This window comes from Panulirus ornatus, chromosome 56 (genome assembly GCF_036320965.1).
Source record: "Panulirus ornatus isolate Po-2019 chromosome 56, ASM3632096v1, whole genome shotgun sequence".
Taxonomy (NCBI): domain Eukaryota; kingdom Metazoa; phylum Arthropoda; class Malacostraca; order Decapoda; family Palinuridae; genus Panulirus; species Panulirus ornatus.
The window spans coordinates 20,032,416-20,104,504 of NC_092279.1; the positions used below are offsets into that span (position 1 = coordinate 20,032,416).

At 38.4% G+C, this 72,089-nt stretch overlaps 1 protein-coding gene and 1 long non-coding RNA gene across 4 annotated transcripts in view; one reads left to right on the plus strand and one right to left on the minus strand.

Moving 5' to 3' along the window:
* The first annotated feature begins 12,544 nt into the window (after positions 1–12,544).
* LOC139765989 (uncharacterized) lies at positions 12,545–32,237 on the plus strand. Its single transcript, XR_011716767.1, has 4 exons — positions 12,545–12,604; positions 29,118–29,219; positions 29,354–29,466; positions 29,692–32,237. It is a non-coding gene; the product is annotated as an uncharacterized lncRNA (long non-coding RNA).
* Positions 32,238–52,521: 20,284 nt separating this feature from the next.
* Positions 52,522–72,089, minus strand: part of LOC139765990 (uncharacterized) — a 332,498-nt gene continuing 312,930 nt past the window's right edge. For 2 of the 3 annotated variants that reach the window (XM_071694025.1, XM_071694026.1), the window contains exon 5: positions 52,522–65,716. In XM_071694025.1, the coding sequence (XP_071550126.1) occupies positions 65,249–65,716 (468 nt within the window). In that variant the 3' untranslated portion in view covers positions 52,522–65,248. The remainder of the gene's footprint in view (positions 65,717–72,089) is intronic. The other variant, XR_011716768.1, reaches the window with a different exon arrangement.

A 72,089-nucleotide genomic window follows, 5' to 3' on the forward strand; every position in this document is an offset into this window, starting at 1 on the left:
GACGAAAAACAAAAAGGAAAATGGAACGAATAAAACTAGAGGAAAATGGAAGATCTTATTAAAAACACGGGAGAAAATGGAACGAAAAATAAAGCTGAAGGAAAATGGAGTATCAGATTGAGAAAAAAAAGTGAAGAAAATGGAGGGAAAGAATAAACTGATGGAGGAAAATGGACTATTACATTTGAAAAAATGAGGTGAAGAAAATGGAACGAAAAAATAAAACTAGAGGAAAATGGAGTATCATACTGAACAAAAAGTGAAGAAAATGGAACGAAATAATAAGACTAGAGGAAAATGGAGTATCATACTGAACAAAAAGTGAAGAAAATGGAACGAAATAATAAGACTAGAGGAAAATGGAGTATCATACTGAACAAAAAGTGAAGAAAATGGAACGAAATAATAAGACTAGAGGAAAATGGAGTATCATACTGAAAAAAGTGAAGAAAATGGAGGGAGAGAATAAAACTGATCGAGGCAAATGGAGTATTAGATTAAAAAGGTGGTGTTCGTTAGCGTGCGTGAGGAGAGGAGCTGCCGCGAGCCAGGCACACACACGCCGGCGATTCATCAACTGTGTAATTGGATTAAGCAAGGGACGTCCAGCAGGGGTGTGGGGGCTGATAGACTGGGGGAGGGTCTGTGTGTGTGTGTGTGTGTGTGTGTTCAGGGAAATGATAGACTGTGTGTGTGTGTGTGTGTGTTCGGGGAATTGATAGACTGTGTGTGTGTGTGTGTGTGTTCAGGGAAATGATAGACTGTGTGTGTGTGTGTTCAGGGAAATGATAAACTGTGTGTATGTGCGCGCGCGCAGGGAAATGATAGACTGTGTGTGTGTGTGTGTGTGTGTGTGTGTGTGCAGGGAAATGATAGACTAGGGAGTGTGCGTGTGTAGGGAAATGATAAACTGTGTGTGTGTGGGTGTGGGTGTGTGATGCAGGGAACTCATAGACTGGGGGGAGTGTGTTTGTGATGCATGGGGGGGGGGGATGAGAGACGAGGGGAATGTTTGTGTGATGCAGGGGGCTGATAGACTAGGGGGAGTATGTTTGGAACAGGGGGTGGATAGACTTAGGGGAGGGGGGTACTCGTGTGTGGTGCAGGGACCTATAGACCAGGGGAGTGTGTATGTGTGTGGCAGGGGGCTGACAGACAGGGGAGTGTGTAGATTGTAAGGGGTTTACGTATTGGGGGAATGTGCGCGACGCACATACGGCGATAGACTTGGGGAGTGTGTGGAAGTCAGGGGGGCTTGTGTGAGGTACAGAGAGAATGCACTGAGGATATAAAGTAAGGAGAGCATGCAGTGAGTACTGGATGAAAGGTAGGGAGAGAATGCGATGATATGGGAGGTGGGGAGAGAATGCAGTGATATGTGAGGTGGATGGGGAGAGAATGCAGTGATATGTAAGCAGAGGAGAATGCAGTGATTTGTGAGGTGGATGGGGAGAGAATGCAGTGATATGTAAGCAGAGGAGAATGCAGTGATATGTGAGGTGGATGGGGAGAGAATGCAGTGATATGTAAGCAGAGGAGAATGCAGTGATATGTGAGGTGGATGGGGAGAGAATGCAGTGATATGTAAGCAGAGGAGAATGCAGTGATATGTGAGGTGGGTGGTGAGAGAATGCAGTGATATGTGAGGTGGGTGGTGAGAGAATGCAGTGATATGTGAGGTGGGGAGAGAACGCGTTGAAGGTATCGGGTGGGTATGGGGAGAACAGCAAGGGATAGATGAGATTGTTGAGGGATCAGGGGAGTGGGGAGCTGCGTGGAGAGAAGAGGATGAGGATGAGTAATGTAAGGTAGGGGAAGAGGAGGAGGAGGTGGGGAGGAATGGAGGAGGATTAGCTCTGCTTGAGTGAGTGGGGGGGGGGGCGGGAGACAAACATAGCGTGTTGGTTTGGGAGGGAAGATGAGGGGGAGTATGTGGAAGGGGAGGAGGGAGGTGAAGGGGAGGATAAACAGCCTGATAAAGACGCGAGTGAAGAGCGTGGCGAATAGACTGGTGAGAAGACTGGACAACCAGTCAGCGGCGGAGGCTGCAGAACGGGTGGGGGGACGAGACAGTCAGGGAGACCGGGGTCTGGGAGGGGAACGTGATATAAGAGACTGAGGTGAGGAGGGGATGGTGAACTGACGTGACGGGAAATAAAACCCCGTGGTGAAGCGGCGATGGTGATGATGATGAGGGATAGGACAAGAGGCGAGAACAGAGAGAGAGAGAGAGAGAGAGAGAGAGAGAGAGAGAGAGAGAGAGAGAGAGAGAGCAAGCATGGACTAACTGCGGTGCCCTTGACGTGGTGAGGTAGTTCCCAGGCGAAGCGAGGGTACGGGGAAGTGCCTCCGGGAGGAGCTGCAGTTAAGGAGAGCGTCGGGCGTTGGCGTTGCCGCAGTACAAGTATGTGCAGTGGAGACGATGCAGTAGGCATAGTATGAGATGCACCGTTATTGTAGAGGAGCACGTGGAGGAGGTTATGTGGGAAGGCAAGTGTCTTGAGGACACGCAGCAGTAAGGTAAGTGTCCTAGGGACACATAGCTGTAGGGTAAGTGTCCTAGGGACACGCAGAAGTAAGGTAAGTGTACTAGGGACACATAGCAGTAAGTGTCATAGGGACACATAGCAGTAAGGTAAGTGTCCTGGGGACACGCAGTAGTAAGGTAAGTGTCCTGGGGACACGCAGCAGTAAGGTAAGTGTCCTGGGGACACGCAGCAGTAAGGCAAGTGTCCTGGGGACACGCAATAGAAAGGCAAGTACCTTCAGGACACGTAGCAGTTGGGCGTAGGCATGTTGGAGAGACCCTCAGCACTTGAGGAGGGTGGGAGTCGTAGAGGGGCGCTGCTGTAGAGGAAGTTACCTTTTAGGGGTACTACTTGAAGGTATTGCCTCTAAATTGGCGCCCTTAGGAGAGACGCCAATTTAGAGAAAACGTCTGAGGGAGGCGCTGCAGCAGGAGTGGCGAAGCGCGACATAAGATGGAGCGCCTTGGGTGAGTGCTAAGCAATCAGGGTAATGTCCGGAGGAACTACATCAACAGGGTTCGGCGTCTAGGGGGAGGCGCTGCATGAGGGGAATGCCCGACGGGAATAGTAGACGGAGGGGAGGTAGACAGAAGCAAGAGGTGTTCCATGACAGTAGACAGATACTACAATACCGTTGAGAGAGGACTTCTCTGTGACTCGGCTTAGATCGTGATGGCTGTAGTGTGAGAGGAAAAGTGAGGGAAGGAGGGAAAATGTGGGAGGGGGAGAAGAATGAGGAGGAGGAGGATTGCGACTAAGAGAACAATAAGATATGAGGGAGGAGGTGCAACGGATAGCGGGGATGGAGGGAGGGGTTTAACAAGGCGGAAAGAGGGAGGGTGGTGATGTGAAAGAGGGGTTTTTGGGAGGGTTGGGTGTGCGGTAACAAGGAGAAAGAGAGGGAGGAGGGTGTGGGACTCCGCCATCATGGTGGTAGAGAGGGAGGAGGAAAGTCTACAAAGCTGGAAAGGCGTCTCTATAGCCATGACCAAAGAATGATTCCACGAGGGAAAATATAGTATTTCAAAATACGAGAATGCTATCAAAAATTATATGTCTTGTCTGCATTCCCCTCTTATGATATCCACTTTTCGAAATCAAAAGATAGTGAATCTTTCCTCAAGTTTTGTAGTCTGTGTAGAACATTTGCCACAAGAGATCATTTCGCTGTGCATCATAATTTTCAGAGGCTTAGATACGCCATGGCTCATCATATGATAGTTGATTTAGAATTTTTTTTTGTAACCTTCTTGGTCAAAATTCCCTCTTATTATTTTGGCCGTTCGCTGCCGCGTGCTGAGAGATTATTCACCGATACGTATCATTTTTTTTCACTGACTTGACGCCTCGCGAATAAAGACTGGTTGGTTGATTGGGGGGGATTAGCGACGGAGCCAGTTTTTATCCTCCAGGCTAAGGAGGAAAAGAGGAGAGAGAGCCTGGGACGCGCAGTGTATCCTCACCTCAGCTCTGTGCTGCCCATAACAGAAACATAATAGACAGCACAAAAAAAGATATATGAAACCTGATGTAACAACTACAACTACCCCTACGACCATGACAGTCATCACATTACAGTTTACTTATGTGGATGTGTTCTACAACATCAACATGTAGACTTTGGAAGACACGTATTGTATGATACAGCTGTGTTCATGCATACGTATCTTCTTGGATTTAATGGTTTAACAGCTTCTGTGTAGTCATAAAGATAGGATCTGAACAGCTTTCATTTCCCCCGCCTCCAACGACCTAATCAAGGCTATCTAGTGAACGCTATATATATATATATATATATATATATATATATATATATATATATATATATATATATAGATAGATAGATAGATAGATAGATAGATAACCTAGCTCAAGGCAGGTACCCAGTTCATTGACCAACCCCTGAGTGAGGATGAACAGCTGGGTTGACTGTGGGCCTACTGCCCTAAACGGGATCCGAACCTTGGCACTCGACCCAGGGAGTAGATCCGTAAATACATCACGGTAACGCTGGGGCTGGAGTTAAGGAATTTGGACAAAGGAAATGGTGACAAGGATGGGAACTATGAACCAGAGGAGAAGACCAGAAGTTGTCCGGGTGGCTGTTTGTGGAGTATATGGCTCACTTGGAGGGGGAGTGTATGCCTTTAAAAGACTCACCGGCCAAGCTCTGCCTGTCGGGTTTGTGTCCTCGGGGTGCCACAACTGGCACAGACCGGGTGTGTTTTGTCGGATGTACCAATATTGGCACAGGTGCGGCCCGTTAATGACTGTGACTAATGAGTTCAGTGGGTTCCTTGTAAGTGGTTGTATGTATAAAACTGTGAAATCATAAATGGAACTATGTTATACTTAGTAACGTGTAAGTTTCATTCATACTTCATTACATTACTGAAGCAGAGTAATGCGGATTGGATTGAAAATAATATATTTCATTTCTTTTAGGACACCTCATTTCCGGAACCATTCTCTTAAAAACATCGTCTGTCCAGACAAGCGGGGTCATATTATTACAGCCAGTAGAGACTTTGTGGCAAAGGACATTGATAACGAATATTAATAACCTTTACTTACTGGTATAAGGTAACATGTATTACATACGGATTACATTTATGAAATAATTACAACTTTCTTGAAAAAAAGAAAACAAAGTATATACTCCCATGAGTACGGGGAGTCTTGAGGTACTTTGTTGAATGGAGTTTTTAAAGAAAACGGAGAATATGAGATGGGGACCTTCCGTAGCTGGAACAGTTAACCCCCCACCACCTCGGCGGAGTTCCCCCGGATGGCTATCATCTCCAAATTTAGTCAGAAAATGCGGAGAATTAAGAGTATTTTCCACTCGGGCTTTGGGGAATTTCATCAGAAGACTTCGAGATTTAATTTCGTTTTCCTTCCCCCCAAACCATTTTTCCCCCTAAAAGAAAAGCGTGAGATTTAAATTCTTAGGAAGTGGTTCTGTGTTCAGTCTTTTTTTTTTTTTTTTCGTCTTTGCATTGTCTCGCTTTTTTCTAATTCGGTCAATCTTTCTTTCCTGCTTTGCTGCAGACTTTGTTGTCAGCGTGATAACCAATAAGAAGATATTGGATGATAACCAATGAGAAGATATTGGATTTATTCTGTTTATCGATGTTTTATTCTATTCTATTCTTTTTTTTTTGGCATAAACTTTTAAGAACTTAAGGGAGAACTTAACCAAGCAGTTCGGGAATGCCTGGTAATTTCCCCCCCGTCTCTTTAATTAAATCTATTACCGCCTCGGCTATTTAACCCTCTTCTCGATTCCAGCCATTTTCCCCCCCACCCACACCCCACCTCCAGACTCTAAATCTTTTTTCCCCCGCGTCCCACATACCAAAGACGGACAAAGCCTCGGACGTCACTCAAAATGACAGACCAATTGCCTTTGAGGTTGGGACGTAAGGAGGGAAGGGAAATGACTTCGCGATGATTCTGATGGTATTTATGTGTTTTCTCAGGTTGGTTGGCCTCTCCGCCCACAATTGTGTGGCCCCGGGAGGTATTGAGTATAAACGTGATATTTGTGCTCTGGAATTTAAGATAAGTGGCTACTTATTTCTCACGTTTTGAGTTGAGGGAATTTCGGGGAATTTTTGAGGTACGTTGCTTGGAATGGTTGTGAGCCACCCATGGTGTATATGTATATGTGTATTCTGCAGCATTCTATAGTGTGTATGTATCCTAGAATATTGTGTCTTGTGTATCCTGGAGCATTTCGTTATATAAACGTCCCAGAGCGTTTCCCAGTGTACATACCGAACGATCGCATTTACTTTTAGAGGAATCTGTCGGTGTCTCAGATGACGATGCTCGAACATTTATATTTACGTACAGACACATGCTGTATACGCATACATATCTTTATTTCTTCGTAGAGTTACATATTTCAGAAACAAATCGTTTCGAGAATATATGACGAAGGGAAGTAAACAGTTAGTGTTCACTGCTATTAATGGCATCCCCGTTTTCTATATCTGGCAAGATGTTCCGACATTAATCTTTGTGTCACTGTCATTGCGATTAATGTGATTAGATTTGTTAGGTATTTTAGAGGAATATGAAACAATCGCTATCCGTTGTGATTACATACATATCCTGCGCATTACGTGATTTTCAATCGATAACCGTTGAAATTGCACACATATCCTGCGCATTTACTGAAAGAGAACGTATTTGTCGGGTCCCTGGCCCGTTCTTCCCTTGGCCCGAATGCCGGTACAGTGCGACAAGACGATGTAGAAGCGAGGAACAATTTTTTGGTGGGTGTTCCAAGAATGAATCTAATTCCCATCGGGAGGGGGGTGGGTTATACCCCTCCTGCCTCTGATGACGTTAGAGGCAATAGATTCTCTCGTTGTTTACTCGCGGAACAAAGGAAGATTTCTGGGAAATAAGCGAGCAATTAATTTTCCCGGAAAATTATGCGCCAGTATCCTTATGCAACTCGCTTTCAGGGGAGGTGGTCCCCCCCCCCCCCTCTCTCTCTCTCTCTCTCTCTCTCTCTCTCTCTCTCTCTCTCTCTCTCCGTCAAGCATATGTGGTGGCGGTGGTGGGGCCCGCCTCCTGACGCTGCCACTAATGTCTGGGTCTCCTCCCTACATTAACAAATCGGATTATACTAATTGTTGGGTTGAGCCGCCGCCAGGGGGGCCCGGCTCCCCCCCGCCTCCTTAATTCAGATCGCTGGGAGAAGGGGGAAGATCAAGGGAAGGGGGTGAGGTTGTAGATGACAGGAAAGGGGGAAGTTAGAGATGTAGGGAAGGGGGAAGGTTAGAGATGAGGGGAAAGAGGGAAGTGCAATATGATGGAATGGGAGGAAAATGGGTAGAAGATGGGAAATGGGAATAAACAGGAAAAGAAAGAGAAGAGATAAGAAAACGGAGGAAGGTGAGAGATGAGGGGATGGGAAGAAGAGAGCGATGGGGAAGGAAGGAGATGAGAAATGAGGAAAGGAAGAGGTGGGGAATGAACTGAGGTGATGCGGACCTCAAGAGAAGAAGAGGAAACGGACATGGGGTAAAGGGTGACCATGTTTTATTGTCAGCAGTGATGGTATGTATCACTGCCAGCAGTGATGCTGTGTATGACTGTCAGCAGTGATGCTGTGTATGATTGTCAGCAGTAATGGTATGTACCACTGCCAACAGTGATGCTGTGTATGACTGTCAGCAGTGATGCTGTGTATGATTGTCAGCAGTAATGGTATGTACCACTGCCAACAGTGATGCTGTGTATGACGGTCAGCAGTGATGCTGTGTATGATTGTCAGCAGTAATGGTATGTACCACTGCCAACAGTGATGCTGTGCATGACTGTCAGCAGTGATGCTGTGTATGATTGTCAGCAGTAATGGTATGTACCACTGCCAACAGTGATGCTGTGTATGACTGTCAGCAGTGATGGTAATACATATCTGTCAGCAGAGACAGTATGCATCAGTACCAAGAATGGTATGTATCAGTGGTGGCAGTGATGATATGAATCAGTGCCAGGACTTGTGTGTATCACTGCCATTTTTGTCATACAGCGAAACGATTCCAGTTGCGAAAAATCTTAACAGTGTATTAGTGTCAGATGTGATGACGTGTGTCACTGTCATCTGTTGATAGTACATATTACTTCCAGATATACAGCATTCCGCATCACCGCCTTAAGTATTATGGCTGTATGTGGCAATCTGTATCAGTGTCAGGGGTCTGATGGGATAGCCTGTGGGCATTTATGTTTTCATATAGATCCCCAACACAATCTCATGCGATTTATTGGAGTTAATGTCCGTCGGTTTGGAGGAGGCGGAGGAGGAAGGGAATATGGACGGAATCTGGGAAGCGGGGTATTGGCTGTGTTTCCAGTGGAAAGTTTCCCCGTTCCATCATGCAAGAATATCCTTTTCCTTCGACTGGAACTCTGCCCTTTTCCACCTCCCAGTATGTTTACAAGTTCTCCAGGATGTGGGTCGTCTATTGGGGTTTCCGTCAGGAGGGAGTGGTACAAGGAGCAGTTAGCAAGCAGGTAGGAAAGGAGCGTGGGTAATTCAGGAGTGGAAGGGGACCGAGTGAAGCTGAGATGAGGAGAGAGAGAGAGAGAGAGAGAGGGAGGATATATGGGAGGAGAGAGAGAGAGAGAGAGAGAGAGAGAGGATATTATGGGGAGGAGAGGGGATGCTTCGGTGTGAGAGAGAGAGAGAGAGAGAGAGAGAGAGAGAGAGAGAGAGAGAGAGAGAACTAAGAGAGAATGGGATCTAAGCCTCTCGCGTCATTACGCATTATTCGCTTAGCGGAGATTACCTCTGTTGCCGACGTGATCTTATTGTAGCGTCCACCACTGTCGCATCCTCTTCCTGATGGCGATCATGTCGGCCTCAGAGGGGGAAGGGGGGTTTACGTCGGTTTAAATACCGCGGATGTTCTACCAACCATCTCCGTCGTCAGCTGGTCGGGTCTTAGTGCGAGACGAGCTCCACGTCCACTAAATCTGTATCAGTCCTTGCTAGTGGCAGCAGTGTTATTTACTTTATAGATTAGAATGATGGAGGTAAAGGCGATTACGTTGCCGATTTGTGGAGACACACGGGACTGACTACACGACTCCGCCACGGGAGTTGAAATTACCATTTATAAAGACTAGACGGTCTCTTGTTAAATTGAAAATTATTACACACAGACGAGGTTCAGCGTTTCTGACCATGAGTCAGTATGGGCTAGCCCGAGGTCGGATCCTCATGGATTCGAACCCAGGGCATGGCAGTCGACCTACACCCAACCCAGATGTTCATCCTCCCCTCGGGGGCTGGTCGATAAATGGGTACCTGGCTTAGGCTGGTGTGTGTGTGTGTGTGTGTGTGTGTGTGTGTGTGTACATACATAGGAAAGGAGACATGGCACATATATGCAAGGTTAGGAGACGGGGGCAACACGAGCGTAAAACTCTTTCCCCGTAATACTCGGATAGTAATCACACTAAACACTGACGTGAGCTTTTCTGCCTGGTTTCCAAACTCTTCATTTTCTTTGGACAGTTGAGGATTATGCTAAGTTCCTTCTTCCTTCAAACGTAAACATATTTCTCTGGAAATTATGTTGGAGAATTAACTCTCCTTTAACTTGTACATCACTCATGATAATGACTTAAAGGGTAATCATATACTTAAAACTTTTGCAGCTGTTAAGTAAACCTTGATACCTTGCTGCAGATAAACTTATAAACTACGCTCGGGCGAGAGAGAGAGAAAAAAAATGTAAAACCATATTTGCTCGATGTATGGCAGGTCCCTGGATGAATTATTCATACATATTCATATATACATCGGACCAAAATGTCATCCACTTGGGTTCTTGGGAAGAGGATTCCCTACAAACATAACATTTCCTCATGGAAAAGAGAAGAACATATTGGCCATCAAGATATCTCCTACATAAGACGGAAACGAGGCTAGGCTATTGCAGGCTTACAAGAAATCATTAAGGTTTTATGTATATATATATGAATAAATAAATAAATATATATATATATATATGTATATATATATATATATATATATATATATATATATATATATAAGGATAGTTATTTAAAATGTAACCTTATTTATCGAGTAGTGGGGAGCACGGCTGTCCATGTTGGCAGATATTGATAGCACAGAGGAGTGGCCGGGTTGGTATTCAGAACAGCCTCACAAATACCTATGTAATAACGTCCACCTGTCCATTCAGTGAGAAATTGAGTCGTAGATCAAATGTCACGTTCACCGAACGATGCATAATGGAGAATGGTGTTTAATTTTGTCTCTTTCATATTCCATTCGCGTAAAGCCGTTTATCCTTTGAATCTCAGTAAAGAATTAGATGGTTTACATCTCTTTAGGACAAATGTTCAGTTAGAACTGCTGTCTTATTACTCCCTGGATGAAATGGTACTCTGGTGATTGTGTCATTACCTATTTGTACATAGAGCTTTTTAAATTTATGTATGCTCTCTGCATTGACCATGTATTCAGTCATTCGGTTCCATTCATCCACCATTCACATTATAAAGCACTTCTTTTTCATTTTGTTTAAACATGTATCTTGCTCAATTTCATGTTATGTCCTCGTGTTGCTGTATCCTACTACCAACTCTCGCAGAACTTGATCACCGCCCAAGTCATCGATGTTATGCAAATTTGAAGGACGTGCACGTTATATGTTGTACATGACGTATGCACACATCCCTGCACGTGAATGTGTGCGGGCACCAGTTTGTACATCTGGTTGTCAAACCCGTTCTACATATTGTACACGTCAGTCGCCCCTCGACCAACATGGCAAACCTGATGACTCTATGTAATGTACTGCGTTTCCACTCATGCCAATTTACCATTTTTTTTTAGCAACCGGTCGAATTTTTATTGGAAATAATTTGAAAGGGTAATCACACCTCAATTTTCAGATGAATGAAATCGGGATTGCGCTGGAATAGGGTCACTGAAGCTGATGTAATTTGGGACCCTGTTAATACGGGTAATGTATTCTACTACACGTGTAGGGTCCCAGTCTCGTAATCTTTCTGTAACGCACAGTTTCATGGATTGTTGAATGTTTTCCACATCCATGGCTACTTTACTCAGAGAGTTACATTCGTCTCTTACTCTGCTACATCTTTTATTTATTTTCTCATTTTTTCTACTGTGCCAGTGATCGGTTTCTCAGGCTCATTACAAACTGTTATACGTTGACGTCGCAAGATCCAGCTACTGTCTTCAAAGCTAAGATTAAGTCCTCTAATGTCCTTATTTCCTTCAGTACTTACATCCCCTGCAGCCTAGCCCCGTAGGACTGATATTTGAAGTAGTTTTACTGTTTCTTACTTTGGATCTGGACACTGTCTGTCCAGGAAATCTCTATACGTTCCCTTAAGTAGGGTAACCTAAATGGTGCTTGTATGCTGCTGCAATCTCTTTGTCCTTGTACTAGAATGCAGTATCTTAACATGTATGTAGTTTTCTTCTTTGATATTTCTTCTGATATAGTTTTCTGGGATAGCTTGGGTAGACTTGTCAGCGCCCAAGTCCCTCCCACTGGAAAACAATGCTATGCTCAGTAGCTAACCTCAATGTATTCATAACTAGGCATCCTTTTCTCTCTGCATATGTATCGAGAACTCGTTGCCGTTCCATGTTAGGCACGACCTTTCCAGAAATGTGATGCAACAATCATAGAATAAAATTGGATCTCAGGCTTCTTAACCTGTCACAGGTCGAAACTATAACTACATCGAGAGAGAAAAAAAATCAGGGCAGTTTCCATGCCTTTTTGCATCCTCATTAGAGCGTCCAACACAATGAAATTACGTGACAAAAACAAAGTACAGGAGGAACAGGACCAGGAGATAGAATACAGAGGCTCTAGGTTGACCAGGTTCACCTTTTTTTTTCATTCCGAAACTTTATAGATCCAAAGAATCATTATTCTGTGAAAGCTGCATTGTGATATAGGCTCTTTAGTTATCTGAACTTGTATTGTGTTGTTTGACTGAAAGAATAGCATATCACAAGACTGTAAAAATGACTTACATGGACCCTGATAAAGTAATAACACTGAAAAAAAGCATAAGAAAGTCTGTTGATTGTATTTCAACCTTTCACCAGCAGTAGGTGTAATGCTCAATTGCATATGAGTTTGGTATATTTTGACCTAAATACCTAAAATTAAAATAAATCCTAGCAGCTTGGGAGGTTAGGTAGGGCAGGATGTTTATTTTTTACTTTACAATCATTTCACGTATGGTTATGCTAGTTATAACCCCTTATTTTCCCAGGCATCCATAAACATTACCACTATAGTGTTATTAAAGAAAAAAATAGGGGAACTTGGCGTTATCTGGAACATGGGGTTAGCTGAAATATAGCAGTATTCAGAGTACCCAATGATCATGTCTAAATTTTAATGCCATCTGGCGGTTGATAATGGCTCTACCCGTCCACCATATAATGTTCACAAAAAGGAAGAAGTCTTTCAAGTCTGAGTAAGTATTTATCTCCGGTCAAATGTTCCTGGCTGTCTTCTTGCGAAAACGTAAGTGCTTTTGTGTTATATGTATAGTAATAAGGCAAAATAGATTGTGCAATTTTAACACTATTTTGTGTGTTCATTAAGGTTACGTTGTTCATGGTTGTTGAAGCAATAGGGATGAGGTTAGGTGAAACATGTTCTAACAACCCCATCCCCTCCATCTTGCCCGGTATGCTTTATATGACTCATTGTTTTGCCCTTCAAAAGACTTGCCGAAATCATCAATACCCCAACTCAAAAATCTGCAGCGTTTAGTGAACCAGTTGGTAGCACCTCCAGGGAATTCTGTTAACCCCGGAAGTCATACGAACTATTCAAGGAAAAGTGGCAAAGAGCCTGGAGGGACAACAAGTATCCTGACAGACTCATCAAAAAAGATTAAGACCCAAGATGGGGACTGAGAAGATTAAGAACAGGAATATTAGGCAAAAGCCGAAACCAAAGGTTGCAGAACCCTGCGAGATTAACGTCAGGAGGAGGGTTAGGTCTACCAGTGAGGCAGGTTTCGACCTCCACCCATAACTTCTGATGTAGAGCCTTCAGGTATTTAGGATGATTTTGATCAGTTGCTTCCAACAACTAATGTTGCTGAATGAGACTTGTGGTTGTACAATTTACAGGAAAGAAATCAGTGTACTGTTATATAGGTCAGATCCTCAGCTTTACCTGAGAATGGTGAAGTATCATAGTTCCTCAGATGCTCTTCAATTTTTATTTTACTTATGCTTGGTTTCTTTGTTTACTATTTACGTAAATGTCAGTAGGTTTTGTCACAGTGAGAGAGGTGCAGAAACTTTATTTAGGTGTCCATAATTTCTAATGAACATTCAAAAAATACTATCAGCACATGAAATGATTTTCTAAGTGCTCTGCGGTTGAACTAGTTATGAATTTTCTTATTTCATAATAGTCTGAAAGAGCCCTGCCTTTAATGATTTAGTACTGGCCCCATATGTTTACTACGAAAGTGTTAAAAGAGGAAAACACTTTTTTTATGTCCTATCTCCAGTGTAGTATACAACATATGGTTACTTAGGCATACTGAAAAGCTCTGAGGCAAGACTTGGCCTTCCTCTAGCAGTTATACACTGCTGCAAAATACTTGGAAATATCCCTTATTTTGTGGGTAAAGAAGGATCCCGGTAAATCAATTTGGAACATTGTTTCTCTTGATTTTTGAAAATGTGTTGAAAATAGGCATTCTTATAGACTTGGAGAACTGTGATGACAGCAACACTGACATAGAAGCCTCCACCCAAGTGTAGGACATGTATACACTTTCTGTTCCTGTTGTCAGATGATATATGAAGACAGTTACCTGTGTAAGTGTGTGAACTTTGTAGGAAATATAAGAATCAAAATAAATAAAGAAATAGTTTATTTAGGCAATTTAATGCAAGTGAAAGGCAAATTATGTGAGGGAGTATGGTATAATGGTAACTAAGATAAGGCTGTGACTTTCACTGATGCCCTCTGCAGCACCACACATTGAATAGCACTGCATGTAGAGAAATAGTTTTTCATCTTTTAAACTCACATGTTTCTCTTTGTGGATATGGAGAAACAGCTTGATAAAATCATGTAAAGAAATTGGTTAAATAATTGAAAAAATGCAGATAACAGTGGAGGATGTATGTAAAAGATTGCAAAAACTAAACCTGAATTAAAAAGGTGGTGCATATGAATGAAAGAACATCAGATGTGGATCTGTAAAGAATGAATGAAAATGCAGAATGTTTCATCTTTAAATCTCACATGTTCTGTGTGGAAATGGAGGAACAGCATGATCAGAAATAAAGAAATTGGTCAAATTTATGAAGATAAAAGGGGAGCTAAATCATTCAGATAATAGTGGAGGATTTAAGTTAAAAATTAAAGAATATAAGTTTTGGAATTAAAAGATTTGTGCATATAAGTAAAAGGAAATCAGATGAGGATCTGTAAAAAAGACTGAATGAAAACATAAAAGGAAGATTATAGATATTTTAGAAAGAATTAAATAGGTATAGCTTGAGCTGTGTGATGTCAAATTTGGGAGTTTGCATCTGACAGATGAAGTACATTATAGATAGAGAAAATACTCAAAAGAACTCACTGCGGATAAAGATATGAGGGAAGTGGGTGTTGGCACATATAGATCAGAGGTCAAGTGATGCAGAATAGATACTGAAGAGTAAGATATAAGAATGTAGTACATAGGAAGTACAGATAATACAAGGTGGCCTATAAGAGGACTGTCGGCAAGTTTTTACATTGTTGGTAACCGTTTTGAATTGTATTTAAATGAAAATACAAATGAAGGCTTGTATTATGGTTTGACCTTGAGTTCTATTTCCTATCTACCTTTCCTAATTGTAGTGTATGTCTAAAGTAGGCTGTGCTTGTTTTCTTCTTTTAAGTGATTAAAAGACTCCACTTTGGACCCCCAAAAAAGGCTAGTGCCAATACTGTATAGGTGTATGTATAAAAAAGATTTCATACATATTCACCATTTCCCATGCTAGCAAGGTAGCGTTAATAACAGAGGGCCGAGCCTCATAGGAAACATCCCCACCTGGCCCCCTTCTCCATTCCTTCTTTTGGAGAATTAAGAAATGGGAGGGGAGGATTTCCAGCCCCCCCTCCCTGACCTTTTAGTTGCCTTCTATGTCATGCAGGGAATACGTGGGGAGTATTCTTTCTCCCCAATCCCCCGCAATATATATATTCTATCCTTAAAGATTTTTTTTTTTCATTAACATTGTTTATTGTAAGCCTGATCCAATTATTAGCTGTTTGTAGAGAAATTCCTATGTTGCTGTTGCATCTTTTAGCTTTAAGATTCAACTTTAAGATGTGTACATCTTGATATACATCTTCTAATATCTTCAGAGTTGGGAAAACTCATGTCAAGTCACTGCAAAGTATCTAAAGAACAGACATTTCATCATCTAAACCTTTTTTCATACAATAAGTTTCCTTGAGATGGAATTAATTTTGTAGCCCATCTTTGTACTTATTCAAGTTTTACATTATCCTTTGTCTAGTTGAGGGACTGGACTTACTTCTTGCCAAAGGAGTCCGTTGTATATTTTTGATGCTTCTGCAATACTCAGAAAGCTGGCCATGTCTATTGATCAGGACCATGGGTCTTTACATGTTATGATGTGTGTGGCATTTATTTTTAATCTAAAGCAATTTAGTAATAAGTGCTTGGTGTCTTCTATATTGTAGTTGCATTGTGGGCATGAAGTGTCTTGGAATATACTGAGATAGTCTGAAATTTTCTAGTGATGGGTAAAGTTCAGAGCGTAGAGGGATGATTGTGACTTGCGTTTGGCTGGGGAGTGTGATTGTGACAGTATACAAGGTGTAGTCTTGATGAGGCATACTTTAAATCCATTGTTTCATTTACATTGGATAATTAGTTTTCCTGTATTTTTATAGTCATGTTTAATATTCTTATATGTACTGGGGGCTTGTGATATTTCAACTTGCAATGTTTGAAAATTAGCATGATTTATTGACTTACGACAAGTATGCATCTTATTTGAGACAAATTTGAAAACAAGAAAATTTCTCACTTATGATTCTGTTGTATGAAATAGTAATTTCATTAGATAGTGAAATATATCAGGGTATTTATTTTTTTTGTAATTGTCATTCATATTTTAATGAAGTCACAGCATAATGCTGTGATTCGTATCCCACCAGCTGGCAAGTTATGTTCATTACACAACTGCTGGCATTCTGCTTGTTAACAAGAGATTTCCTGATGCAGGTTATGGTTTGTATTTGCTTCTGCACTTGCAACCCCAATATTAATTGCCTGCAAGGAATGTTAGATATACGCAAGTGAAAATAAAGGCACATAGGAGGTTTCATGATAGTGAGAAACTCATGGGTTGAGCCTGCTTATCTATAGAAAATTATCAAAGAAGGAGGTGACATACCTCAACAAGATTTTAATGTGGATGAGATTGGCATATTTTGGATAGGAAACTAACACAGGACACTGATTAGCAAAAGACTAAAGACTGCTTCAGGGATCAAGGAAGCCAGACATTGTTTGATGCTTTTCTTAGGAGGGAATGCATTGGGGGATTTAAAGCTCAAGCTATGTAAAGGTTGAAATCTCTCTCCCTCCCAGTGACTCACTTCACCATCAACAAAAGCTCACATCACCATGTTTTTCATTACATTTCCAGTTTATATCATCTGCATTACGTCTGCTATGGCATCAGTTGATGAATCATTTAATTCAAGGGGTGATGTAAGCAACCTTAGTGCCCCGCCTCCTCCCAGTAACCATCACTCCCCACTCCATTCCACTACCACCTTAAGTCTTCATTGCCAGATTTTTGAGTAAGTTTCCATTAATATCTTTTTCAAGACCTCTGATATGGCATCAGTTGCTGAGTCACATAATCTAGTTCCCCTTCCTCTACCTGCCAGTAACCATCACTGCATTCCATCCCACCCTCAATGTACTCCTTCCCACCCCAGCAGCACTTTTAAATCCATATCACACCTTTCTTGGTAATTTTTTTTCTAAATGTTGTCCAAGTATTTTTATGAGCTTTCACTTATAGTCCATTCGTAGGAGATATATTGGGAAAGGATGATACTTTCAAACATTGGTTAGAATTTTTCAGTGATTCACGTTTCAACTTGAAATTGGTCTTCCAGGAACATAAACCTGTCCCAAGATGGAGTATAGGTGTATTTCCAGATTGTAAATCTTAAATTTCAAAGCCCCCCCCCAAGATCTCATGGAATTATATCAGGTTTGCTCTTTTTGTAGCTTTACCTCCTAGTTTTGTTCCATGTGCAAATTGTAAAAAGAAAAAATGGACGAGTCCTGTACTTTTATTTTTCATTATTTATCATTATTTTTTTTTTTTTTTTTTTACATATTCGCCATTTCATTGCTGGTGTTTTATCAAATACTTTTTGAAAATCTAGGTATAAATCATCTTAAGGTACTCTTTAATCTTAATTGTTTGAAAGAAGAAAAGACTGCTCCAGAGTAAATATGTTAGACAGTATTATTTCTTAAGGAGTTGACAATGATTGTCCATTATTACAGTGTGATCAAGAGATTTTAGTTTTGTCTCATTGTTTCAAGTGTTGTACCTACAATGGACTGGAGTTTAAGTGGGAATGTAATGTAAGGCACAATTAGTATCTCCTTTTTTCGTACATAGGGGTAACTTTCCAGTTTCCAGTCTTTTGATACCTTAGCTTCAATTGGTTTATTTATATTCATTTATTTTGCTTTGTCACTGTCTCCCGCATTAGCGAGGTAGTGCAAGGAAACAGAAGAAAGAATGGCCCAACCCACCCACATACACATATATATACATACACGTCCACACACGCAAATATACATACCTATACATCTCAGTGTATACATATATATATATATATATATATATACCCACACAGACATATACATATATACCCATGTACATAATTCATACTGTCTGCCTTTATTCATTCCCATCGCCACCCCGCCACACATGGAATAACAACACCCTCCCCCCTCGTGTGCGAGGTTGCGCTAGGAAAAGACAACAAAGGCCCCATTTGTTCACACTCAGTCTCTAGCTGTCGTGTAATAATGCACTGAAACCACAACTCCCTTTCCACATCCAGGCCCCACAAAACTTTCCATAGTTTACCCCCAGACACTTCACATGCCCTGGTTCAATCCATTGACAGCATGTCGACCCTGGTATACCACATCGTTCCAATTCACTCTATTCCTTGCACGCCTTTCACCCTCCTGCATGTTCAGGCCCCGATCACTCAAATTCTTTTTCACTCCATCTTTCCACCTCCAATTTGGTCTCCCACTTCTCCTCATTCCCTCCACCTCAGACATATATCCTCTTGGTCAATCTTTCGTCACTCATTCTCTCCATGTGACCAAACCATTTCAAAACACCCTCTTCTGCTCTCTCAACCACACTCTTTTTATTACCACACATCTCTCTTACCCTATTATTACTTACTCGATCAAACCACCTCACACCACATATTATCCTCAAACATCTCATTTCCAGCACATCCACCCTCCTGCGCACAACTCTATCCATAGCCCACGCCTCGCAACCATACAACATTGTTGGAACCACTATTCCTTCAAAAATACCCATTTTTGCTTTCTGAGATAATGTTCTCGACTTCCACACATTCTTCAAAGCTCCCAGAATTTTTGCCCCCTCCCCCACCCTATGATTCACTTCCACTTCCATGGTTCCATCCACTGCCAAATCCACTCCTAGATATCTGAAACACTTCACTTCCTCCAGTTTTTTCTCCATTCAAACTTACCTCCCAATTGACTTGACCCTCAACCCTACTGTACCTAATAACCTTACTCTTATTCACATTTACTCTCAACTTTCTTATTTCACACACTTTACCAAACTCAGTCACCAGCTTCTGCAGTTTCTTGCATGAATCAGCCACCAGCGCTGTATCATCAGCGAACAACAACTGACTCACTTCCCAAGCTCTCTCATCCACAAGTGACTGCATACTTGCCCCTCTTTCCAAAACTCTTGCATTCACCTCCCAAACAACCCCATCCATAAACAAATTAAACAACCATGGAGACATCACACACCCCTGTCGCAAACCTACATTCACTGAGAACCAATCACTTTCCTCTCTTCCTACGCGTACACATGCCTTACACCCTCGATAAAAACTTTTCTCTGCCTCTAACAACTTGCCTCCCACACCATATATCCTTAATACCTTCCACAGAGCATCTCAATCAACTCTATCCTATGCCTTCTCCAGATCCATAAATGCTACATACAAATCCATTTGTTTTTCTAAGTATTTCTCACATACATTCTTCAAAGCAAACACCTGATCCACACATCCTCTACCACTTCTGAAACCACACTGCTCTTCCCCAATCTGATGCTCTGTACATGCCTTCACCCTCTCAATCAATACCCTCCCATATAATTTACCAGGAATACTCAACAAACTTATACCTCTGTAATTTGAGCACTCACTCTTATTCCCTTTGCCTTTGTACAATGGCACCATGCAAGCATTCCGCTAATCCTCAGACACCTCACCATGAATCATACATACATTGAGTAACCTTACCAACCAGTCAACAATACAGTCACCCCCTTTTCTAATAAATTCCACAGAAATACCATCCAAACCTGCTGCCTTGCTGGCTTTCGTCTTCTGCAAAGCTTTTACTACCTCTTCTCTGTTTACCAAATCATTTTCTCTGACCCTCTCACTTTGCACACCATCTCGACCAAAACACCCTATATCTGCCACTCTATCATCAAACACAGTCAACAAACCTTCAAAATACTCACTCCATCTCTTTCTCACATCACCACTACTTGTTATCACCTCCCCATTATTCCCCTTCACTGAAGTTCCCATTTGTTCCCTTGTCTTACGCACTTTATTTACCTCCTTCCAAAACATCTTTTTATTCTCCTTAGAATTTAATGATACTCTCTCACCCCAGCTCTCGTTTGGTAAATTGTAAAATATTGTGGTTACAAGAAATGTCATTGCTGTCTGACCTCAAGACTATTAGGGCGTGATTATCTGGGCCACTTGATTTGTTTGGGTTTAGAGGTAGTGGTAGGATAATTAAAATGGTGATATTTCTGTTGAATGAATTTAGAAAGTGTATCGGAGCATGAGAAAGTAGTCATGTGCCTTGTGATTGGATATGGCAATGATTATTTCAGTGAGTAAGGATGAAATTCATATATATTATTTGTAAGATGATTGTAGAGTACTGCTGAACCTTGATGTGATAGAATGTAAGTTGCTGCAGTTGTAGTTTGGACATTATCTTGATCTGTTAACTGAATCAAAGTTGAAGAGAAAGGTAGGTTGCTTATTTGATGTTTAACTTTCAGGGTAGAGTGGTAGTAAGTCTTTTTCTGGGAGATGGGTATCCGTACCATCTTGTAAGCCTGTAGAGTTGTGGCTGTGTACCCCAGTTTTGTGAATATTCCCCACAAAAGATTCAGATGACCTTGGATGACAGCAGCAAACTTGTGACCACTTTTAACAGGAGAGGCAGGTCTGTATGTGTAAGTGAAATGTGAAAGGAATGAATAATGAGTGCATTTACATATCTGAAGCCTATATGCCTCCTTCACATTCACCATTCCATGCATTTTCCACCATTTCTCTCCCTCCCGTACTCTTCCACTCTATTTCCCCATGCCACAGGTGGTCTTCCTCTCACACCAAATTCCTTTAATTGTACTATCATTCTATTAGATTTGTAGACACTTTAAAAGGAAAAAATTGACATTAGGATTGTACTATCATACAGTTGTAAATTGTAGAGACTTGAAAAGGAAAAATTAGACATATTACATGTTAGAAAAGGCAGAGAAGTCATGGGATCTTTGAGTGGGGTGATGGGTATGAAATAATGCTTACAAGATGGTTGCACAAGAAGTGAGAGATCAGTAATTTGATTAGATGTTTCATGGCAAGTTTGTCATCACAAGATTAGTACAATAATTGCAAAGCTCAAGTGTGAGAGAGGGTAATAATGACTAATGAAGATTAAGGATGCCTTCTAGAGAAAAGTGGAAAGAGCAGTAGGATGATGTAGAGCCACTAAAGAAACTGTTTATGGTTGGTGACTTAACTGGATTTTTAGGCAAGAGAGTGAAAGGGAGAGTGTTAAATGGGTATGGGGTCCTGTGTGTTAATTACAATGGTGAAAGAATAAGTGAAGTATATTTATCAATAGGCATGAGTGTTTCAGATAATGTAGTTTGAATAATTCATGAAGGTGTTCATATGGTGTCTGCAAAAAAGCTCGTCCACTCCCATATATTTTCATTACGGGCACAAGCATATGACATTTTTAGGATGAAATCATCATACATCTAGTTGCTGAGACAAGTTATCTAATAGTGAGGGTACAAGCAACCTGCTTTAATGTGCATCAGGTGGTCTGTATGAAAGGATATTTCTTTACTCATCCTGGTTGCCACTTCATTTTGAGACTTTGCTTCTGGGTGCTATATTTTTTCTATCTCTTTCAAGATGGTTGGCTCTTACTTTTATAAGGAGGAAAAAGCGAGAATTCTTACCTGAAAGCAAGAAGATGTGGACACACATGAGATTTATAGACGCATTAAGTGCTCAGAACGCATGATCAGGCACCTGCTTGCCAGTTCTCATGGCCTCCTTGAGAGCAACATCATATCACTGAAACCGATCTACAGATAACATCCTGAGATGAGAAGTACTAAAGCATCTTTGGGTGTTTTTTGTGGTGGGATGATGATGTCAGGGAGGCCACGAACTTTGAGGTGATGGGGTAGACATGTTTTTTGCAATACATATACATGGCACAAATTAAAGGCAAAATAGAGTAGGCAAGAGTGTGATTAGTTTTCTGGAAGAAAAAAATAATAGGTACTGTTCGTTATGTGTAATCTAGAAGAGGGTGACAGAGGGTTTGTTAGATCGTTAATATGTTGTATGTTGATTAGCCTCTTTCTGAAGATTGTGTAAATGAAAAGTGAAAAGGATAAAAGTAGAAATATTGAGGAATGAAAGTGTGATCATATGGTAATCTGCTGGTTAACCTTCTAATGTAATGGTATGGGATTAATCCTTAGGGTGCAGCTACAAGAAAACTTCGGTACTAATGTATTTCTTAAAGGTAAAAGAACATTAGAAAAAAGTTAACCCTTTTGCTGCATCAAATGGACATATCTGCTAATAAATTTATTCCCATTGATGAAGGCAGTTCGACTTATTCCATGGCTTCAGAAAAACTTGTCCCTCTCCTGCAACAAGGGAAAATTTCCCCTTCATCCCCTTTCCTGTAACAAGGGAAAATACCCCCTGCATCTTTGTAAAGCCTGCCACACTTCCATTGATGCTTCTGTTTGTGAGTAATAAGGCATTTAGTGCCACCTAACTGACTATACAATGAGTTGATCTCTTACATTTTGCATTTTGAGGTTGATTTTATTGATTCAATGTATTTCATATCGTGCAGATATATCCAGCACTAAATTATCTATTTTCAGAACCTTTGCAATAAGCTTCAAGAATGCTTGCATATATTAATGTATACAGTTTTTGCACTCATTATGCATTATTATTGTTTATGATGTATGAACTAGGATTTTTACTTGTTGGCAGGTTACAGAAGTATTATCCTGTGTTATTCATAAGGGTGTTTTGTACTCATGCCAGAAGTTACGGAGAGTGTAATACTTGATAATGGGAAAACAAAATGGAAGTTACCACAAATGATTGATGTGTCATTAGCTAACTTAGAGGAAGAACCAAAAAGAATGTTGGACTGTTTTAAAAATGCATTTTGGAGGATGATGCTGATAATGAATGCAAGTACAAGTAAATTGGAGTTGTGGTTGTGGATGAGTTTAGGTAATTCACTCAATGAAGATGTTTTAGGAGGTAAATGCAGTGAGAAAAATAAAAGAACCAATGTAAACAGATAGTGGTGAGGTGAGGAGTTAGAATTGAGAAATTTTGAAGGATTATTTAATGTGATTGATGATAGGATGTCATATGTTTGTAGTTTGGGTTGGTGAGGTATGTGATGTGAGAGTCATGGAAAGTGATTTGGTGTGGAGAAAAGAGGTGGTGAAAGCCTTGCATAAGATGAAATGTGGTGAGGCAGCTAGAGTGAATGGTATTGCAGGTAAATTTCATATAAGAAAGGGGGGGACTTGTTGATTGGTTAGTTGGGATTTGCACTGTATGTATGGGTCATAGTTAGGTGCCTAAAGATTGGCAATATGCATATATAGCTCCTCTGTATATAGGCATAGGGGGACAAAGAGTAAGTGTAAGAACTACACAGGTATTCATTTGTTGAGTGTACCATGTACGGCGTCAGGGAAAGTGGTGATTGCAAGAGTGAAAGCATGTACACATCATCAGATTAGGGAGGAACATTGTGGTTTTAGGTATGGTAGAGGATATGTGGATCAGGTCTTTGCTTTAGAGAATGTGTGTGGGAAACACTTAGAGAAACAAGGATTTTTATGTGGCAGTTATGGATCTAGAGAAAGCATATGATGAGTTTAGATATGCGTTGTGGAAGGTCTTATGAATGTATGGTGTAGGAGGAAAGCTACTAGGAGCAGTGAGAATTTTCTATCAAGAGTTTTAGGCATTTGTGCATGTCAGTAGAGAGGAGTGTGATTGGCTTCAGGTGAAGGTGTGTATGCATCAGAAGTGTGTGATGTTATCATTGCTATTTAACCTGTTTAGGTATAGGGTGATGAGGGAGATAAATGCAGGGATTTTGGTGGGTATGTAGTCTGTATGGGGTGAGGGGAGGCCTGGGAAGTGACTGCTACTTTTTGTTGATTATACAGCACTGTTGGAAGATTTGATTGAGAAAATGCAGTTGGTGACTGAGTTTGGGAGTGTGTGAAAGGAGGAAATTGAGAGTAAATGTGAAAAAAGTAAGGTTATTAGGTCGAGCAGGGCTGAGGGACAGGTTACTCGGGGATGAGTTTGAATGAAAAAATTTTAGAGGAAATGAAATGTTTCAGATGCCTGGGAGTGAACAAGGAAGCAAGTAAAAGCATGGAAGCTGAAGTGAGTCATAGGGTGGATGAGAGGGTGAAGGTTTGGGAGCATTGAGGAATGTGTAGAAAGAGGTCATCATCTGGGTGGACAAAAATGGGCATGTTTTGAAGGTATAGTAGTCTAAGAGATGTTGTTTGGGTTCAAGGCTTGGGCTAAAGATGAGTGTGTGTAGAGAATGGTGGGTGCAAGTTGGTTTGATCAAGTAGGTTGTAGTAATAAGAAAGGTGTGGTTGAGAGTGCTAATAAAAACTTTTCACTGCTTGTAGTAGCTTCCCTCCCACACCATATATTTAGAAGACCTTCCACATAGTATCTCTTTGAATCCTTTCTCCATGTCCATAAATACCACGTACAAATCATTCTGTTTCTCTGTGTATTCCCCAGTCTATAAAACAAACACCTTATCCATTCTTTACCACTCCTGAAACCATGTTGTTCCTCCCCAGTCTGATGCTCTGTACGTCTTCATCCTCTCAATCACAACTCTCCCACACAGCTTAACATTTACTCTCAACAAACAATCACCTCTTCCCTTTATACAGTGGCACTATATATGCATTCTGCCAATCCTCAGACACCTTACCAGGATCCATGCATATGCACAATGAAAATCCGAACCAACCAATCCACAACATCACCCCATTTCCTAAAAAATGCAACTGCAATACCATCCATCTAGCTGCCTTTCCACTTTTCATCTATTTACCAATCTGAGAATCATGGGAGGTGGACAGATTAGAAAGGGTAGTGAGTGGTGGGAGGATGAAGAAGTAAGATTGTTAGTAAAAGAGAAGAGAGAGGCATTTGGATGATTTTTGCAGGAAAAAATGCAAATGAGTGGGAGATGTATTAAAGAAAGAGGCAGGAGGTCAAGAGAAAGGTGCAAGAGGTGAAAAAGAGGGCAAATGAGAGTTGGGGTGAGAGAGTATCATTAAATTTTAGGGAGAATAAAAAGATGTTGTGGAAGGAGGTAAATAAAGAGCGTAAGACAAGGGAGCAAATGGGAACTTCAGTGAAGGGGACTAATGAGGAGGTGATAACAAGTAGTGGTGATGTGAGAAGATGGAGTGAGTATTTTGAAGGTTTGTTGAATGTGTTTGATGATAGAGTGGCAGATATAGGGTGTTTTGGTCAAGGTGGTGTGCAAAGTGAGAGGGTTAGGGAAAATGATTTGGTAAACAGAGAAGAGGTAGTAAAAGCTTTGCGGAAGATGAAAGCCGGCAAGGCAGCGGGTTTGGATGGTATTGCAGTGGAATTTATTAAAAAAAGGGGGTGACTGTGTTGTTGAGTGGTTGGTAAGGTTATTCAATGTATGTATGATTCATGGTGAGGTGTCTGAGGATTGGCGGAATGCTTGCATAGTGCCATTGTACAAAGGCAAAGGGGATAAGAGTGAGTGCTCAAATTACAGAGGTATAAGTTTGTTGAGTATTTCTGGTAAATTATATGGGAGGGTATTGATTGAGAGGGTGAAGGCATGTACAGAGCATCAGATTGGGGAAGAACAGTGTGGTTTCAGAAGTGGTAGAGGATGTGTGGATCAGGTGTTTGCTTTGAAGAATGTATGTGAGAAATACTTAGAAAAGCAAATGGATTTGTATGTAGCATTTATGGATCTGGAGAAGGCATAGGATAGAGTTGATAGAGATGCTCTGTGGAAGGTATTAAGAATATATAGTGTAGGAGGCAAGTTGTTACAGTAGGGTTGAGGGTCAAGTCAATTGGGAGGTAAGTTTGAATGGAGAAAAACTAGAGGAAGTAAAGTGTTTTAGATATCTAGGAGTGGATCTGGCAGCGGATGGAACCATGGAAGTGGAAGTGAATCATAGGGTGGGGGAGGGGACGAAAATTCTGGGAGCCTTGAAGAATGTTTGGAAGTCAAGAACATTATCTCGGAAAGCAAAAATGGGTATGTTTGAAGGAATAGTGAGTGGTTCCAACAATGTTGTATGGTTGCGAGGCGTGGGCTATGGATAGAGTTGTGCGCAGGAGGGTGGATGTGCTGGAAATGAGATGTTTGAGGACAATATGTGGTGTGAGGTGATTTGATCAAGTAAGTAATGTAAGGGGAAGAGAGATGTGTGGAAATAAAAAGTGTGGTTGAGAAAGCAGAAGAGGGTGTTTTGAAATGGTTTGGTCACATGCAGAGAATGAGTGAGGAGAGATTGACCAAGAGGATATATGTGTCAGAGGTGGAGGGAACGAGGAGAAGTGGGAGACCAAATTGGAGGTGGAAAGATGGAGTGAAAAAGATTTTGAGTGATCAGGGCCTGAACATGCAGGAGGGTGAAAGGCGTGCAAGGAATAGAGTGAATTGGAACAATGTGTTATACCGGGGTCGACTTGCTGTCAATGGATTGAACCAAGGCATGTGAAGCGTCTGGGGTAAACCATGGAAAGTTCTGTGGGGCCTGGGTGTGGAAAGGGAGCTGTGGTTTCGGTGCATTATTACATGACAGCTTGAGACTGAGTGTGAACGAATGGGGCCTTTGTTGTCTTTTCCTAGCGCTACCCCGCACACATGAGGGGGGAGGGGGTTGTTATTACATGTGTGGCAAGGTGGCGATGGGAATAAATAAAGGCAGACAGTATGAATTATGTACATGTGTATATATGTATATGTCTGTGTGTGTATATATATATGTATACACTGAGATGTATAGGTATGTATATTTGCGTATGTGGACGTGTATGTATATACATGTGTATGTGGGTGGGTTGGGCCATTCTTTCGTCTGTTTCCTTGCGCTACCTCACTAATGCGGGAGACAGCGACAAAGCAAAATAATAATAATGTTATAATAATAAACCAATTTTGAATGACCTATGAGTATGGACAGTAAGCCTGTGAGCAGATGTAAACTGCCCAATAAACATATAGCATTCTGTAGGGGTTTTGTGACTTACTCCTTGTTGCACAGTATCATAAGCTGCTTAAGAAATGTGTTGGGGGAGCACCACTGCTCATGTTCATGCAGCTGGGTGGTCATGAGGCACTGAAAGACTTGACTGCTGTTCCTGAATAAGTATGATTGACATGACATTTATGGATATGTTTATAATTAATACACTAAATAATTCCTTCTTATGATATTTTATGAAGCTAGTGTTTTTTGTAATGTATGTAGCAAGGGATGCAAACCTTGGTACAAAGAATTGCTTTACTAGAGAGCATGTATGGCTTGAAGGAGTTAGTAGTACCAAGGATCAGTGTTTTAGACTATGTAACCCTTTATCTTCTGCAGGCATATTTAAACATGCCCACCTTGGGTGTTATAACTGTAATTATATGGGTTGCCTCTTCCCACCCTCATTATAATTCAGAGGTGCACTTTTTTATTCAGAAATGCCTTGTCACTAGCAACTTTAATCAGCATTTAGAAAAAGTCCTGCTGTGTTAGTTAAATAACACAGGGAGAATGTATAGCCTTGTCCTTCTCAGGCATGATTGATTACTGATTTCCACTGCTTGTCATGCAGCTGTGCATGTTGTTCCTGTAAATAAGTGATTGTGTTTGGGACACTAATGACATACGGTAAACTCCTGTTTATCTGTAGGAAAACCCAAAACAGCAGCACCATTCAATTTTTTCCCATACAGCTAAAAACCAAAAATAATGGCACCTTTCAGTCCCCATACAGATAAAAGTCTAAAACAATGGCACCCCCTCAATGATCTGTACAGAGTACAGTTAAGTTTACATCATTCATAATTTGATGAATTTAATAAGTTAATACTTTTTACAAAATTCCATTACAGCATAGCAATAGTATGATGCTCCCTTTCTCTCCTTACAGACCTGTATTAACAATATGAATTGGAATATTTACTATACTCTTCCCCAATCCATTCTTCTCACATATAGATGCATTACAAAAAGTTATTAATCCATGCATCACTTAAAAACTGTTGGAATTATGCTATACACACAGATAGTTTGTTTTTGCTCATTATATCCACAATGCCCTGTGAACATTATGCCAGATTTTGTTTTAAATTATGGCACTGAAACTGAAACTTGTACAACTGCAAAAAATTTTCATAACATCATGCAATATTGTACTTTAACTTATATCAATGTACGTCACATTCTTTTCCATAGGTCATAAAATTCCTGTTGTAATCACTCATTAAAATACACTATCTGTATATATATCTCTGATGCCCATTCCCTCCAAAACAACCTTAAGGGGGCGAACCACAATAAAAGTCTTCATAAGTGATGAATTCCAGGGCTGCTTCTGAAGTCTTTAGTGTCTCATCCTGTACAGTACATTGGCAGAGGGAAACATTTGTGCAGCTTTTCCAGAGGCTCCAACCTAATGTTCTAGCCTAATGTCCCAACCTACTTTTTCTACCAGATATTCCCACCTACTACTTCTACTGAATGCTCCTGCCTAATGTTCCTACTACTACTACATACTTCTGTCGGTTGCTCCAAACATTTTACCATGAGGTAGGGATAGCACATAGCGCTCACCACAGGAAAATCTAGAGCCATGAAGAATGAGTAGCGTGAGTCAAGTGCTGATGCACTCACTCAGTTGCTCTTTCTTCTCATGGCTGGGGGGTACATAAGCAATAATTGCCTGTCTCTTGCCATCCACTTACATTTTTATCCACAATCAGTTTAGAACTCACCCTTACACTTTCACATGCTCCCACAATTCCTGCTTCAGCAGTAGTGCTACTCCTTCTTTAGCTCTTTTCTCATAAACCCCTGATTTTACACTAAGACATTTCTAAACCCTTTACCCTTGAGCCATGTTTCATTCATAGCCAAAACATCCAGGGTTCTTTCCTCAAACATACTATCTCTCTTTTCTTATCTTCACACATTTTTATACAATTGCCCAATTTGTTTAACAGCTGTTCACTGTTTGTTGTTTTGAGTTTATGTGCTTAATATTGTTAAACTTACAGATGTTTGCTATGATACCTCATCATGAAGTACCCCTGTTCCTTTAGAGAAGTTAAAGGCTTCAAGGAATCATGTGCATGGATGTAGAAATCAGAATTTTACTGGTATTTATCGAAGTATTATAAAGGTTCCACAATATGTACATAATTTGAATATGTATGAAATTACACATGATAAATTTTTAGGTATAGAATATTTTAGTATTACAATGATTTCACATTGACTTATTTATTTGCAGGGGTACCCACTTCTGACAACACTGGCATTAATGGATCACATCTGATGAAGCAAGACAGAATAGGTCAAGCCATATATTTGGACAAAATATTGACAATTATTATAGTTCTATTGGTACGTACATTTCATAATTTATAAAAAATGAAGTCTTTTTTCTGCCAAAGACAATGCACAGTTCATGTTGCATTCTTACATAAGAGTTTTCACTTTTAAATTTTTCTGTATGCTTTTTACTGAGTGCTTTTTAGGAGGAAAAGTAACCAATATAGAAGACTGATTTTTGTGTTGAGAAATTATAATCTAGAACATGAGTATTAAAATAAACTATTTTTTTTTCAGACATGATCACCATTTCCTGCATTAGCAAGGAACAGATGAAGAAAGGCCACATCTGCTCACATCCATTCTCTAGCTGTCATGTGTAATGCACTGAAATCAAAGTTCCCTATCCATGACCAGACCCCACAAACCTTTCCATGGTTTACCCTGAACACTTCACACGTCGACCCCAGTGTACCACATGGTTACAAGTCACTCTTATCCCATGCATGTTGAGGTCTTGATCACTCAAAATCTTTTTCACATCCTTTCACCTTCAGTTTGGCGCTGCCATTCTCCTATTTTCCTTCACTGCTGACACATATTCTCTTTGTCATTATTTCATCACCCATTCTCTTCATATCCCAACCATTTCAGTTCTCTCTTCGGCTCTCTTGACCAGACTTTTTTATTACCACTCATATTTCTTACCTTTTCAGTACTTACTTGACCTAACCACCTCACACCACCACATGTTGTCTTCAAACATTTCATTGCCAACATGTCCACCCTCCTCTGCACAGCCTTGTCTATAGCCCATGCCATGCATCTATTTATTTACTATAATATATTAATCCTTCCACTGCTAGGGCTCATCTTCACCTGCAGGAAATCATATGGTGTTAGAATAACATCTTTACCAAATTGTTGTAAGGGTTCCCTCTGTAGTTGATTATAAACATCTAGTGGTAGCCAGAGAAAAAAATACGACCTTGTATTGAAGGGGTTTTAGTTAAAAACAGGAAATGGGTTAAGAATAGTATAAAGATGTACTTTTATATATTTAAACTTCAAATAACAACAGATTAATATATATTTAAAATTTATATAGTATTTTTGGTTGTGAAATTCAGTCAGTACAGTACTCTTGGTTTATTTGAAACTACAGAAAAATGCAGGCACTTCAAAGCTGTTAAACAACAAAATACAATCTGAAGGCAAATCAGAAATGTGATGATATCCATTGTTAGGGGTATATATGTATATATATATATATATATATATATATATATATATATATATAAAAACTCATAAGATTGTTGAGAATGCTTCCCATCATCACTTGTTCTTCATGTCTCGACTGAATTCAAGCATGGTCAAAAAGAAAGGACAGAGAAATTCATAAAGAAAAAGCATTTTTGCTTTGGTTACATACGACAAAAGCCCTCTCATCTATACTTAAACTTCCTTCTATGTCAACTCTCCATTTATTGTCAAGGAAAATAACTTTGCAGGTTAGATAGACTCCAAATATATATATACTTTGCTAAAAAACAGTCAAAGCCTTTCTTATGACCAAGCTTCAGATTCAGTTGAGGGACAGAAAACCTCTGGAAATGTATTTTGAAAAAATTCATGGAAATGGGTCTTGCTCATATTTAGTGTGACCTAGACCCTGTTGATGGGGCCACATACCATCAGCATTTTTGATTGATGATAATGTGTTTGTTTGCTTTATTATCCTCCACATCCCAAAAGCCTAAAAAACAATGTATCGAAATTGTTACAGATCCTCCTACTGGGAAGGATTGTTAACAATGCACAGTCAACACCATCTTAAGAGTTATGGGAGTAAATCAAACAGTATTAAACTACTTATACATAATACAAGAAATGAAGAGTACAAAATAACAGAAGCACATTAATTGGGGACATTTAACACAACATGAATTAAATATTCCATGATTCGAGATACACTTATGGACACTTCTATGACAAACTACAACACTCTATGACACTCAGACCTAAATGACAGAGGCAGTGAAACACCATAGTTTAGTATGGCACTACTTTACACAGCGATCATAGGCTACAGCTTTGAGACAGGGAAACCCACTTGCCTGCTGGGCCCGTAGGGTAGATAGGAATCGTGGCCCAGCTGGCATGAGAGGTTTTTATTGAAGGGAGGATTACCAATATACTCATGAAAATTAAACTAGGCATTTGAAATTCAGCAGAGTAACATGAAAAGGGAAAAATTGCAGAACACAGTAAAACAATGTACCATTTATCACAGTCCTAATACAATGAGGGTAAAGTATAGTACTTTGTGCAGTATTTCCAATGGTATAACCAGTGATATCAAATAACTTGATCTGTTTGGAGAGTCACTGATGTAAACTTTTCATATAAAGGAATGTTTCCCCAAACTAATTATGTTTAGTCTTATTACTACAGTGTTTTTTGTCAGTTTACATTTCTCATCAAATCTGACCAAGAATGTTCCTGCATGTTAAAATTTGTTGGGTAAATACAGTATTTGTTCTGTTTAGGTCTAATCAGATTTGTTGCATAATTTCGTGTGATTTGTATCCTCCATGTTATTATAGCATGACACCACTATTGTATGTTAACACAAGACAGTCCATACATGTGTATTTGTTACCTGTCTATCTTTATGTAAATATTGTCTTGCTTAATTGATGCAATTGTTGTACTGTGTAAACTGTCTATGCACATAACTATTTGCATGACTCCATATTTGTAATTGGTTTGAATTAGTACACAAACTTCCCACATATTTATTGTTGAATACATTGAATGAAAATAAATGATTACGCAATTAGCTTGATGTATCATAAAAAATCATGTAAAAAAAATATTTTGGAAAAACGATTCATGTATGATCCAAATATAAATCCAGCATGTTTACAAGACTGCAAAGTTACTACATATAAGAATAAAGCCCACATGTTCTCCGCATGTTGTAGAAGGTGACTAATAAGGTTGGAAACCTTCCCTCCCTATAGTACAAGGAGCCAATTAAGACATTTTCCCTCTTAGGCTGTCATCTGGTCATGATGCTACCTCGCACACAGGAAATAGCCAGCTACCCCCGTTTCAGTGAGGTAGTGCCAGGGAAAAAACAAATTCACACTCAGTCTCTAGCTGTCGTGTAATGCACCAAAACCACAGCTCCCTATCCACATCCAGGCTCTACATACATACTTGATCACCATTTGCTGCATTAACAAGGTAGTGCCAGGAACAGACTTTAAAGAAAGTACCTTATTTGTTCACATCCATTCTTTCATGTGTAATGCACCAAAGCTACAGCACCCAAACCACAACCAGACCCCCATGGACATTTCCATGGTTTACCTCAAACTGCTTCACATTCCCTGGTTCAATCCGATGACAGCATATTGAAGCCTGTATACTAGTTTTAATTTGCTATATCCTGCGCACAAGTGCCACAATCGTTTACTTCCTTTAAACTTGATGTTTTACGATACGTTCATCTCATCATCAGAGTCTGCAATAAGAAAAAAATAATGAATAGCTGACTGAATATATAAAACAAATCACATCTGCAATTTACATTAACATATGTAACACAATATTAAGTAAGTGCTAGTTTCAGACTGTAGTTGATGTAGGTAACTATTTTCTTTTAGAAAATCTTCATAAAATTGTTTATTATTGCAAATACATTACTGACAATGTTTTACATTTCTTTTCAGTGCTGTTTAGTACTGATCCAAGTAAGAAGTACACTGAGGAACAACAATTTAAATCCATCCCAGTAGTGGGGAGGGTTATGAAGATCAGGGAAAACGGAGAAAAAATCTTTCAAAGTGGTGAGGGCTTTGAAATGGAGGGAATCTGTGCCATATATATGATAAAATTGAATGGAACATATCAAATGATATAATGTATTGTTTATGTACAAGCACTACATATACGTATGTAAACCTGCTGGAAAAATAAATGCAGAAGCTCCAAGCTTTTGTCTGTATTTCAAGCCATTTTCATTATAATGCATAAAATTTACTAACATTATAACGCATAAAATATACTAATTTGAAAATATCACCTTAAAGGATTTTTCCTAATAAGGACAGAGCATATTTTGCAAATAAATACAATACAACATGCACTCAAAAAGAAATTAAAAGCAAAACAGTTAATGCAATACACAAAACCCCATAATACTTAACCATTTGATGTGCTGAGAAAAACATTAAACATGAGTTTCACAGAGTCAATGTGCAATATCACTAATGCTCTTTCCTTCAAGGGAATGGTCATGGCAAAAGTCTCCATAATTGGCGAGCTCCAGTGCTACTTAACCTTAGTGCCACTGACAGAGGACAGCTCTAGCACAATGTACACTTTCAGAGGCTCTTACCAACTACTTTTACCAAATTTTCCAACCTACTCCTTAATGACTGCCTAAAGTTTCTACCTAATGTTCCTACCCATTACTATCTACAGCTCCTACCCATCTGCCTTATGGCAAGGTTAGCACATAGCGCTTTCTCAGGAAAATCTAGTAGTGTGGGACAAGATATTGAATGTTTGCAGACAATGCCAGCAGTCCACATGTGGGTGTAGAAGAAAGGAAAGACAGCTACCTGGGTCAAAGGAGTGCAATTTGACAACCCAGAACAATATACTAGTAATACACCTCCTTGGATGGTGGCTGCCTACCAACTAGTACCTGTTTCTATTATTTTGGTGAATCTTGTAAAACTAGTTTACTTTCTAAGGTATACTCTTAACTATTTTTCAAAAAGTTTTCCAGGCTGTTTTTTATTGATGAAACTGAAATTTGGTGAGAGACAATTGACATTATGTCCTGATGGTGAGGATGGATATGGAGATTTGGAAAAATGATGGGTTAAAAAAATATTTAAAGCTTTTACATTGTTCTAACAGAATGGGCAAAGCTTTGAAATGGAGGGAAATTGTGGTGTAAAAACTAACCAAACCTAAGCAACATCCACCTAGCCTGGGCCAAGTCAACATAACCTCGCCTATGCCACACCTACCTAACCTAGGCCACGTAAAAAAAAAAAAAAAAAAATTCTCCAAACCATCCTCCCACACGCGAAATCATATGACCTAGATGTGTTAAATGACTTTATGAAGTTTCTTGGTATTGTTGGTCATTACATTCCAAAATTAACTGCAACAGTAACCAAATCTTAAATAATGGGGCTGGCAGTGACTGTTATGGAAACTCGGTTAATCAAGTAATGAAATCACAATCTATGATCTTATAAACATGTTCACTTTATGTTCCTTGCCTATTTTCTTTTTGAAGTCAGTTACTTTCTGCATGATAATATCCATTACTGCAAGTGCAAGCCATTATCTGTGAATTTAAGAAACAAAAAGGGTCCCTGACTTTCAAAATAGGGGAACAGGTTTAATGAACAATCTGTCATCATACAGAAAAACTAAAATTGCTATCAAATCATTGTGAATATTTTAAAAGTTAAATCAGTGACTCCATTTCAACTCATTCCCACTGGTCTCATGAGTTCAAGATTATTTTACCAACCACGGCAAAGAGTTTTGAGTACCTGTAGATTTTTTTCCGCCCATCGGGCAAGAACTATGGTGGCCATGGGCTACTTCTAGCCAAGCCCAGTTGGACCTAACTTAGTGGTGGCATGATGATATTGGTATTTTGTGGTTTGGCAACCATCAATCTTATACAAGCTTATACAAGCTACAAACCCTCTCAAATACCTATCTGTATCCTAGAGATAGTACTTTAAACTGTATTTATAGTATATTATTCCATAATAAATATAAATTAATATGAATTATTAAAGGGAAAAGTATGTGGGTTTCCACCACTTTTAGTCAACAAAACTCGGAAATAAGCCAAATTAAACCAGATGAGCACATTGTATGCTATCTAAAAATGCCAAATTTGTGTTCAAATGAGCTGACAATAATGTTTGATAAAAAAAAATAGTTTGGTCACATGGAGAGAATGAGTGAGGAAAGATTGACCAAGATATGTCTCAGAAGTGGAGGGAACGAGGAGAAGTGGGAGACCAAATTGGAGGTGGAAGGATGGAGTGAAAAAGATTTTGAGTGATCAGGGCCTGAACATGCAGGAGGGTGAAAGGCGTGCAAGGAATAAAGTGAATTGGAACGATGTGGTATACCGGGGTCGATGTGTTGTCAATGGATTGAACCAGGGCATGTGAAGCGTCTGGGGTAAACCATGGAAAGTTCTGTGGGTCCTGGATGTGGAAAGGGAGCTGTGGTTTCGGTGCATTATTACATGACAGTTAGAGACAGTGTGAATGAATGTGGCTTTTGTTGTCTTTTCCTAGCGCTACCTCACGCACATGAGGGGGAGGGGGTTGTTAGTTCATGTGTGGCAGGGTGGCGATGGGAATGAATAAAGGCAGACAGTATGAATTATGTACATGTGTATATATGTATATGTCTGTGTGTGTATATATATGTATACGTTGAGATGTATAGGTATGTATATTTGCGTGTGTGGGTGTGTATGTATATACATGTGTATGTGGGTGGGTTGGGCCTTTCTTACGTCTGTTTCCTTGCGCTACCTCACTAACGCAGGAGACAGCAACAAAGCAAAATATAATAAATGAAAAAAAAAATAGTGCTCATGTATTCCCTGTGTGTCATAGAAGGTGACTAAGAGGGGTGGGAGTGGGTGGCTGGAAACCCTCCCTTCCTGTATCACTTTCCAAAAGAATGAACAGAGCAAGGAGCTAGGTGAGGAATTTTCCCCTCTAAAGTTCTGTCATCTATTCTTGACACTACCTCACTCCTGTGGGAAATAGCAAACTTGTATAGGGGAGAGAGAGAATCCAGTCAAAGAAAAACTAATCATTTTGCCCTACTGCTCTCACCAGATCAGTCTTAGAAACACTGAAATTCATCTTAAATACCAAAAGTGAAGTAAAGTAAAAACTGTTTCTTATATAACTGAAGAACATCACATAAAATAATAAACCATAAAACAAGTGCTATAGTCTTGGACTTGACCAAGGAAAATCAAAAGAAACGTGGGAGAATACTTGCAAAGATATCATACGAATGTTGTGAAAGAATGTACATCGGAACTTAAAATTGGCTGAAATATATCAGAATAACAAAGTGCATGCCAATCAACTTGCCTAAAATGGGTTCAAATGAGCTGGTAGAAGATTGTTTGATATGAAAAGAAGAAAAGATTCATTGCCAGTCAAAGAAAATTATTTCCCCTTTGTGGTTTTGTCAGATCAGTCTCCCAAACTGATATATAGTAGTTAAAACAACTATCAGTGCAGGTGGGGTCAATTTGCTCCAAAACTGTATGTAACTAATGATAGCTCGGGAGGGTTGGTATGCCTGTCTTCACCCATGAACATTCAAGCCCATCACAGGAGTGTGTTACCATATGGGAATAACTTAAGTTATATAAGTATTTACTGTCCCACAGTATGGGGAAACAGTTGTTACTGCTCCTGATACATAGCGTACATAGTAATGTACCATACATGGGCTATGGATGCAGTGCGTGATTCACTTTGATGCTTTAATGGCATCTAATAATCAATAAGACCAAGTTTGTTGATTATGAACCTGGTTCACAAGAAAATTCACTGCTGGTTATGAACTATAATATGTCCAAGCAAATATGTGAGGATTTTACATTTCTCATACCATATGTCATGGAAACCTCACAAGAAGTGTAGGGAGCCATTATTACCCTTTACAATGAGAGTCACAGCATTTCTGAAATTGCCCAGTACATCAGTGTCAACTGAAATACCATCTCTTCGAGGATTAGGCGATACCATGAGACTGGGGCTACAGCTGATTAGAAACAGAACAGCTGACCATGCAGCGCAACCCCAGAGGAGGAACAGGTTGATCAGTTTTATTTGTAATCATGCCATAATGTAGGCATAAATACATGGTAAACATATGTATAAAACAAGACAAAACCCCATTACTATAATATTATGTTAGTAGGGAATACATTTATCGGTGGTATTTCAGTCAATCGGGCCATAGCAGCTGCTATTGATGACATGTTTACAACCACTGCAAGAATATGCAATGACTTGGGCCTGCGATGCAGCATTCAGACAGTCCAAAACCAGCATTACTCCACTGGGTGTCATGGTCATATAGAAGCATGCAAGCTAATGTTGAATGAACAACCCATAGAGGCCAGAGTGGAATATGTACTTGAGTATACTGACAAAGAAGACAGCTTTTGGGACAGAGTAGTATTTTGTGATGAAAAAACTTTTGCATCGACAGTCTCACATCTAAACGATATGTTTGATGGATAGTCAGTAGCAGGTGTAGCTTCCCCCAAGAAAGAAGTTTCCTCAAGTTGATAAAAAAAAAAAAAGGAACAATAAAAATGTTTCAGGACACTAAACATGATAAGAGAGTGGATGTGAGCAAGTTTGTTCCTGTTCCCTCCTAAATAGGAAATGACATACATGAAAAAAATAATGCAAAATTGTCTGTCTAACACTTCTCTACACTATTTCTAAATACTTTTAGCACGAAAGGACAGAGAAGGATTATCAGTAATCCTAAAATGGTGTATAAAAAGCACTTTGTGCATATACTTACTTAAATCCCATTACAGTATATCAATCCAGCATAATCTTTTTTATTATACTTTGTTGCTGTCTCCCGCATTAGCGAGGTAGCACAAGGAAACAGACAAAAGAATGACCCAACCCACCCACATATACATACCCATACACCTCAACGCATACACACACACAGACATATACATATGTACATAATTTATACTGTCTGCCCTTATTCATTTATATCGTAAGAGTTTTTCTAAAAAAAAAATACTAGTAAATAGAATAAATGATGTATCTAATGATGTCATATTTCACAATATCATGAATGGTTTCACACTGAAGTACATAAACATCCAGCCTAAACTGAAACAGATATAATGTTATTCCATTTTATAAATTTTGACTGAAATCTGAATATATCTCTTACCTTGAACACTTCTATTTCTTTCTCTTTCTTCTCTCTTCAAATAAGTGATGTAAAGTTTCTATGCAAAAGTGGTTTACTTTTCTGAGATTGTTTTCCACTGACTCTATACGGTACATCCTTTGCTTTACGAAGGGAACTTTCACCAAATGCTGGAACATCAATGTCAGTTTGCTTACACCAGCAGTTCAACAGTCAGTAACCTAGAAAAAAAAAAATACCTTTACTACTGACATAAAGACTAAATAAATAAAGAATGAATGGATTAGCCATTCCACCAATAACACTTTTTGCATAAATGAAAAAAATCTTACAAATACACAAACATCTTCAATACTTTACTGAATATGGCTAGTTTTGTACAGATCGATAGATATTCTGATCACACCCATTATATCATAGCTGCTTGGGATCAGTGTAAAATAAACCCCCCAAAAAATGTCAATCTTTTTCAACTGGGAACTTGAAGTGTTACTTACAGGTGTACCTTGCTTTTTTGTGAATGTCAGTATGACAAATGTCCAGAAGAATTAGTATGGCATTCCATTCTGTACATTGCACATTTGTTTCCTGCTTCTGTTCTTGTGTGGAACAGTGTTGTATATGTCAAACTTGTCTAAACAGTACTTGTTCTTGCAAACCAATGTCTTGGGCTGAAGTTGTGAGTCCTTAGGAGGTCATGTCGTAAAATTTCCAACAGACACCTGAAAAGACTTTCTAAAGCTATCATAATGGCCTTGTGTGACTGCTGAATGTTTGCTACTCATCTTATTGCATTTGTTTCCAAGCGATTTAAAGTGGATTCTGTGAAGTGTTCCATACTGACTCCTGTCAATTAAGGAGTCCGTTTGCAGCATATATCTGGTCATGAAATTCACCAAGGTAAGGTAACAGCCAGTTCAACTTGCACCTGTGTTTTGCTTCATTCAGGATGTTCTAACTTGTTAAATCTCCACCTACGAGGTACTGAGTTTTTGACTGCTCACAAGCTTATCATAGAGTTTCTCTAATACAGAGCATATGGTCTCTTTGTGCATGTTTTGATGGTCTTTGTGCCTTTGTGTTTGCATTAAAGAATCAAAGGTAGGTAACAAACGGTGACCAAACCTTGTTGGTGAATGTCATCTGCCATACAAGAAGGAATTCCCATTGCCTCTACATCCATAGGCATCTCTCCTTCAGCTAAGGTTCCTGAGTCAAGGTTTCTCATAAGAAAGAAAAAGTCATGCTCTAACACCAGTGATGACTAATCTGACCCTCTAAAGGTAACTATGTTCTCTAATTTGGGGGAGGCAGAAGTCCAAAGTTGTTGAACTGTAATATTCACAATGTGAGTGACCTTTTGAGCCATTACCGTGGACCCAATAAAACATTATTATCAACTTGCTCACAAGTTAATGATGCACGTCAGCATTTATGGCATGAGAAATTGATGTTAAGCACTGTCATAAGCTGCTTTGCTGTCAATGGGGACTCTGGAGCCTTGGGCATAAAATGAACGTCCCACATGAATTCTGCTTTTTCAAACTCCGTCTCTTTCACAATGTTGTCTGACAACAGGAAGACCAGAAATTCCACGACAATGCAGGAACAAGACAGTCTAGGCTTTTGTGATGAAAAATATTCATGTTATTGCAAAGCTGGTATCAACACCTGACATATGGTACATACCAAGGATCAGATCATGAGGTCAGGTTTACTTCTGGTGTGTCAGAGGATGTAACGGTGTTGAGACTGGATAGGGACCCTGGATTTTGCCCTATCACACGGTGGTGTTTGTTTTGCAATGACTTTCAACCAGGCACTTTAGAATGACCACATTATAGATGATGGAGCTTGTTCACGAATAGTAGTAGGACACAGTGGCAACCTTGCTGCAATTCACCTCTAAACTTCCTTGATTGATGCCACTTCCAAGATACCAGCTTTAGGTTATGTTTTGTTTTATTCCTCCATGCAAGAGTTTGTATTGATGAAAGAAACCTCCTAATTACTTGCTTGTTTTTCTACAGATATGACTGTCACATTCTGCTTGTGTAATTTGTTCACCCTCAACTTCTAGCTCTGCAAAAGAAAAAAAAATAAACCTAACTCACTAGGACATACCTTCTACCTCCACCTTATAAAGAGTGACACAATGTGACCCATCTTTACCTGCTCCCTTTAAAACTTTAGTACTGTGAATTTGCCTTAAAAAGCTTCCCAAATATTAGGTTAAGTTATTCCCCCAACCTTCTGAGCATTTACATATGATGTTAATTCTAAATGATATAAAGCAATCACAGGCATTATAAACATTTTAGTCAGAAAATGTTCTGAACAAAGCTGAGGGATGTTTTATTTACACTTCCTAAACTCTGGTATTGCAAGTGATAATTTCAAAGATCCTAATGCAGGAGTTCCCAAGCTGATGCTTGTGAGCACTGCTCTGCCCTTGGACAGTCCGAGTGCTCTCCAAGACACACACACACACACCCCGGGTTCCAGGTTATGTGAGATAGCATTCAACGGTATGAAAATCCATAAACAGTTTCAAAAGCTGAAACTTCAGAGAAACAGATTTCAGCTTTGCTCCACTCCTATGCATTTTAAGAAGCTTCAAAGAACATATCCCCTAAACAAAACCTTTGAACAGCTGAAATATATATTAATTCTGTTTCCTTCTCACTTGTACTGAAATCTATAATAATTTGTGAAAGAACATAGAACTTCTTTTTTGATCTATCTATCTATCCCCCAAATTTAAAGAAACTCTATCACACAAAAATAACTGAAAATCCATTCTAAAGGTCCCAAGGAGGTCAGCTACTTCAAAAGACATTCCACATGTGTTTGTTGGCTGCTCTTAGGACTTTCATTCATCCATACACATTTTCTGTATGTCCACAGTCAACAGTTAAAAATCATCTTCAATTCTTTAAAAGCAATTAATGAATTATTAACAAAATTATTAAATTTCACTACGATTGTGAAAATGCATCAAACTGTGAAAAACTAATTATACCTTTGACAGCTCTGCTCTAATGCTCTGCATCCAAAATGTTGGTGGGGAGGGATGAATGCATTTTCAGAAGTCTTGGCAAAAGTGGGCAGTCCACAGTGGAGCACACATCTGAAAGAATTTTGAAGTTTGAGAATGACCACCCAAAGTATAACAATGAGCTGGGCATCAAAAGATTGACAGAGACAGCTGCTTTGTAATTCAATTCAATTCATGAATATAAAACAGCACTATCAAGTCATTTCATTACATAAAATAAGTGTCTCTGATCTTAAAAGTAATTACAAGGTCACCATTCTAGTTACCACTAAAATTTCAAATGTTATAGGGTAATGTTCGAGTTTCAGTGCAAAAGAAATACAAAAGAGAAGCTACATGTGGTCTATACATGCCATGATACAGAAACATTGCAATTTTCAATACCTTGCATCAACTACCATGTTTGGAATGATTAACAGTTTTACGTATAAAGAGGCATATGTTTCCTTTCTATGACAAGCTTTCATTTTCAGAGAATGCTAATTTTCACATTTGGCAATACAGTTGAGAAAATGCATAATATCTATCTTACCTGTTGCTATACCCGTCTCTGTTCTTCAAGAGCCTTTCTTGTTGCTGAGACCACCAAAGTTATCAGTTGTTATGTAAAGCTGCTTGATTGCAATAGGCATCAGTATCTCTCTATGCGAGTGGGCTCTTTACTGGAGCACAATTAAATTCAGTTTTGATTTGTCCATGTCTCATAACTACTGCTGTAACCAGTATTTGCCAATACATCTTGTTAATTGTTGTTATATCATGGAATCTCTTGCTTAACATCATACCTAATAGAGTTCCTTCTTCTGGTTTCTCTCGTGAAACAGCAAACACATCAGCCTGAGTAGTCTGCATTGTTGTTTTCATCTGTATGATTAAAGAACATGTCAAAACCATGAACATAATATAAAATTTCATTAATCAAAATTGTACATAATGGTATGTACTGGTTGTAGAAAGAATTGTCATACAGCATGGTGGAATTTGGATTGAAGACAGTCAGAGTCTGCCTGTAAATAATAGTAGAGAATGATAAACAAAATGTGTAGAACATAATGCCAGGGGTACACTTGCAGCCAGCACTCAGGAGCAAAAACCAAAGTACATAGCACCTACAGAAGAGGGAAAGTGAAACAAAACTGTGGTGCAGGGCAAGAGGGTCAAAGTTTTGAAGTTAGCCTATGAGAGTTTATAAGTTATTTAGCTTTCGACTCAACTCCATCAAGATGCAAAGCTAGAGCCACCCCAGATGTGAGAGCAGCACTCCATACAAGGATAAGTCAATTCTTTGTATAAACTGACAACTGTTCAGAAAAAAAGAAATTATGACGTAAGCAGAACTCCCACTTTCTTAGAGGCAAACTTAGCAATTTCAATAACAAGGGATTTCCAAAAATGAGTGGATGTTACAGTAATACTAAGTTCAATGAGTCAAGAGGTGGAATTAGAGAACCATCAAATTAGTAAGGAGTTTTCCAAAGTGAGATGGGTAAAAACTGGGTCTGGAAGGCATTAAACAACTAGTTTTCCTCTACCTTAGTGAAATATTCTGTCCAAGCCTGAGTGTAGTGAAAAATTTTGTCAAGATGAGATGCAGATCAAGCGAGAGAAGGAGCAGAAATGAAGGATGTGGATGAATGCAGTGTTGAGTTGTCAGCATATGAGAGCACTTTGTTATTTGTGGAAAAAAGGAAATTACAAAAAAAAAAGTAGGGATCATGACAGAATTTGAGGGACACTGCTGTTGATGGAGAAATGGGCAAAGGCTGATCCATCAACAACCACAGAGACAGATTGGCTGGAGAGGAAGTTGGATATGAAGGAGCAAAGTGAGGGAGGGAAGCCATAAGAGAGGAGCTTATAGATGAGACCCTGATGCCTCACTGTCAAAAGCTTTGGATATGTCAAGGGCAACTACATAAGACCCTAAAATCTCTCAGGGATGATGACCAACAAACAGATACCTATAAAATACAAAGCAAATAATCATTGCTACACATCTCTGTAATCTTTATGTTTAGATGATGAGCCAGTACAACTGTGTAAAGTCATGCATACATCAGTAACATACCCAAACATCAAACCCTTCTCAGCCCCAAATGTCATCTTCACTGCACTCACTGTGAACCCCTTTAGCAATTTCCAAACTTACTCCAAAGCCAGGAGAAAACTGCAAGTCAAAGCCCTTCTTGCAGGAGCCATAACTAAATTTCTCAAATGTGTGAGACACAAGCTTTTAGTAGTCCACTTGAACTTTGGAAGTGCCCTCACTTAATTCAAATACTTCATTACAGGCTTTAATGACCCTCAAACACCATTTCAACACATAATCTTATTCAGCACAAAAATCAGTTTTAATACTAAGGTTATTATGTAAACCTATCAACCTTTAAAAAACACCAAAGAATACTGGAATTATTAGTTCTGGGCATTTTTCAGCCCATGAAACTTTTAAAACTGAAATATGAAACAATCACGAAAAATATATCAAGATGTTTCTCCAAGCAAACAGATATCCATTAAATACGAGGCAAATAATCACAAGAATAACCAAATTGAAGTATTTGGTTATTCTTAATGACCCCTAAACAAATTTTCAACCCGATAATTGTATTCAACATGAAAAACAGTCCTAATACTGAGGCAATTATGCAAATCTATTACCCTTCACAATATATAAAAAAGTGCAGGTATTACAGTATTTTTCAACCCAAAATCTTGGTGTCTCAAATCTGAAATAAAACATAATGAAATACTTCTAATGATTTCCTATGCAAAAGGATACCCATTAAATAATAAACACATAATCACATGAATCTTTAATTCTTAATTACAGCCTTTAATGACCCCTAAATACCATTTCAACCTCAAATTCATATTCAGCATGAAAAATACTCCTAATAATGAGATTATCAAGCAAATTTATTTCACTGAAAAATATTTCTTTATTTCTTTATTTATTATACTTTGTAGCTCTCCCACGTTAGCGAGGTAGCGCAAGGAAACAGACGAAAGGATGGCCCAACCCAACCACATACACATGTGTATACATACACGTCCACACACGCACATATACATACCTATACATCTCAACGTATACATATATATATATATACACATATACACATGTACATAATTCGTACTATCTGCCCTTATTCATTCCCGTCGCCACCCCGCCACACATGAAATGAAAACCGCCTTCCCCAGCATGTACGCGAGTTGAAATATAACATAATGAAATGCTTCTATACCTAAAATAATCATGGAAAATATAATGCTTCCATAAGCAAACAGATACCAAATAAATACTAACCACATAACATGAATCTTTAAATACTTCATAACAGCCCTTAAAAGCCCCTAAACACTATTTCAACCACAGATTCGAATTCAGCATGAAAAATACTCCTAGTTCTGAGGTTATCAAGCAAATATATATCCCTTTGAAAAATACTCTAAAAGCTTTGTTTTAAAACTGAAATATATCATAACAAAATGCTTCTATACCTGAAGTAATCATGGAAAATAACTTATAATGCTTCCCAAAGCAAAAATATAAAATAATCACAAGAATCTTTAAATAAACTAATAAAGAGAGATTGGATACAAAGGAAAAAAGTAATATATGTCTGAACCTAACCATCGGGATATAACAAACTTCTAGCAAGAACGTATTACCATATTGAAAAAGAAGAAAAAAAAATAATGGTGTTGACATATCTTAACAAGAAGCACTTACTAATATCTTATCATAATCCCAACTTTCTACGGAGACCTCATATATAAATATTCTGTGTTCCATATCATACCACTGCTTCGGAAGATGTGTATTTAGTTCACAAAATTAATGCATCATCTGGTGATATTTGTAATTTAGGAAGACCAGCACACACCTACTGTTATTCTGGCTACTACACGAGGTTTTTATAGATTCTATTAATATTTCGTAAGTGCATTAGCTACTTTTGCCTTAATTACCTCCATATTATTCCAAATAAACATAACCTCTTTATCAACTTATCTAACATCATTCAACACAGTATAATTATCAATTCTACGCTTCCTATCTGTTAATTTGTTTTCAAAGCATTAAACAAGCACTGCAGGTCAATTCATTTAAGGTAACAGCAACGCAGAGCTTAAATAAAGTTTTCCCGTTACTTCCCTGACGTCCCTAAACAACATCTTCCCTAAAATCAACAACCCCCAATATATTCACCTTCAATATCGTAAATACATTAAAATGCTCCAAATCGCTCTTTACCCCTTTTTTTTACGTTTATCATACACATAAGTACTACTTAACAATATTACTCGAAAGTCCATTACCTACTTTTAATGCATGATTACATGGCAAATTACGCCAATAATCACCTATACTTTTGATATTTTATCCCTATATCACAGGTATGTACTGTCTTTACTCTGCTTAGAAATATACGGATACAACCAAATGTTTAACGAAAAATTACTTGAAAATTATAAAAATTAAGCTATCAGAACTAACGGGTTCCACTGTTTTTGTTAATACAAACTCCCGATTGGTTTGTCTTAGTACAGATAATACTCTTAACTATATTGTACACTTACCTTAATTCTGAAGCTAGAGGAGAGAAAATCACAGCTATATCTCGTAATAACATTTGACGAATTGTTGAGATCCATAATCAACTCCTCCGCGGCTTCTACTGAACCACCATAAATCCCGCCTCTGTAAAGTATCTCAAGACGATTTGTTTTTGTTTTTTCTGTTAAACAACCTAAGCTGAAATTTCTTTTGTTAGTTTTCCTGTTGCAATTTCTTGATTTTTTTTATCAATGATATAATTTCTCAATATGACTTCGTTTATTTGTATTGCAAATTGACTGTACGCAACCTGGTTTTAAGATGACTGCGCATGGGTGTATTCGCCATTGCGCATAAACAAAAACATTTAGAAGTCATAGGCTGTCATAATTACTAGGAAGAATTACATTACTGAAAATGAAGGAAAAATATCAAATGTATAAAGTCAACAAAATTATATTGGAGAGACAGGAACAGATTATGATAATGTTGCGTAAATCGTCAAGAAAGAAAAATAAAACATAGGATACCAGAATCTGGAAAAAATGAAGTTTAGAAATCTAAAGGAATTGTAAGACATGTAAATGCTGAAAAAACACTGTATGACAATAGATCGGCACCCATTATCATATTTTTATTCAAAAAAATAATCTACCACTATAGGATTGGAAGAGACTTTCAGGAGGCATAGAGAAACAAAATTGAAGTCAATCTTCAGCGCTGAAAGAAGGAAACTAACCTACAATATCAGCGATGAAAGGCGACCAAACCAAATAGGCAAAATGACATTTGAAACCAAGGTTATAGACAATGCTACTAGACCTGATATATAGATTTTGAAGAAACAAGAGAGAAGGGAAGGAAGAGATGATAAATATAAATTACATCGCTGGACATTCAAGATCTCGGCTGAAGACTGCCGCAAATGTCGTCGATAATATGTTCCGTGATCTTAATGAATTACTATAAATGTTTTACAAGAAAGGAACCATCTGGGGATTCATTCTAGCCGAGCGGAAAGGTCCCTCGCTGGCCAGCAACCCATGAAGGATACCTTAGCACAATGGCATAACTTAGACAAGACAGTTTGAACAATAACGCTATCATAAACCTTGAACAAACTAATGCTAATGAAACTATCAAAAAATGACTGACAAAATTTTTGACATCTTTGGCTGGAAAAAAGGACGAGACGCTTACTTTTTTGCGACTCTGATATGAATGTATAAACTATATCTCAACCAAAATGCACAATTTATTCCTATAATCTTCGCATATTCAGGGTGAACATCTTGCGTGTTGGACATGGTGCATACATAGATGGATTAATGATGTTATCCAAATTCCGGCATTTACCCGTTTAACTTAAAATTCGACCAGATTTTTGCTTGCCCCGCTTTCCCCTCAAACGGAAATAGATGGCATGGTAGCACTGTGTCTCCGCTACATATTTTTCGTACCTTTCACCCAGTATGACCAAAACTAGTTCATACTTTTGTATACGTCGTGTCAGTCAATATATATATATATATATATATATATATATATATATATATATATATATATATATATATCGAGGATGTAAGGCATGTGTACGTGAAGGAAGAGAGGAAAGTGATTGGTTCTCAGTGAATGTAGGTTTGCGGCAGGGGTGTGTGATGTCTCCGTGGTTGTTTAATTTGTTTATGGATGGGGTTGTTAGGGAGGTAAATGCAAGAGTCCTGGAAAGAGGGGCAAGTATGAAGTCTGTCGGGGATGAGAGAGCTTGGGAAGTGAGTCAGTTGTTGTTCGCTGATGATACAGCGCTGGTGGCTGATTCATGTGAGAAACTGCAGAAGCTGGTGACTGAGTTTGGTAAAGTGTGTGGAAGAAGAAAGTTAAGAGTAAATGTGAATAAGAGCAAGGTTATTAGGTACAGTAGGGTTGAGGGTCAAGTCAATTGGGAGGTGAGTTTGAATGGAGAAAAACTGGAGGAAGTGAAGTGTTTTAGATATCTGGGAGTGGATCTGTCAGCGGATGGAACCATGGAAGCGGAAGTGGATCATAGGGTGGGGGAGGGGGCGAAAATTTTGGGAGCCTTGAAAAATGTGTGGAAGTCGAGAACATTATCTCGGAAAGCAAAAATGGGTATGTTTGAAGGAATAGTGGTTCCAACAATGTTGTATGGTTGCGAGGCGTGGGCTATGGATAGAGTTGTGCGCAGGAGGATGGATGTGCTGGAAATGAGATGTTTGAGGACAATGTGTGGTGTGAGGTGGTTTGATCGAGTAAGTAACGTAAGGGTAAGAGAGATGTGTGGAAATAAAAAGAGCGTGGTTGAGAGAGCAGAAGAGGGTGTTTTGAAATGGTTTGGGCACATGGAGAGAATGAGTGAGGAAAGATTGACCAAGAGGATATATGTGTCGGAGGTGGAGGGAACGAGGAGAAGAGGGAGACCAAATTGGAGGTGGAAAGATGGAGTGAAAAAGATTTTGTGTGATCGGGGCCTGAACATGCAGGAGGGTGAAAGGAGGGCAAGGAATAGAGTGAATTGGAGCGATGTGGTATACAGGGTTTGACGTGCTGTCAGTGGATTGAATCAAGGCATGTGAAGCGTCTGGGGTAAACCATGGAAAGCTGTGTAGGTATGTATATTTGCGTGTGTGGACGTGTGTATGTACATGTGTATGGGGGGGGGGGGGGTTGGGCCATTTCTTTCGTCTGTTTCCTTGCGCTACCTCGCAAACGCGGGAGACAGCGACAAAGTATAAAAAAAAAAAAAAAAAAAATATATATATATATATATATATATATATATATATATATATATATATATATATATATATATATATATATATATATATATATATATATAATCTGAATGTACCTCAATACATAGAGAGTAACACAATCCTTAAGGTCTGTTTTCTATAACTCACACTATGTTAATCAATCATACAACACACATTTCATTATCATATATAATCAAATTGCTGTAAGGCACTTACTTGATCAATAAGCTGCTGGAGGAAAGTCTGGACAGTGTTATGTGGCCCAAATGCCATAAAACTTTTTTAATAGGCCGAAGAGCACGTTGATGGCGGTGATGGGAATTTTACCAGGTTCCAAAGGAATCTTATGTGAGCTCGTAGACCAGATCTGTCTCTGAAAAGAATGAAGGGGTCGTGGGCGAAGTCCTGGAGATGCGGGATGAGGTAGGAGGAATCCGTCTCTTATGTTGTAGAAGGCAGAGTTATCGCTGCTGAGGAGCCACTGGCTGGGGAACGGCTATGGGAGCCAAGAGCACAGGTGACGTCTGTGAAATTGTTAAAAGAACGCAATGATCGAGGTGTGTCGACATAAGAGGCCTCTAAGGGCCGGGGCGAATGATTACGTTTAATTATCCAAAAAAGGACATCGAATTCTGGATAGAGCCTGATGGTGAGGCAGGATGTCAAAAAAAATGAACACTGGCAGGGAGGTCTGAGCCGATGTACACTGCTTATATGGGCTCGCCGCTCAAGCTCATTTGCTTTTCAATTCCCACTTGATCCTAAGTTTAAAAAGTCGGCAAAGCACCAGAAAACCATTATTTAATGTTTCATTTGCATATGTACGGTTGATAAATAAGGAAATAGTAGAATAAGTACAATTACACTATACTTTTTTGTTACAAAAAATGCTTGCAGGTCGTATTATACGCCCGTACAGATTTACCTCTCTTCAGTCACAAAGAGCAGTGTTTGGGTTTTCTTTGTGGATGGGCACTTGATACATTGAGGATGTTTGAAATTACATTTCGAGTGATAATTATAATTCTTTTAATTGATTTACGAGATATTTGTCGATTACATTTAAGACATACTGAGCTAAAAACGGCTGCTGCTGTCATTTTGCCTGTGTTTATAATCTTATAGCTGTTTTAATTTGGGATCCACTTTTAGCGGGTTTTCAAAACGAAAAGTTAAAAGAAAAAATTAGGGTACTCACCGTCCGGTGAGGCTGTTCACCCTGGGGCGCCTTGTCTGTAAGTTCGTTTATGCTGCAATATGTAGTGGTGCTACAAAATATAAAAAGTGCACATATGGGTACTCCTCACGTTGTGCTGCATGGGAAATGCAAATAACAAATGTCTTTGTAACTTGATATTGCTCACAAGAAACAGGGCATGTCTGTACTTTTACACTTGTTTCTCCTCACTTTACTTAAATATTTCAGGCTAAAAAGCCATCCTCTTTATTGATTTTGTATGCATGTTTTGGAAAACAATAAAATGTATATCCTTGCAACAGTGATTAATATTTTGCCCATCTTATTATAGTGATGCTAAGGGTACAAAGTGGAGATGTAGATCATGAAAGGGATGAAATAACCACAGTGTGAAAAATATTTCATAGGAGAATGCTAGATGAAAGATCTGGAATCACAGTACAAGTGCTTGTGCAAAGTAAAAAAGAAGTAATTAAAGTGTGAAACTTTAATACACACAGTATAGATTGAGGATTAGCAGAAGTGATTTGAGAGTCTATATGTACATGATCTACTCCATGGAACTGGGAACAGAGTTAATGGGGATATATGTATATTACAGAGGAAGACTTCCCATAGTTCCTAGGAACTTTCTTGCATGACTTTTCTAAACCCTATGCTACATACACTTACATTTTTCCTCCAAAACTTTCTCTCCTGGGCTAAGAGTGAGGCTCTGGTCTACACTACCCTCTTCCCTTCTGAGATCTACTTTGCTCTTCACTCTTATGAACCTCAGAAATCCTTTCCACATTGACAAAAAATCACATATCATTCTCTGAAAATAATTCCTACATTTGTTCTTTTATTGTATAGGTATACAACCCATTTTGAATGAGATCCTAGACAACTGTATCAGCTTATCTAGAGTTACTACATTCTTTTACTTTATATGGCAGCATACCATTTGATCCACAAGCCTTGAACAGGTTTCTTCATAACAGTTTCAGTGGCAGTCTCCACATGAAAACTATGGGAAACAGCAGCCAAAAGCAAACCCTGGTGGGAGGAACGTATGCAGACAACTCACAAAAGCAGTGACCAAACAGGGAGAGGGTAGCAACAGCAATAGATCAAAAGGCATGGTTGCAAAGGTGATACCTTTTTGGACGTGCAAAATAAAAAGTGACAGAGATAAGATTGAGGTCGGAAAATCCAAGGTGGGCACAGACAATGTTAGTATGGTGGGAGGGTTAAGAAGTAAAAAAAAGAAGTTGGAGTTAGAAGTGTGGTTATGATGATAAGGAACTCCTGTTGGGTGTTTATTTGTTCTAGATTGTAAGGAAGGAAAAAAGAAAGGTCCTTGGTTCCTTTAAGCTCATTTTGGATAGAATCTTATCAATCCTTGTGGTGTATGTTGAAATCCCATGCACTGAAGATTTCTGTGCATGGATGTGAAGAAAGCGATTCTTCATGGTAAGAAGTCAAATTATCAAAGAGTAGTATATTGGTATACGAGATACAATAACAAAGTTGTAGAGGGGGAGAAATTTTGAATGAGATGTCTTCATGGCTGGGAGACTTAAGATTCACGAGGTGAGTAATAGGAGCATTTGTATTACTGGAGGCACAAAGAAACACCAGTGTTAGAGCAGGAACGATGGTAAAGATTACAGTTGTAGATCTGACTGTGTAGAACAGGTTTGGAAAATTAAGTTTCACAGAGATGATCAGGAAAGAAGTAAGACAGTGTTCTACATAAGGCACATTTAAATTAAGACTATAAGTGTTGCAGAAATGAACTGGAATAGAGCTGTATGAAGTAGGGTGGGTCCCAATCATTTGATGGTGGTCAAGCTGCCCAGGGAACTGTCCAGCCCTGCATGACAGGTGGCATCATTCTGCATCCATGAATTTTCTTTTGACTAAAGAAAGAAAAAACAGGAAGAGAGAGACTCTGGAGATGTATGAGTTACGTGTGGTGTTGTCAAGTGTTGTGTATGAGACAGAAAGAATGTGAATGTGAAACATTGGATTTAATGCTAGCAACCCAATGTACATAAGGGAAAGAGGAAAAAAATATCTGGGCTGGGAAAGGGGAACTTGAAAAACACTGCAGTGCTGGCTCATTGTGCCACTGTCACTATCCCTTCTGATACCTTATTAGTTGGTGGTTACTTGCCACATACTAATATATTTCTAAAGCATTTCAACACACCCAGGTCATCCCTTTCAATCCTCAGATACCATATGAAAATCATCTCTCAGTAGAGTGAGGAATCCATTACTGGAAAAATCAAATTTGAATTTGTATACAAAACTAAACTACGGCATAATTTTTTTTACTTGTATTTACTGCACTAGTTTATCCCAGAATTATTACTTGTTTAAAAATATTGCTTGACACAGGAAACATGAATGTACACTTGGTTTGTAATAGCTTTAAAATTAAGCAAAAACATGTTACACTGTTTTCAAATTCAATAATCTTTTAATAATAATATTCTCGTACTTTATTCATGCCATTGCAGGTCTAACTAAAACAGTGAAGTTGATGTTTAGAATGTATTCTAATAAATAAATTTTTAGGGTGAATTTCCAAAAATATGAGAATTATTAGCACAGTTTTCTGAAAAGTCATTGAGGGGAAGTTGGGTATTGTTTCAAACAAAACTTAATAATTTGCACTTTAAAGTCAGTTTGGGTATAGAGACATTTATTGACCATACATAGTATGTACACAAAGCTTCTGACAATACTGAAAGTCTAAAATAATCTAAAATCCTTACCTTTGGCAGATCTTCACCCAAATGTACACAAAATATAGGAATCTTTCTAAAGCACTGAATGGTCTACATGCAGACAGGACTACCTTATCATATGATGTATACAGCATAATTTTTCCACAGTCTACGTGTCTGCAATTAAACTAATTATCTGAAACTTAATCAAACACATAAGAAACATTAGTAAACATGTAAAGTGCATTATTATTTGTATCCATGGATCTACAAAGAATTCTGCCAAATTAATCATTCCTGACAGTAAGCAGTGGTTGGGGCACAACAAACACAATTTCCTGGTAACATAAAATGTTTACCAGGCCCAACCTATGCATTCATTTTCATATATATATATTATATATATATATTTATTTACAAACTTCACTATTTAATTAGTTTGCTAAACTCTGAAAGTTATTTCTATAAGAACAATGAATAATATTTCTATAAACATAACAATTACGAAACCAATAATTTTTCTTAATAAATCAATAAAGCAGGTTCCCATTCTGTCACTGTATTTATATGAAGAACTGTACTATAGCTATATTTAACTATGGAAACATGATGAGTATCATATATTTCCCTAAAGTATGAGACACAATCTGTCTTGCAGCTATTTATCTGTATATACAAATGCTGTATATGTTATTTCCAAATTTCTTGGGTGTGAAGATTACTTTAGGGACTACATCCTTGTTCTTGTTTAACTTGTTCAAATTTCAGAAAGAGATAATTACAGCTAATCATTTCTCTGGTTATAACCAAAAATGAACCTTGTCAACAAATGATGAAAGCTTAATATTAGACGTTAGATGATGCAGTGATGACTTTTGCAATAATGATAATATCGTATTTTTGACTTACTTTGCCTTAAGTTCAAAATGGAAGTTGATGAAGGTGCATGCCAAAAGAATGCTTATTGTTGAGATTATTGATGATGATACTGCACGTTAAGTTTAATTCTTGATGTCAAAGTACTAAAAAATGTGCCATTACATATCAAATCTATTCATATGTGTACTGACCACTGAAAAGCATGATTACCTTTCTACCTTAATTACAAGAATAACTTAACAAGCTGTTGAATATCAATTTTGGCTTGTTTCTTTCATACACTGAATGTACAACAGTTATTCCTGTATATAAGTTCTTAAGCAAAACTAACAATCCCTGCACTGAAGTATTTTATATTGTAGTTAATAAGAAGGATATCTTGTATCCTACAATGGCCACATTAAGCTTTAGTGCTGTAATAATTGTAACACAAGCACAGTGTTTCTAACTATTTTCTTTTTCATGCACCTACAGCTACAGTGAAGACATCATGTGCATTTAAGCCAGCCATACTTCTTGTCACTGGAATTTAAGTTAGATTTTAGCTTAATTCACTTATACTGTATTCTGATGAAACTGAGTTTTCTCTTTCTTGCAAGTCTTAGTCAGTATTTGTATATTGTATCATATTAATGTTAAGGTAATCATTCATGTAAACAAAAAAAATACAATATTGATGTAATCAGTCATGTAAATATATCGCTAAGTAAATTGTTTACAATTATTTGAAGAATGTTCATTAAGTATGATACTTTAAACAAGCTCATTCACTGGACAAAATAGGTGAGCAAAATTACAAAATAATCTTCATCTATAAACGAAATATTTTTCTCAGGAGAATACATATAACATTTTGAAATGTTTTTCTTCTTCAGACTGTACTAATAAAGATACTGGGAAATCTTGAAATCTTAGAATCACATACAATTAGTTAAGACAAAGTGCACGACAAATCACAAAAGTCAGATATTTAGATATTTCACTTTGGGATCTGCACAACTGTCACAATCACCTCTTATTCAGTTCCTTGAAAAATTAAAAGGTTTCTTCTCAAACAGTACACTGTCAATACTCTGCACAACCTAATATGACAGGGGCCTGTAAATTCAAAGTATTAAATCTCTTCTCCCACATTAAGCTTTTTAGCTTCTTTCATTACTATTACAGTAACAATTCTTCATCTAAATATACCTCTACCTATCTAATCTATAAGTTCCTTGCATAATATACATTATAGTTTACTAAGGGAGTACAAGATCTACCTGAATGACACTATGTCCTATGCTGCATACTTGTAGGTGTGCAAAATTTGTCACTTTGCTACCTTAAGATTTACTAAAAAAAAAAAAAATCTCTGACTGATGGTACTGCATACTGATGGGGAGCAAAATTAAATCATGTATGAAAATTTTATGCTGGAAAGACATCATTGCATTACAAAAGCTATTTTCTACTGCTAGTGTCCACAGGAGTTTCCGTGATGGACTGAATTAACTTTTTAGATTTTCATTTGCAAAACTGCTTCTTATTGAAAGCAATAATCTATTCAACATGTCTAAATAAAGGAGTCATACTGTACTGCTGTAGACCAAAAACTGCAAATTATTGTGGTACATGGCACCACACACGTGTTTCATAGGGGAGAGTTAGTGCTATGAACAACATTTGTAACAAATTATCTACAAAATTATTAATGTCCTTGACATAAGAGGACGAAATACAGGAGCTACAAGAGATAAGTATAAATGCCATCTTAAAGAATGAGGTTACGGTGCATACATGTACTTGGCCGGGAATTTGAACTATAACTTGATGTAAAATTGGTGTACCACTCATAGAGTGGTAAACTTCAACTGAAACTGATATAACATTCAGAATAACACTTTCTCAGCTAAAAAAGACTGCAGTATAAGTGAGATGATGTTAAGTAAATACCTCCATTATGTACCAGATCTTCACTTGCCTTGGCCAGATTGAATAACCAATGGAAAACAAAGACTTGCATAAAGCCCCAAATAACCATCAAATTATTGTTCAAAAGATAAGGCCTTGTGTTCAACTTGAGACTTAATCCTCAAGCTTGATGCTGTGATGCCATCTACAATATTATCACTTACAATTATTCAACACAATGTGTGGTAATGTTTACAGGTATAGATAAAAATATGTATCTAAAACTTCAATCAAGAAAATAAAACTATACAACAACTAATTTCAATGCTCTAAGAACGTTCTAATTTAAAGTAAAAAGCTGTGAAGAATGCACGGAAACAAGGAAAGTAATAAATCCTAACATACTATAAAGAAGTTTGCTGAACACATCATATACACAATTTCCTGCCATATCACCAAAATTCTTTTAATCAAAAAACTAATTTTCTGTAGAATGTATTATATACAAGACTACATATATGAATTCAAAATATTCAAATGCTATATGCAATTTGTAACATACATCAACACACAATACAGTTTATTTTAGTAAAATTTGAACAAGTAACACAGTACACAAAGTTTCCAACAACAACAAAAAATAACACCAAGCAATATCTTCCAATTAAAGCTGAAGCATCAGTAATCATAATGTATTAGTACTTCCACCATGGGAACATTACCACACTTGCTTCAAACATGACAGATACTGCACCCCTGTTTAACACAGTATAAGCCATGTTTTAGATTACACACTCAATTGGCTAAGAGAGGCTTCCACGTTATGACGACTTCAAACATTCACAAACATTATGTCTTTTAATTTATCATTGAAACAGTACTACAGTACAAAAACATAACTCACATGCATTCATACTTTTTACTATGATTCATTTATGGTAGCTTCTTTTGTAAACTCCTCTTGGCTAAATGAGTGCTAAATCAAGTTCAAAGACTCTATGGCTGAGAGTAACATCAATAATTATAATAATAATAGAAATAAAAATAATAATGATAATAATAATTATAACAATAATGATAATAATTATTCAATAATAATAATAATAATAATAATAATAATAATAATAATAATAATGATAACAATAATAATAATAATAATAATAATAATAATAATAATAATAATAATAATAATAATAGTGGGATGTGAGCTCCCAGGAACTTAGCAATTACATTAACAGCTGCAGCAGAAAACTGCTGACTGATCCTTTGTGGCATAGCAATCACACTCAGATGGATATCTTGGAACTGAATCTGGTAGTACACCAAGATATGCAAAAAAGTCATTACAGTTAATAAAATATGAATTTGAAAGATAAAAAAGGTAGCCTCAAATACCCTGACAAGAGAGCCCATTCTGAGATATTAATAATAGTACTGTGTATTTAATTCATCAACACTAAAAGTGAACAATTATAAACTCTTCAGTTTTCTATAGCACTTTCAAATACCTAAAAAGATTTAAAGCTACTTATTACTGCTTTATCAGTGAAGTATGACAGATGATGTAATTGGAAACTCTATCATTAAGTCTACTTCAACTGACTACAGTAACAAGCTTTTCACATTCAAAGTATGAAAGTAAATTGAACCTACAAGCACCAAGATCAGCAAAAGATGCTTCACAGACAGCAGCAGAATTTAAGAGAGAAAATTCTATGTTAATTAAGTAGACTAGTTAGGTTATGTGAAGAGGTAAGGTCTTAGAATCTTTCATCTATTCTTTGTTCACAAAAGGTCATAAAATTCCACTAGCACCTAATCAATTTCATGGAAGTGGAGTCATCTGTATTGTTTTGAGAAAAAAGCATATATCACTGCTTTAGACAGAGCAATAAATCAGTCAAATATTGTACAAACCATCAAAAGTATACCAAAATTACTGACAGGTATCTCATCTTTGGTGTATGAGATTGCAAGACAGTACATTGTTAAACAGCATTCTGTGGGAGAAAAGTACTGCCCTTTACTCTGTGATGGTTCTTTTCTAAGGTCACATTCACATTGCAGTAACACTTAGTGGTCTACTACATACATTCTCCATGTCCAGAGATGTTGTACAAATTGCCATTTTCGATTCCCTTACCTTTTATTGTTCCTCCTTACTTCCAACCTCCCTGTCTTGACTTCATTAATTCTATTGTTTCCCTGTATACTTACTAAATGAGTCCTCACTTTTTCACACAGTATTATCTGTCTGTGCAAGCTTGTGCTAGCTGCTTCACTTATAGGACTGTCAACTCAACATAAAAATTTCTTTAATAAATGTTTTGAAACCTGCTGTCAAGTCCTTTGCATTAGATACGGAGGAAATGATTGGTCACTAAAATGTCATATGAAGATTATATTCTGCTATCTTGTGTAATGTCATAAAAGGTGTACATGCCACTGACTGACAAAGCTGAGAAAATGTAAACTAAAGGCAGCTACAGTTTCTTTCTTTGATAAAGAAGAAAGGCTGACAATGAAGCATGCAATGAACTTTCCAAATATGACATCAATGTTCACATTTAAAAAGTACAATAAAAATATATTTGATTAAAATAAATAATCAGCTAGTGATACAAATCTCTTAAGAATCAATTGTGGAGTACAAAAAGTTTTGGGTTGTGCTACCAAAGTATATAACAGAGGAAGTAGGAGGGAGAGTATGGAAGGATGAATGTTAAGGATGTGAATGAATGAATATCATCAGGGAAGAGAGAAAGAGGGATTTGCAAATGGGCTATCACCTAAAGAACATGGGGAAATATTACAAAGCACCAGAAGAAGATGAAAAATGAAAGAGGTGTATGTTAGAAAGGAAATGTCAATGTGAGAAGTAAAGGAGAGTTTCTGAATCAAAATGAGGGAGTGAAAGAAAGACACAAAGAGTATTTTGAAGAACTGATGTGTGAGAGAAGGTGAGGCAGTAGCTGTTACATGCATGGCATGCAAGAGTATGGAAGATGGAGGGAAAAGATACAAGTGTAGGAGTCAATAGCAAGAATGGAGGTAAAACAGACAATAATGAGGTTGAAGGGAGAAAAGGCATCTGAATAGGATGGGATTACAGCTGAAATATTGAAGAATGAAAGAGAAAGTGTTACAAGAGTGGATGCATTTGATATATAATTCAGCATGGAAGCAGATGATTGGGTGAAAGCTATTATTGTTCCTGTATTCAACAGGAAAGGTGCTAAGGATGAATGTAGCAATTTTAGGGGAATATGTCTCCTAAGTATACAACAAAAAGTGTATGTATGCAAAAGTGTTGATTGATAAAGTGATGGAAGTGACTGAAAGCAGAGTACGGGAGGAGCAAAGCCGTTTTAGGAAAGGTAGGTGGATCAAATTTTTGCAATGAGAATGTCCGTGGAAAAGTATCTAGCAAAAGGAAAGAAGCTGTATGTATCTGGAAAAAGAATATGACAGAGTCGACTGGAATGCTTTATGGAATGTGTTGCGGATATATGGGGTAGAGGTACAACTGCTGGATGGTGTGAAAGCCTTTCAAAGAGGAGTATAATGCATGAGTAAGAGTGAACGGAGAGGTGAATGAAAGTTTCAGTAGACATGAGGTTGTGGGGCAGGGCTGTGTGATGTCAACATGGCTTTTTAACATATATATGGATGGAAAGATAAGAGACATGGAAGGAAAATTAAGGAAATGGGGTGTAGAGATGGAGTGTGGTGGTGAGGTATGGCGGCTAGTAACAGAACTTTGTGGATGATACTGTGTTATTTGCTGAGACTGAAGAGGAGCTGCAGAGGGTTGTAAGTATGTTTTTTGATGTGTGCAAGCATAGGGGACTGAAGATAAATGCGAGTAATAAGAAACAAGCAAGTATAGATTTTGCAAAGCCCTCTAGAGTGAAAGAAAGTGTACTAAACTGTGTTATAGGTATTGGTGGAGGAAGATTGGAAGAAGTGACAGAATTTAAGTATTCGGGGTTATCTTGGGTAAGTTTGGTGATACAGAAGGAGAGATAAGCAGGTAAGGGTAGAAGAGTCACTGGATCCCTTAACAGAATAATGAAGGATATGGGTGTAAGTATGGAAGTGAAGAAATGATTAAGGGACAGCATATTCCTCCTGACTATGACCTATACAGCCATAACATGGACATGGGATGAATCACAGAGGTCAAGAATCCAGGCTGTGGAAACCAGTTAGTAGACAGGAGAATGTGGTAAAACTAGATGGAATGAATAAAATGCTGAGGGGGTGTATGAGAGGTCTGATGTGGAGGGAATGCAAAGGGAATGAACTGTGGAGTGACAGAGTAGGGTGAAATGGGGAAATAGAGTGTAAGAGCACTGGAGAGGGAGAAATGGGGAAAGAATGTGTGGCATGGTGTATGTGAAGGAGATATGTGAAGATAGAGATAAGTGGAGACTCTTTTGCTGAGGCCAACCCTTGAAGGGAGTTCCTGGTAAACATTTTTATACAAGTTCTGATTAAACCTTTTATAATTGGGATGAAAATGAATTTTCAGGGGGGTTTTATGTCTTTCAAACTTTTAAGTGCTGAGAGACAGTTGTATAGAGTTCTGTGGCCAAAGGTTGAAATTTCATCAAGCTATTAGCTAGGTTATATGCCGGGTCAACTTATGTCATTACCAAGTCAAGTTAAATAATAAACTTTTTTATCATCAGCATAAAAAATTAGAATCATGAGTCTTATTCCACTTAGTTCCATAGTTGCAGGGATATAACTGTATAAAGTTTCATGGCCAAAGGTTAAGTTTTGCTCAAGCTACATGGTAGGGAAAGCTGGAGGTTAATCCTTTTAATGAGAAGTTTATGGCACCACAGGTAAAATCAAAACTAAGAGTTACTGGTCTTATGCCACTCAATTCATTATATGCAAGGAAACCAGCTGTACAGAGTTTAATATGTATCTAATTGAATTTTCAGTTTATAACCAAGGTTAAGTTGAAGATCAAAGAATGACAACAGACAACAGATGGATGGACAACAACAGCAATCAAAGTGATCCCTAATATCTGCTGTGGTACGCAAGTGACACGAAAAGAGTATGGTATATCAGAAATCATTAGGATTCTAAAGGTAGCACATGATTTAATATATAACCTAAAGGGGTGTTCCATGGACGAATATGTAACTAGCAACATGACAGTTACTGAGTAAGAAACTATGTTTAGAGATTTTTATTACAGGCATGAAATAAACCTAATTGTATGTATCTTTTGCCAATCATTTCTTTACATAATCAGACGTGAATGAATACAGTTTTATGGCTAAAGGTGGAATTTCTGTGAGTTATGAGCCAGATTAAATTCCAGGTTAAACCTTTTTATGCGAAGCATAACCAGGGTAAGTTGAAGGTTAACAAGTTTAAAAGTTCATGGCTAACGGTCAGACTTTTTCAAAGGTATGAGGCATATTAAGTTTCATGTTAAACAGTATCATAAATAGTATAACTCAAAATCATGGTAAAATGTTAAATTTTACAGATGCTGGGCAACAACTATATAAAACTGAATAAGTATCTGGTTTTGAGATCTCAAGTTATGATTAGGGTTAAGTTCAAGGTTAAAATATTGACCCCTGTTGACAGACAATCCACAAACAGATGACAAATGGACAGATAGCAGACAGAAGGATGACAGATGGATGGGTGGACAACAATGATGCACAAAGTAGACACTAATTATCTGCCATTATTTGCAAGCAACAAAAAATAATACCATCCTAAAGAAAATATGCAAAACTATCTGTAGTATTACAAGAAAATAAGAAATATGTGAAATCTAAAAGAAGTTAAAAAAAAGTCGCTTCTAAGAAAGTCAATTCTACATACTATATAATATGATGAAAGATGTTAATCATACTTCATATTTACTTTTTAAGCAATCACCAACACCCATCATTCAGGAGGGGTCTAAACATGCAGGAAGGGGAAAGGTGTGCATTGGATAGAGTGAATTGGAATGATGTGGTTTACAAGGTTCAATGAGTTGTCACTGAACTGAACCAGGGAATATGAAGTTGCTGGGGAACCATGGAAAGCTCTGTGGGGCCTGGTTCTGCATAGGGGGGCAGTGGTTTTAGTGTATTGCACATGACAGCTAGAGACCTGACGTAAGCAAATGCAGTCTATTTTCCTTTGTTCCTGGTGCTACCTTGTTAATATGGGAACAGTGATCAAATATGAAGTAATATCTGTCTCCGTATCATGCATGCTTTCTCTCTAGTTAAAAAAGTCTAGCGAATGTGGAATATTCTCTTCCAAACTTCATATTTGTTAAAAATTCTGCACAATGGTTTGGCTTTCATACAACTATGGCAGCCATCTTTTACTCTGTGTTATGTGAAAGAGGGATATTGTGGTAAATATAAAAATAAAGGGAAAATGGAAGCAGGGGACCAGGAAAAAGAAGGGCAGGCTTAAAGCAAAACAATGAGAATATACATGTATGAAAAACATAAGTCTTTCAAGGGTAGTGATGAGTTTGAGAATATATGGCTGCCAAACTGGTATGATTTATGAACATGTCCAGGGAAGAGAACTACCTAAATAAAGTATGAATTTGCCCTCTACTTCTCCCAGTGTAGTGCTTCAACAAATAACCAATGAATTAATATATTGTTTTTTAGAGGATGTAAGGATGAATTATCTTCCTGCGTAAAAGGCAGTTTATGATGATAGAAGACAACCCAAAACCTGAGATCCAGAGGAATATAGGAAATGTTTACACTGATATGTAAGGATACTAAGGTCACATCTTGAAAGTATGAAAAAAAAAAAAAAGACATTAAAAGAAGCCTTCCATGAGAACTGTTTGGGACATATTTAGGATTTTGTGTTAAGAAAATGATTACAGCTACACTAACATGTGTAACAGTGGTATTTTTTCTAACTGATGCTAAGAAGACAAGGTTCTTTTTGAAAAAAGAAAAAGGCACATTGGTTTTATGAAACATGACAGCTTCACAGTTCCAACATAAATGAGTACTGTATACTAGTGTATGGGGTGAACTTTTACTTTACAAAAATTCACTGACACTCAATGTTATTACTTATATCATTCCAAGTGCTGGGTAACAGAACTTATCATATATGATTTTCACCTAATGTAATGCATAACATCAGAAAGATAATCTTAACAATTTATCATTTTTTCCTTGGTTTTTCTGTTCTCAAAATTAATTATACAATGATATCTGTTTATTCTTTGAAAAGGATCTATGTACTGGCAGCCAAGGTATCCCAAATTCCATTGTTTATATGTGAGAAAAACTGAACAACAGTTCCACTTCAATCAGCACTGCACATGAATACCTGACTATTTTTGTTGAAAATATCACCCCCAACCCCAGTAAAAGATTGACAGTCAAAAAATACCATGAGGCTCGTGAAATGCACCAAGTCTGTCTATTAAGGCTTTAGTTAAAGCTGGGGATGAAGCAAGTAATGAGGCACTTCAAAGGCATGAGGTAATAAACAAACTAATGCTAACTACCTCAGCAAGAAGAATCTATTAGACACAGGATTATCATATGGATACTATCAAAGAATCTAGAAAACTGGAAAAGATTATGAAAAGATTCTAATGAAAATGTATATCATAGAGAAAATGACTACATAAGGAGAAAACTGAAGAATCTATAAAACAGAAAGGCTTATAAAAGCCAGTGAGCCTGTCTATGACTAGGAGACCTCACACTACTACATTTCAGTAAGATCTTAAAAGTTAAAACAGTCTTAAATGAATAAGTTTTGAATTTCCTTAAAATCTTTTTACTTTGATAATAAAGACACATAGTTTGATCTACTGTATTACCCACAAAGTAATTTTCATCAAGTTGTATTCAAATAAAGTAATATTTATCTAAATTGCTTATGGCATGTCTTTTTCCTGATCATCAATAAGCTAAGACTTCATTAATATAAAAATGAATTAGCAATATCATAGATGACTCCTATGTTATATACTTGATTGTCTCTAATTGTGTTAAAGTATGTATCTTTACACAGAGTTTACCAAATGGTTGATAAAAGAAGATAAAAAAAGAGAAGTGAGCTAAATATCTCTCTTGGCACCTTAATAAATACTGTATTTTGTTTGCAAGTGTTCACTGAATATGGGCACAAATGTTTACCTTAGAAACTAAACTAGTCAAGAGATTGAGATAAAAATAGATCATGGATACAGGATAACTAGTGAAATATGATGAAGAATTAATGCTAATAAATGGAAAGAGCTGTAAATCCACAGATAAATTGGTTTGTTCAATGGTATACAAAACTAGGTTCATCACGCTAAGATTCTCATATTTCTCTTGAGGGAATTCATCTTCCTGAGCCTGTGAAACTAAAGCCCAATTCTTTTTTCCATACATGTGCTTCTAGGAAATCCAATTTCAATCATTCTCTTAATGTTTTGAAAATGAAGTTTACACTACAGCACTTTTATGTGGAACTAATTCAACTTAATAATCCAGATACTGGTTAATTGTACTTTCGTGTTATCATGGTATATCAGCATTGATATGCTTTTGCTAACTATAATTTCAAAACATTCTTTCCTTCATAATTTGTACTTACTGCTCAGGTGGTAACATCCCAAATGAGGAAGCTAAGAATCCAAGCAATTATCACAAACTTTAGAAAAAACACCAACTATACTCAGCTACTTTATCACTAATATCAGAAAGACCATCTCCCTACATTTCATGAGGGTAACCATTAACAGCAATAACAAATGTGGGCACTAACAACATTCACCAGGATTAAAAAAAACAAAAACTATCATCTGTACAGTATTCAAAACTTTAAAAAAGTGCTACGGTAATGAAATGGGATAAAAGGACATTTTATGAGAATAATAATGCAACTTCATTTGGATGTAATGGAAGGTTCTACTGTGATAGATATAATTAGAATAGGACAAAAACTATGCAGTAAATTTATGAATAAATGAATCTTTATATGTGCACTGATCATTTTTCAGTACTGAAGCTTGTAAAATAGATTTCATTTCTTCTCTTTGTACTTTACTAAACAAATATCCATAGTCATGTTATTCATATATACATCTGTGCTGCTGTTAATGGTTAGTCTCGGAAATAGCTGTATTTTTCATTATCACAATAAGTCTGAAAGACATGGAAAATTAGAGCAATCTGAAAGAGCAAAGTTAGGGAAAAGAAAAAAGAACAAAAGCTGCATGAACATTAAACACTTAAAAACACTGTAAATTTATCATCCTGACACCAACTGAACTTAAAGACATTCTCTTCTAATTGTATTACAACCATGTCCTACTGTTTATAGGTGGCTCCATAAATTTCCAAATGGGGACTTAGCCTATGCTTAGTAATGCATGGCAAACATTTTCTGAGGCCATATTATTAGACCAACAGAAAAAAAAATCTGGAGCATTGAAAAAAATCTGGGTGGTACTTAAACCCTCTAAACCTTTTGGTAGAAGTGCTAATGCTACTGTTTTTTAACTTCTAATTGTTACAGTGACACTGTGTAGCCACAACTCATGGAAAATTTTGAAATACAGTATGACTTTTTACCAAACCAATATCTTACCACCAATACCAAAAACATACTGAATTCATATTTTGCGTTACATCTAAACTGTGGTCATTTCCCTTTAAAGTAACAAAATTTGCTGTCTTATGAAACTAAGAGGACAATGGCTTTAAAAATATCTAAAAATTCTCAGATACTGTTCAACACCTGCCATTGTCACGTTGCTTGACCTGGGTCAGACCAGCGGCGTTTACGACCCGAGTCCTTCTCCTCTCGCTGGGCCTCATCGCTGGAATGTTGCCTCTCTGTTGTTCTCAGTGCTGCTGGTTTACTCCATACACTTGAAGTAGTGGACCCACCGAGGAATGGCAGTGATGTGCTTTCTTTCTTCACGCTAGTTGAACTTTGGTTGGCTGGTGGAGAAGCCAATGGAGCAGAAGCAGAGGCATTGTTGGATGACTCAGTATTAGGTGATGGCACTTGAACGGTGGATGTAGATGGTGGTGGCATGGGATTGGTAGGCTCTACATTTGGGGTTTTCTTTGTGAGGGAGACACAGACATCTCCAACTTGCAGCTGTCGCACTTTGAGGTCATACTTCTTTTGTGTCCGTTCAGGGCTGCATGATGACCACCCAGAGTGAAGCACAAAGAAAGGGTGGTCAAGAGATGCCTCCACTGAGACCTGTAAATCAAACCAAATACTGGTCACACTGGCAAGATAATGTGAACAAAGTGCAGTGCATGGTAACCTGCCAGGCAAATAAGAAACATGTATAAGTACACATAAAGTAATATCTATCTGAGGGTATTGTTGCAGAGAAGTTCATGTTATACAAAAGTGCTGTTTTGAAGTTTCTAAATGGTAAGAATCATTTAGGTAAAAGGGATAATTTGCTGGAGTTGTGAGGACCTTGTTGTGAAGGTAGCACTGTTATAAGGTAAGTGCTGTAATAGTCACTTTTAGGTTATGTGAATAGTAGCTGAGATGATAGTTCTACTGTAAACTGGTGTTAAACTATTGGCAGTGTTATGTGTTGTTAGTGTTGCAGTGAAAAAATTGAGTGAGATGTTCCTATGAAAATAATTCTAAATGGTGTGTTGCTGAACTTGCTTTGTGGGTTGTGTTATCAATACAGTGTTGTTACTAGAGCACTGCTCTCATGAAGGCTACGTTATATGCAGTGCTGTTGTGATGGTAATATTCTAAGCAACAGTAACAAGGCAGGTATTAATACTCTTAGTACTAGAAAGGTAAGCCATCGATGAGAAAAAGCTACTGTAAGGTCTTTATGTGTAATACCATGATGAGAAGTTATTGTTACAAGAGTAGTTTTGACGTGATGGTGTTACTGATCAGATGATGAAGCAGCACCATTATAGGTGTACTGAAATGAAAGTAACATTTTCTGGGGTTAATATTATGAGACGACAAAATCATTGCATGGGCAAGTTCGGAGAGTGCTTCAGTGCTGGCAGCATCCTGTAAAAGCTGAGATATCAAGAGGGTAGTGCTGCTGTAAGGACTGTTGCTGTTGGGGTAATGTTTTTTTAATGCAGTGTTCATAATGATATTGATTGGGCAGTGTTGTCAAGGTAGTCCTGTTATGATGGAAGCATCAGGCCTGCTGCACTTTTGTGAGGGTGTTGCTATCGTAGGAAAGGTGGAATGACTAAAGTTATGATAGTCATACTGTCATAAACCATAATGATAATGTAAGTATGTTCTTAAGTGTAGCACTGCTATTGTGAGGGTGGTGTAAGGGTGAGGTTAGTGTTATTCTCTCAATCATCTCTTTGTTTTTAGATTTCCTGTATCAGTTAAAAGGACGATTTACTCAGTCTTTAAAATAATTGCAGGGTTGTAAGGAAAACATTACTACTATGAAATAGTGTCATGATGGTCGTGATATATTGAGGGCTATGTTTATATAGATGCAGTGTTGTGTAAATGTACTTTTAATATAGTTCTGAAGAAGAAATGTGAGAATGTGTTAAACATATTATGAAGAAGGTACTGTCATGGCAGTAGTGTTGTAAAATTGTCATGACAATTGGTGATGGTAGGCTTGTTCTTGCAGTATCACTGTTGAGTGAGATTTGTGACGTAAGTTATTCACAGTGATAGTGTTGCTGTATGAATATTGTTTTATTTTTCCATGAGGGTGAGGTTACTTGGACAGTGAAACTGTGAGCAGCATTTATTGTGAAAAGGAGTGGCTTACAGTCAGCTACATTAATAGTAATGTAACAATGGTCATGTATGGACAGCGAAAACGCTGGGATACCAGTATCTGAAAGTGGTATTATAACTGTAATAGCGTTGAGAGGGTACTGATATTCTACAAGGGAATATTAAGGGTAGAGTTATGGCAGCGATGTTGATGTGAGGATTGTGTTGGTGTTACTAAGGATCAAGGTGTTGTAATAGTCATTATGGTGAAGCTAATGTTCTTAAAGCATTACTCTTGTGGTGACATTGTCACTGTCATGACACTACTGTATCATCTTAAACCTGTTCAATTAGTGATGTTCAAAAGACAGTGTTTTTGTGAAGGCATTGTTGTGCTGGGGTAACGTTACCGAGGGATTTGGATTGGATGATAAAATCTAGGCTTATAAGCCAAGCACTGGAGCTTCTAAGGCTATTCAGTGCTCTTAATACATATAGAAATATTTTTGGGGATAGGGGAGAAAGAATACTTCCCACGCATTCCCTGTGTGTCGTAGAAGGCGACTAAAGGGGATGGGAGCAGGGGGCTAGAAACCCTCCTCTCCTTGTATTTTAACTTTCTAAAGGGGGATATGTATATATATATATATATATATATATATATATATATATATATATTATATATATATATAAATCATTAGAATTTATAATAAAAATTAATTTGCTTTAAAAATTCCATTAACCTGTCAATATGACAGTCGTCACTTAGCAATTCATTCATGGACCTACCATTTAATGAATTTGCTCTCCTCTCTCCATTAAAAAGAACACATTCCATTAAAATGTTTTACTGTCAAATCAGATTGACAGGTGTTGCTGCGAGGGATCGCTGTGGGAAAAATAAAGCTAAGATGATTCTGCTCTTGTGAGGGTATATGCGTTGGTATGACTGAGTTGATATCATTATAAAAAGTGTTTTCTGCTGTCAAAACCGCCGGGTTGTAAGCCAAGTGTTGCGGCAATATTCATAATCTGTGGAGGTATAGTGAACCTGCGGGGTTAGTACTGATGTGAGAGACTGTTATTGGAATGTGGTAGTGTCGCGCTATTGATGTCTGTTGTAGGGGTCTGTGTTACTTTACCAATGCTACATGAGGTCAGTGTTACTTGCTGTGACTTGCTGCTCTGTCAGTGTTATTCTGAAAGCAGAAAGGGGATGATGTAAGGAAAGTACTGTTCTAAGAGTAGTTTTCGTGTAAGGACTTGTGTGAGAGTAGAATTGTCTGAAAAGAATATTTGCGTGAGGTAAGGACTGTTGTGAGGCTAGTTGTAAAGGAAATATATGAGGGTAGTATTGCTACGTATGCATTTTTTCCCCTCTTGAAGCCTAGTTAACGATGATTTAAGGTCAGTACTGTTGTAAGGACAATCAGGTACAGCAGTTCTGTTCCTGTAGTGCTGTTGTGAGTTTTATGTGTTAAATGCGAAGGCAGTGCTACTGTATGAGCAGAGTAATTCTTTAGTGAGGTAGGAATTGACGTTGTGAGAGTAGTATGTGAAATATTTAGATACAGATTTACATCAACACAAACCTTGTAATTTGAAACGTAAAGTCATGTAAACATGCACACATGGATAAATATATTGTCAGAAACCTTTATATAACTGAAAACACAAATGCCGTAACAGGCACTTATAATGATACATCAATACAGTTACATACGTTTATATGTTCAGAAATATACTATACAGCCATTTATAAACATACACTTGTAAATCTGGACACACACACACACGGGCCTTTTTGGTAGAGTGGTTAGCGTTACTGATCATGAGTCAGCACGGGCCAGCCAGGGGTCGGATCCTAAGCGTGTCAGTCGGTCTACACCCAACCCAGGTGTTCATCCTCCCCTCGGGACTGGTCGATAAATGGGGACTAGGCTTCGGCTGGTGCGTGTGTGTGTGTGTGTGTGTGTAAAACATGGTACATATATTACATATATATACATAAGATTTCGAGATGGGGCAACACGACTGTAAAACTCCTTCCCCGTAACGTGCAAATAGTAATCACACAGACTCCTTTTCACAAACATTCATAAGTGATACAAATGCCTTCACAAACGTAGACACTCTTGAGGGCAGACACATATAAACAATGACAAACCACAGCAAAATACTCAGTGAAAATGATAGGCATGTACTGATTAGGCCGGTGCTGGAGGCAGTCAGACTAGTCCTGTTCCAAATGTGAAAAAAACCCTAATAACAGACGTGGGAAGGGGGCAGGGGGCAGGGGGAGTAACTGTAGGGAGATCGGCTGGGGCAGGGAGTTGGGGAAGGGAGGGGGAAACGTCCCCCCCCCCCGACTCGCCATAGAGGAAGGCGACGACAAACATGGACGCCTAAATTTTTAGCAGGTGTTCAGAACTTCCCCTACCAGGAGCAGCACGTCACCTGCCACACTGGACAGAGAGAGAGAGAGAGAGAGAGAGAGAGAGAGAGAGAGAGAGAGAGAGAGAGAGAGAGAGTCGGTCTCTCATTAGCACGCACAACAACTGCCTGGAGATAGAAAACAAGAAAAAGCCTGGTCCTACACTCGCCGATTACTCACACTGCTTCAGTCTGAGGCTACATGGGAAAAGGGGCAGGTAACAGGAGACCTGATGGTCCATAACGTGGTTATCTTGTTTTAATTATCGTACTACAAGTGGTAGGAACAGGATAACAGAGCAGACATGACGGTCATCCCGTTCGAATTACCTAAATACAGAGGTATGGGACGGGACAGCAAAGGCAGGACGAAAGGAACTTGGGAGAAGCCTTAAACCCTACGAAAAGACAGAAAACGGAAGCCTTTACGAAGCTGAACAACTTCCACGGTGTTACAGGAGTGTCTTGCGAAGTCTTCGAGATGAGGAGTCCAACTCTAGACGCGAGGGAGTCAAGTGATGGCAAGGTGGCAACGGAAGGGATACAGCAGGGGTTAAGAGGCAGAGGAATTTGGCTCAACAGACTTAAATATAAAAAAAACATCACGGGTTACACTGCAGGCATTCGACGGAGAGGTTACAGACGATAAAGCATACATGTGTGAGGAAGCCAGAGGGAAGGTAGAACACGGAGGCATGGAATGGACCATGGGCGGGCCCGGGCCATGAGAGAGGTGGTGGTGGGTGTAAGTCAGCGTAGGGAGAAATAACTAAATACATCAGAACCCCAACTGGCTATAGCCCTGGTTATCGTCTATCCGCCCCTGGGAGTACCGGAAAGAACAAGGAAGATTTTGAAGGAAATTTTCGAACGTGTGTACAAGATTAACGATAATCCTACGCATGACTCAATCGGGAGGGAGGGAGGGAGAAAGCCCGACCAAATGACACTTGCCAGAATGAAGGATGCTGAGCTACTGGGAGGTGAGGGGACGGCACCCACGAGCTGACCTACGATGGAGAGAGAGAGAGAGAGAGAGAGAGAGAGAGAGAGAGAGAGAGAGAGAGAGAGAGAGAGAGAGAGAGAGAGAGAGAGAATGATTACAGCCTATGGGAATGAATCTAAATAATGTCGGTTCTTAAGCAGTTATCTGAAGTCGGGAGAAACAGAGATCAACAACAGAAGATAATATGAACCTTAGCAAAAGTTGGAAAACGTACAACAAAAAGAAAAACTAAAAGTATGAAAAATATTCCCATGCTAGTGTGGTGTAGTGGGCGGGAAGGGCAGAAGTTTACGAAACGTCAGACGCAAGACAACATTACGAGAAGAGACGTAAACATGAGAGGTTTAATTAAAGAGACGGAGATCCGTATACATGAGTAATGACGCGCCATTAATGGCAGATACATACACATTAACACACACACACACACACACACACACACACACACACACACAGTGACATTAACAACCATACACATTCAAACACATAAGACATACACATATATACAATCATGAATATAAAACACACGATGAAGACATGCAGAAAGATATATGTAGAAATGGTCACATTCAGAGAGGAGACATGAACACATATACACAGGCAGAAACACACACACACACATATGTCCGTATAAAGACACACATATGCACATAGGGAGGGACACGAGTCACACACTAAGTAGGCGGGTCAACCCGTCTAACTTAGCAGTCGACACTTGTCACCCCTACCATACCTACCATTCCTTGCCTCTCCACTGCCTCCTGCTGTAAGATTAAGAAACACATCAAATCATATCCCTTTATCTAATATATTTTTCTCTCTCCACCATCGAACAAAGAGACTACAACAAGCAACACTGTGATCTACAGTCGCCCTTCCTATGAGTACATGAGAAGGGACGAACGGGGATGAAACAGAGCGCAAGGGACAGAGACGACGCCGGGGTCTTGGGTGTTGTAGTGAAGCGGCGGCGGCGGCGACCCGCGATGATCCCGCCATCTGCTATGCCGCGCTCTCTCCCAGGACCTGAGCCCTCTCAACGCTGGGGTGTTACCTCCTTCACCCGCAGGGAAAACCCCTAAAAATAGCTGCCACGTAACGACGATACAGAAACTACCCCGCCCGCCACACCCGTAAGGACTTTAAATCACGCAGTGTGGAGCCCACATCGGGAGACTCATTTACATAAACAGGTGTTCGGATGAGTAGGTCTGTTTTCCCAACCCGCCCAACTCTGTTTGTTTCGCCGACCAGCTGCACCTGTCGTCAGTTATTTCAGGCCTTATGACCCAGGTATTCAGGACCAATCTGGCCAAGGGGAGTGGGAACAATACAAGGTACGCCAATCATAATATTCATCGCCGCGGGCGATCGAGAGCTAGGCTATGTCGGCCCGAAACGAAACTGGATGGTGTTTAAACCCAGTGATCGTCGACATCATCGCTC